This window comes from Mustela nivalis (assembly GCF_964662115.1).
Source record: "Mustela nivalis genome assembly, chromosome: 12".
Taxonomy (NCBI): Eukaryota; Metazoa; Chordata; class Mammalia; order Carnivora; family Mustelidae; genus Mustela; species Mustela nivalis.
The window spans coordinates 66,994,713-67,066,801 of NC_139031.1; the positions used below are offsets into that span (position 1 = coordinate 66,994,713).

Genomic DNA, 72,089 nt, shown 5'->3' on the forward strand with positions numbered 1-72,089 from the left:
TATCTGAGAATTATTCCACAATTAATGGGAAGAGATCACTGGCACATAAATCCAGTGCTAAAGAAATAATAATTAAAATTTTAAGATCTTCAAGTAAGACTACTAATAAACCACAGTGCTTGAACCTCCTGGGTGGAAAGGCAGATTATCCTCTGACACCCTGATAACTAAATCATTCCTTATTCAACTATCACAGTGACCTCTCCCTATGCACAAAGAGTTTGGAAAAGCAAATTCAAGCTGAAGAAATAAATTAGAAATTTGAACCAATCATGAATGGATCCAGATTTTTTAAAAAAAGGACACATACAGTTTAATTGATAATTTGCCCATACAAAAATAAGCATCCACAGAACGTTTATTTACTGTTTAAATTACTCCATATATTCATATACCAAGAACAGAAAATATATTTTATCCCACACACAATAAGAGCAAACAAGTGCAATCTTTCAAACATTAAACGTTATAATCAAATCTGTACAACAGATAAATAAATTTATACCTCTAACAGTTAGCTTGTAACAAAACAAGACAAAAAACATATATTGCCCAAAGTCACCGGTTTACTTAAAATTCTACTTATGGTTATATGTCGCAGTCAAAACAGCTTGAATCTTTACTATACTGCACCAGTTAGATTGATAAATATATTTTTCTTAAAAACGGGGGGAGGGGAGGTAATAGGAAATACCAAAATGATTATAAAGAGCTTTCCAAACACTGGAAGTACTAGACAGAAATTAATTAGTTGGAGGAAAACATATTAATTAGATCCACAGGGTAACTGGTATCACACGGGTATAGCTTAAGGAAAGGAAACAAATGGATGAATGTTTCAATTGGAAAGAAAATTTGGCCTTTCTATAAAAGAAGTGACAACAACACTGACAGTGACAGAACCCTGTCATGGAGCCTAAAACAACTCTGTGAGACAAAGTATACAAAGATTTAGGTATACCGGAAAACCACAGTCTGGAAGAAAAACCATGTCAGGAAACAGGTAACATCAGCACGTGAACATATATAAATTAAAGGCATACTGTTCATCGTTCCACATCATTGCACATATGGTAAGAAAACAATACTGCAGTCATTCTGGAGTAAGAAAGTTTTCAGTGAAAGAGGAAGTTCCATGATGAATACAGGTGTAGACAATCTAATTACCACAAATTTAGTAAAGATCAAAACACTCAGCGGTGCCACTAAGCTAATTAAATTATGTTTTTACTGGAAAGGTAATTATTTCCCTGCCTTCGTGTTAACTTAAAATCATTTATAAATGGAAATACACAGATCCAGTAGAAAAGACGTTTCACATGCAATCCTATACAATGCACTCTGCTTCAACTGGTTTTCAACATTTCCCATTGGAGACGTACGTTTCCAATATATACAACCACACATGTTCAACAGACGCCACTGGGCTGTCCTCTTGCCACACGCGTTTTTAATTTACATATACATTTATATCTCCAGATAGACGCTTTTCTCCTCTAGGTAGACACAAAATTAGCCTGAAGAGTTTTAAGTTTCTTAGGATTTTAGGAACCTAATGCCTTGACTTATCTTGAATTGACGATAAGATGAGGAGTCCACAGAAAAATGCAGCTATACATGCCAACCTTTTCAAGAGAGATGAGTTATCTTTAGGAATAATAATCTGTGCAAGATCATTAGTGATCAGAGAAATTTCGTGCGCCACGCAAACAAATATGAAAGTGCTGACAATGATGTTGAGCATAGGGTTTCCAGGTATGAGTACCAAGATGCCTCTGGTGTCGGCGGCCAGCCAAATGTGGTACTGGCAAATAAAGAGCTGGAAGGAGAATATTTAAAGTTAGATATATACAGAGGGTCAACGACTACATCACAATTTTGCCTAATTTAAACATTTCCTAGCATAATTATGTTAGAAGGCTTTTTCCAAACCATTTACTTCCATTGCACTCTAGGTCCTGAAAAGCTGGCTGTAGTCTGCTCTTCAGAACTCCTACTTGCTGAAGCATGGCTTCAAAGTCCCCAAGAAATCACACAGGGACCTTACAACTGGAAAACACACACACACACACACACATATATTTTTTGCATGACATAGAAGACAGTTGACAGAAGGATTTCTGGACTCTGGTCTTTAGACCCCAAATAAAGAGTTACTGTGGGTCTGTGCACATATGTGCATACTGCATATTTACACATATTTGTGAATATATTTCTTATGTGGATATATGAACAGGAAGTGATATGGGCGTTATGATATCCTTAAGTTTGCTCTGCACGGCCAAATTTTTCCAACTACATTTGCCTGTTCCTAAAGTATACTGCAACTTCTATATGAGTATACATATCAGTTGACACCACTACAACTTTCTTTTTCTTTCTTTTGAAGAGTGGTGGGCAGCAAAGCAAAGTGTATTGAGCCATATTACAAAGCTCCGGAAGAGGGAAAGGACCTCAGAGGGTTACCCTACAACTTTCAATGTGATTACAAATGTGGTTCTTTCATCACATTGTTTCAAAATATCAGAGAGCAGAAAAATGCAAGCTACCTCTCAAATATGAGATTATACAATTTTGATATTTTTAATAGAAATATCAAATTAGAAATTCATTCATTAAATAAAAATGCTCATGCTCCTAATATTAAGGGGATAGCAAAACAAATATTCTTTTATTTACTGAATGACTTGGTAAGTCATTCTTGGTTAATTCTGAATTCTATTCAGTCTCACTTATGAGACAAAAAAACAATAGAACATTTATTAAAGAACATAGAAAAATTTATTTTCCCTATTTTAAGGACAACTTAATAAATCTTATACTCTAAAATATATCTTTTATTAAACAGATTAAAATCTGTTCTGTTTCCTCATTAAAATGTCCTACTTTGAATAATAGAGTTCAGAATATTCAGAATTTTTTTTAAACCTACTTTAAGGTTTTAAATAAGTCATAGTATTTCATATAAAAAGTAATAAGGTTAAAAAATTTTCCCAAATTTCCAATCTAATGGTGAATTTTATTAGGATAAGTATTGATAAACTAAATTCTAGTAATATTTAATTATGGAGATGAAGAACAAATCAAAATCCCTTCAGCTTGACTTCATTTATATCTATTTATAAATTTCATTTCTATCTATTTAACTTTTTTCTTTTCTGATCTCAGCAATTTAGTGCTTAAAAGCTTAAGACAATATAAAGAATATTTGAAAGTCATCTATGTCTAGTCATTTAAATAAGTTTTTAGAAATATACTACTTTATTGCTGTTGAAAGTTCTGAGTTTCTTCTCTGTATTTCCATAGAGAACACAGCTTTGATTTTTAAAAAAAATGTATTTTGGATTTACACACACACACACACACACACACACACGCAACACTTGGTTCTGTAAGATCAAACAAAATATTAATGTACCAACCTCTAATGAGATTTTTCCAAACCAAGCAAAAAATGAGCTATAAACTGATCGGGCATATCCAGGGATATTCCTTATTAGAATGAAGGCTAAAATCTAGGAAAAACCAAAAAGGCAAAATAAATAAAAAATAAAAGCATTTGCTTTCCTTCCAGTGATAACTTTATTATCTATGTTCTTGAATTTGATATATACACAATTTTTTTTTCGATAGGGAAAGTTTTAGCAAGTTATTTTTTTTTAAGATAATTTATTTATTTATTTGACAGATGGAGATCACAAGTAGGCAGAGAAGCAGGCAGAGAGAGAGGAGGAAGCAGGTTCCCCACTGAGCAGAGAGCCCGATGTGGGGCTTGATCCCAGGACTCTGGGATCATGACCTGAGCCCAAGGCAGAGGCTTTAACCCACTGAGCCACCCAGGCGCCCCAGCAAGTTATTTTTGTTCTAGACTCCATCCAAGCTAGATTTCTCAACATGTGGTCTGTATACCGGGTATTAGTGCAGATTTTAGGTAGCATACCGCTGAACAATTTTAGGTATATTTGAATAAATTATAAATCCACCTGAGGCCCTTTGTGTAGAAAGAAATGATACCATATTTTGTGTAGGCAAATTTAAAAAATCCCATTATACAATTTCGCGTCTTCCATAAAGTATCTGCCTGATTGGCAGCAACATACTCCCCTCTTGCACTCCTCAAAAGTCCCTTCCATTAACAGCCATGTAAATACGCTCTGAGAAATGGCACAACTTTGAAGGTGTCCTCATGTTTGCACTATGTGGCCAGGCAGATGACGTACTGAACTGCATTCACATGTCATATATTTTACCCTTTCAATCTCTTCTCCCTAAAGACAACCTCCAGCTTTGGGGCACCTGGCCTTCACCCTTCTCCTACATCCTTTTTTACCAGATGGAACAATCCTGAGTTTTCTAAACTTCTCATTCAATGTCACATTCAGTAACTAGTTTATCAAGCAAAGAACTCTCTTTAGAATCTCCTGTCCTTATAAAGAAGCAAGAAATTGTAAAGAAAAAACTGTTTTTGCCTTCACAGATACCTTTCAAAAACCTTTTCTCATAAAAAGATTGAAAAATATATTATTTCAGAGAAAAATCCCATATTCGGTGTTGATCCTATTCTGGGCATCTGGTCAAGGATCTCGGAATAGGCCTCTGGGATACATACAGGATGAGCAAGGAGGAGATCTGTGGGTCACTCTATCATTGGGAAAAAGGAACCAAAGTGAACTACTCAGGTACTGTTAAGTTGAGTGATATTCATGGGCAGTAGCGTCAAAGAGCCTCAAGTTTGAATCTGGCCTTTGCCTTGTATTGGTTCTGGGATTGAAGGTGAGGTGCTTTATTCACTCCCTTAGGTCTGTTTCCTCATCCATATGAATCGGGATAAGATTTCCTTTGAAGGTGGATGGGAACATTAGATGGGAAAACATATATAAGGTACTTATCATAACATGCATTGTGAGCCATTTAAAGAAACATATTACGTAATTAATAGCACAGGTGGTATATATAAGTGGTAAAAATCATAAAGGTGAGACCTACATAAAGCCCTCACACATCAAAGCCTTCAATGAGTTATTATTGTATTAATAATTATTATATTGTATTAGAGTATTAATAATACTTTATTATTATAATGTATTGCACAAACTGTAAAATGCTAGAAGAATGACACAGATAAATACAAATCACTAGTCTGAGCATCATAAAATCCAAGAAGAGCCCTAAGCAAATCACTTTCTTTTTTTCTAACTTTAATCTACCCTTTCTCAATGTGTACTCATTTCTTATCCTATTCCAGTCTGTGTTTTGTCAAACACTTAGTAAACAATGTGATCAGGGGAATAGAAAAATCAAAGAAATGATAGCCATGGAGAAGACAACTGGGGCCTAGGGAGTCATCATTATTAGCTTGATAATGAAATAATAACACTTAGAATTTGTTCAGCAGTTGTAACTTGCTAGATACTATGCTAGCACTTAATATATATTACTTATAGTTAACTATCTGTATGCTGTTCTATAGCAAGCCTTTCTGGAAATTTCTATCCAGACGGATGGGCAAAACTAAAAGGTCAGGATTCAAGGACTGATCTATAAGAGTGAAACAGACAGAAGGGATTAAGAGTACACTATCTTTTTTTTTTTTTTTAAAGATTTTATTTATTTATTATACAGAGAAAGATCACAAGTAGGCAGAGAGAGAGAGAGAGAGAGAGAAGCAGGCTCCCTGCTGAGCAAAGAACCCAATGCAGGGCTCAATCCCAGGACCCTGAGATCATGACCTGAGCCAAAGGCAGTGGCTTAACCCACTGAGCCACCCAGGTGTTCCAAGAGTACACTATCTTGATGAGCACTGAGAAATATATAGAATTATTGAACTATTATATTGCACACCTGAAAATAATATAACACTATTAACTGTACTTGAATTTAAAAAAAAAAAAAAAAAAAAAAAGGATTGATCCATAAGCAGGGCCAGGCTGAGAAAATACTTTTTAACAAACCACTGGGAATCTTGTGCATGTTAAACTCCTAGGCCCCCTCAGATAAGTATGCTAAGGACATATAATCGTATATGAATTTTTAATAATCACATCCATACCTATACCCCCACATCTACCTCACCTGTTGGTGTGTGAGAATAAGAGTGAAACGTGATAGGGATGTAAAATTTGGGGCTCCCCGGATGCCCTGATTTTTACAACATGGGACTAGCACTCTTGAAGTAGCTGCCGATAAAATCAGTACTTGCTTCAATTTGTGCTCCCAGTCCATTCTTTTATTCTGCAACAGAGGACCTGAAGTCCTCGCTGGAAAAGTACTAAGGAAATAGGAGTGTGCGGAGGGCAGTGACTGAAAAGGAAGGTGATAAGGCTCAGGAGTGCTTGTGGGTTCTTCTGTATAGCCACTCTTTCCCTTAGCTCTCTTTATATCATTCTGTACTGATGCACTGTGAATGGTAACACCTCCCTTCCATCAGGAGTAACAGAGATGATATCACTTGCATTATGCAAAAAGTTACTGGTGAGCACTACTACTGTCTATAGAAGTCATAAACACACTACATGAATACAGTATAGTGTTTAAAATTTCATTATCAATTGTATTTGAGGAGTCTGTCACATGCTTGGTTCTACAGACTATACAGAGGTTTAAGGGAACAAGAGTTCTGCAGTGCAGAGAACTTGAGACCTCAGAGCAGATCCTCTAGAAATCATCCTTGCTCCTCTTTACTGCTCAGTTTTTAGGTCTTGGCTTAGACACTGCTTTCTCCAGGAACCCTGCTCTGACACCAGGGCAGGTTGGAAAGAAGTCCCACATGTTACCAAAGCAGCCGGTACTTAACTATCGCCACACTACCACCGTGTCCCATGATGAGTCACAACCAGAGGGACCTTTGCAGAATGCCAGGCTGATTTGAGCTGCTCTTTGCCTCTGGCCACCTCCCCAGTCACTAACACAGACTTCTCTAGACTCTGGCTCTTGGAGCTGTAGCCCAAACGGCCTTCTTCAAATTCCCTGAATGCAAACATGCTCCCTTCCCCGACAGGGCCTGAATCCCTGCTGTCTGCCTTCCTCCCTCCATTCTCCACTTAATTTTCCCAGGGAAATAATTTCTGTCCCTGACCACACCTTGCTTCAACTCCAACTAGGTCGGATCCCCATATTAGCTTCTCTTGTAATATCATGTACTATGAATCATTACACATGATTCTAGGATTACTACTAATAACAGAAGAATGGAGGCTCTGGGAGCACAGGAACTAGGTCTGATTTGGTTACCGCTGTAAACCCCCAGCCTGATAGCTAGTGCATAGTAGGTATCAAATGTTTGTTAAATGAATAAAAAATGTCTGATGAATGAATGTTGACAGGTCCACATCACTGGGTTAGAATGTAAATTCCATGAGGGCAGGAGCTGTACACATCTTAACATTGAACTTCTTACACATGTATGTACATGTACATTCAGCATGGGACTTAATACATCAATAGTTATACTTAAATAAGTAAATGAAGAAATAGGAGTAAATGAGGACAAAGCAAATATGAGGAGAACTAACATTTTCGAAGTGCCTCCTAAGTGACCAATACCAATCATTTCCATACATTTAATACAACAATCCTTTAAAAGAGATTTTAACATCCCTGGACAGTAAAGGAAGGTAGGGCTTAGGAAGATTAAGTAATATACCTATATTTTATAGTTTGATCTCAAATCTCACTGCCTCTAAAGACTGCATACTTATCAAGAATAAAGAAAAAGTTTATTTTCTAAATCAAGACAATTACCTGCACCACAGACACAGATGGGTGGAGTTCATTGCACTCTGCTTTGTTTTTACAACTGCTAGCCCAGATGGAATAGGTCTAAACCAAAAAAAAAAAGGATCAGTTCAAGAAAACAGGCCCTCACAAGGCAGCTTTCTCAGCATCTTTACATAGTTTTCTCTGCTTGTTACATTATACTCCATGATGCTTTTTAAAAACTTCAGTAAAAACTGCCCACACATTTGGTGATCAATTGGTTTGTTCAACTGCTCAAATAAAAGAAAGCAGAGAAAGAGGAGCATAGGTCTGTGCTTTTCTGGAAAGAGCGATCATGACACAGTGATGGCTCTTCCTGTCAAACATCTTACATTATATTTTTCCCCAAATTTATTACAACTTAAAAAATTTCTATTTCACTGAATCCTTAGTTATTCTTCATATTTAACTTATACATACATTCTCTTGGTGTTTTTGTTCAATTAGAAAACTATGGAGTAAAAGGATCTTTAAAAGTAAAGATTTTCTATATTAAAAAATTGATTAAATTCCTGTTTCTTAAAGTTAATTTTCTGTACCATTTAGGACTTTGAAAAATTACCAGATTACATTTTGAAACTTACCAAGAAAGAAACTACTGAAATAAACAATAGAAAGTTGGAAATTTTGTTTGAAAAAAGAGGTTCACCCTTTCCTTCGGAAAGTACTTGACGCTTCTGTAAAGCCAGATAGATAAAAGCAAACAACATTCCATGAAAGACTACCTGAAAAATAGGAAGAGAAAATTTGTTTTAAATGGCTCTTTTCCAGTAAATGGCATAAATATTTGGTAAATGGGGACAATATGTACAAAAATAAGTAAGTTAAAATCTTAAAGTGTTTTTTTTTTTTTAAGATTTTACTTATTTGACAGAGAGAGAAAGATGACCAGTAGGCAGAGAGTCAGGTGGGGGTGGGGAGAGGGGGAAGCAGGCTCCCCACTGAACAGAGAGCCTGATGCGGGACTCTATCCCAGGACCCTGGGATCATGACCTGAGCTGAAGGCAGTGGCTTAATCCACTGAGCCACCCAGGTGCCCCAAGGCTGAAAGTTTCTACAAGAAACTTAAACTTCAAGAAATGACATAAAGTCAATGACTTTTGGAAACTATCTGTAATAGGACAGCAAACAGCTCTTGCAACATATGAGATAAGCTGCTTCACTTGAGCAGTCTCAGCAGCAAGTGAAAAAATAAAGATAATTTCAAAAAAATGACAAAAACACAAGAAACAACAAGTGTTGGGAAGGAAAAGGAGAAAAAGGAACCCTTGTGCACTGCTGGTGGGAAAGCAGACCACGCAGCTGCAGTGGGAAATAGCATGGAGCTTCCATGAAAAAATTAAAACTAGGACTTTTACCCAGTAATTCCACTACTGATACCTATCTGCAGAATACAAAAACACTAATTCAAAAAGATACATGCACCCCAATGTTTATAGCAGCATTATCTACAATAGCCAAATTATGGAAATAGTCTAAGTGTCCATCGACTGATAAATGGATTAAAAAGATATATATATATATATATATATAATGGAATATTGCTCAGGCATAAAAAATGCATTTGCAATAGCATGGATGGGTCTAGAGGGTATAATGCTAAGTGAAATTTAGTTAATCAGAAAAGACAGACACCATATGACTTCATTCATGTGAATAATTTAAGAAACAAAACAAATGAACAAAGAAAAAAGGAGATAAACCAAAAATCAGACTCTTAACTATAGAGAACAAACGGGTGGTTACCAGAGGGGAGGTGGGTTAGGTGAGACAGGAGATGGGGATTAATAGCACACTTATTATGAGCACTGAGCAATGTATAAAACTGTTAACTACTATACATCAACTATACTGGAATTAAAATGAATAAAAGAACAACAACAAAAATAATAAATAAAACTATTATGGAGATGTGTGATAAAATTTAAATGCTAACCCAAAATAAAACACATTTTAGGTTGATCCTTTCAATCAAATAAATCAACACTACCACCACCACCTTTTAAGAAGGAGCATACATACACAAGAATGGAAAAAAAAATAAGGTGGGCCAGAAAGTCCATAAAGCTTCTTTTGCTTTTCTTCTTCTTTTTTTTTTTAGGATTTATTTATTTTTCGAGGGGCTCATATGTGCACCGGTGTGGTGGGAGGGGCAGAGGGAGAGAATCTCCCAGCGGCCTCGCAGCCTCCCTGCTGAGTGTGGAGCCCTCTCATGACCCGAGATCATAACCTGAGCAGAAAACCAAGAGTCGAACACTTAACTGACTGAGCCCCCTAGGCACTCCAAAGCTGCTGCTGCTGCTTTTTTTTTTTAAAACAAGGTCATAAAGCGAACTATGGTATCATAGTACAGTGTTCTAATGATAAAGTTGAGAATTTAAAATTATTTTATATCAAGCCTTTAGCAAAACTTTTTCTCATCTGTGGTTTTGAAATGCCCTGTAGTACACTGGCAAGTACACACATATTAGAAACGAGAAATGGCACAGAACAGGCATTAAGAAAACATTTGTTGAATGAAAAAAAGGATGAGTGAAATATAGCAGATGAAGGGGAAAGAGAGAGGAGAGGTAATTAATATTTATTCAGTGTCCATTATTTTCCAAATGCTGTGCTAGATGTTTTACATTTTCTTGGCCAGGTGAATCTTCACTTCCCTTTAAGACTAAATTCACAGAAACACCTATGACACTGGTCTCTCTTCTTTGCACGTTTCTACCACAAAATCCACATTGCATAATTTAGCACCTAATTATAAGTAGTAATCTTGGGTTTTAAAACTGATAGTAAGGCTTAGAAACCTGGCGGTATGTCTTCTTTCTCTACTATATTCCTCACAAAACCAACATCTAGAGCTTATATCGGGGCTCAGTAAATATTGTGTTGAATGGCTGAAGCATATACATGAGGGATATATATATATTTTAAGTTTATTTATTTAAGTAATCTCTATGCCTGACGTGAGGCTCCAACTCATGACCTGGAGATCACTTCACCAACTGAGCCAGCCAGGCACCCCTATGAGGGATCATTTATAAGTCAAAATTAGGAGTCAAACAAAGGCCCCTTTATAGACAACATTTTTACAGTATTTTCCAGCTGATATAAACACCCAATGCACACACTTTCTCTGCTATAAAAAAAGACGGGAGAGCAGGGCTGCTTTAATTTACCAAGTCAACATGTTTCCTTATTCTAAAACTAAAAAAAAAAAATAATTAATAATTTTCCAAATAATTTTTTTAAGTATAATTTGAAATGGCAAAAGATCACAAGGTAAATACATACGTAACGGTCTAACCTCCATCTGAACCACCATTCATATACATTCCCTTTCAGCTCAAAACACTTGGACAATGGCCAAAGAGAAAAGATCTTCTCAAATGCACCCTAGGAAAAGGAATCCAGAACACAGATTAAAGATGGTATGAGTCAATACTTATTTTCTAAATCGATTATAAATTATAGTTTTCTAAAGTTAGGATTACATGAGAGTCATTCACAATTTAAAAATTCTCTTTCATTTGAAAAGAAGTTTATTTTACTAAAGGCTAACAAAGATGACTTAAAACTTTTTGTTAATTTACTTTCACTGCAAATGAAAGGCTACTGAGACTGCAAAATTAAAAAAAAAAAAAGCAAGCTAGTAACTGGAAAATTCTTCCATTTAAGGTTTTTAATCTAGTATACAAACAGCTAATATTTACTGATCAAAACTCCAAAATACAAAAGACCTTAGCCAATATGATATCAATATCTTAGAGAATGATGGTTAAGGTTAAAATAGGTTTTTTTTTCCCCTCCAAATGTTAGTAATCTATAATTAACCATTTGAGTTGAAAAGAATACTCTGAATTAGTCACCTTACTCAATCAACCATACCCAAATGCCATTACTAGCCTTTGAAACAAAGTTTACAATTTTACTGTGGTCAAGTTAGTGAATGGTACCCTCTTATTAATCTGACAAGCCTAGAAAATCTGGGAATGAAGGGGCAGAAGTCTTGGGTGCATTCCTGCACATTAATGAAGTCTTTCAAAGAAGAGAACAAAAACTTCAATTTCCAGACTAAAGAATGCAACAAACTCTATTAAGGAGCGCTCCATTATTAGACCTAATGCCACAGCATAAAAAATGTAACATAACAGTTTTTTTAAAAAGGCTATTAAAAGCCAAACAAAAAAACCCACAAAAAAAAAACAGAAAGAAAGAAAAAGAAAACAGCATTGTATTTTAGGTAATGCTGAATCCTTAGAAGTTTATTATTTTAATGAAATGCAATATTCTCCATTTAACCATTTAAGAATTTAAAATACTTACACCTTATTACATAGAGCGTCTATCAAAATCTATGCCTCAGAAAACGGAGGATGATTCTTACCAAGAGTTGTGATATTAAGAACTTACAGATCATATATATGATATGTATGTGAAATACAGAAATATAAAATACAAAATCAGTATGAAACAGAAATATATAGTATCTATTAGAGATATATGGTCTTATAGATCAGATATATGTGACACACTTATCATTTAAAACATTATTTCTGATTAAAAATTTGTTTCTTATGTGATCAATGGGCAAGTATTTAGTGAGCACCCATTTTGTGCAAGACACTGGGCTATACCAGGCCATGACTTTTCTCTTTTATTCCAGTGATCCAAAGCTGGGGAAACCTTAGTCTCGTTATTGAACCCCTGGTTCACCTTCCCTTTTCTCCCTCAGATGCACCTCAGTGTCTGGAATTTTAATGAGTAAATGTCAAGGAGCTGTTGCAGTTACCTGGCTATTTCTTCATACATTTGCTGTCATTTCCTTATTACTTTATAAATCTCCTGTAAAAAACCTTGGAGGTCAGGCTGAAATAAAAATGCTTTATTTCTAAGTATGAAAATAAAGTATGAAAGCCTACAAAACAAACCAACAAAAACCAGCTAATAAGATCACATATGCACACAGAGACACACACACACACACACACGCACTCTCTCTCTCTCTCACACGTGATGCTTATGTGGCATTTGCCCCTGACACAGTGAAGCCCAAGACAGGGAATGCTGGGGATGGGAGCCAACTGCAGAATGTGTCATAACCTATAGGCATTCAAATGATAATATTTTATGATAAATATCATGCTGCCCAAATAATGTTTGCCTGATGGACTGACCAGCAGGTAGCAGCCGGCCATCTTGCTTAAGTAGCTGAAAAAACCTCAACCATCATACTAGGGGGATAAGACAGCAGAGATACGAAAATGACCCCAAATTTTATTAAATTAAACATACTACATCTATACCAACCCATTTGCTCCTAAGCTGGTTTTGCTAACGGCCCAAATTTTACTCTACGCAGTTACGGAAAAATCAAGTAACACTCTGATGCAATGAATAATGCACAAACCAAGCTGCAAATTCTGTCAGGAGAATTTTGATCTCCACTTAGAGTAGTGTCGTATAAGAGGCGTTCAATAAACGTCTGATTGATCAAAGTCAAGTAAAATGGATTCTGAACAATTGCCAGAGGAAGAGCTTTAAATTGCTCTTACAACAAAAACAGTGGTAACAAAAGTAGATAGGTCTCAAAAGAACTACACTGAGTAGTCAACTACAGAGTGACACTTTTATTACAGTCATTAAAAAATGAAGCTCAAAAAAAGCTCTGACTCTTCTCACATACTTTAATAGACTTGAACTTTAAAATAAAATAGAACAAAATATAAACTGAAAAGACTGTACAAACCTGAGAATATGCCAAAAAACATATACATAACAGCAAGAAGGCTAGTTTCAACAGTAAGCCAAAATGCCAGAAACAATTTCCTAAGAGAGAAAATACTTAATTTACTAAAAGGTATAAATTTACATTAGAAAACATATTAAGAGTCTCTGGTTAACATATGAACACCCTGCATAGTTCTTAAAATCATTGAAGGCTGCCCACAGGATACATAAACTATATGTAAGTGGTATAAATTATAAGAAGGGCCAGAAGGAAAAGCTGGAGCCTCCTTGCTAGGAAGAGGCCACAACCTATGCCTGACACCCTCTGTATCTCCTGTTCATCCACTGTAAACACATCAGAAAATACCTCCTGGGTTCCAATATACCTATTTATTATTCGAGGGCACAACAAAATTTGGAACAATATGTTCAACATCATTCTAATATTCATGTTGAGTATAGCTTAGGTAATATGGCTGAAATATTAGAGTTCCTAGGAGAGAGCTTAAGAACTCCCTAAAGGATCAGTGTTTAACCTTAAGATGTATTTTAACACACGCATATTTTAAGTTATGTGTTCACAGTTCATACGTATTGACTTCATTTGATTCATACACTAGGTTTGTATCGAGGGATTCAGTGACAGAGGCTATTCAAAGACATTCATGGGCTTGATGAAAGGCTGGAATTCAAATCTTACCTGAAAAAGTTATTTGTTATTTGACATCATAACGGAAGTCAGTGGATACTATTTCTAATATACAGTATTTGGTTGAGTTAAGTTAAAAATTATTAAGAACAACAACTTTCAATTTTTCCAAAAGAGGGAAGCTTTTATTTCAACGATAGGATCTTGCGGGAAAGAAGCATTAAGATAGATGCACACAACCTCACTGTGAACATTATCAGTAACTGTCTGTGAGGAGCTTGAAGGCTGATGACCTTCCGGGCATTTGGGTTTCCTTGTATGTACAACAGGTTGAGAGTAACTGTGTTAAGGGTGGTCTAGAAGATAAATTATATCAGTGCTCTTTAAACCTGGCTAACCCAAAAAGCCTTTTTGCAAATGAATGCTCCTCCAAAATTCCCAATATAGGTAAAAAATCAAATAAAGCAGAGCTGCCAAAGACTGGGGAAGGATGGAGGGGCCTGGAGGCCTATTTGGCTGGCTCTTCTCTCTTCTAGTGCTCTTCACTCTGGCTCTGTATAAGACAGTTTGAAAACTATTGCTTTAGCTGATATGTAAAATGACTTTGAAAAATTTAGATAAAAAAAAAAAAAGAACACACACAGACAGTATACGTGCAAACTACTGATCTGCCCTGTTATATCACTTGAAATAGCTAGCTGAAACATTTTAAAAAAGACTATTTACGAACAAAGTTTCAAATGTCAACACTACACATAAATTTAAATTCTGTGTCAATAAAAAATAGCCTTTAACAACTAAAAAGAAATTCAGTACATTAAAAGAATATTTATTAATAGTAAGAGAATATATTTACCATTTGCTTTTTTTTGGATTATCTGTGGCCATAGGGCTAAAGTAACATATATGACCATGAACCATACGGTGACCAAGGGGACGAAATAATAGAATTGATAAGGCCGATCCATCACTATACACAACACCACTACCAGGAAATTGAGACGAAATAAGACCTATGAAAAAGGAGAAGAGAATGGTTTTCATTCCAGGTATGCATGAAGAGTAAAGACAGATTCTCTCTGACAGAGTATAAACATTTATTTAAGACTAAAGTAATAACTGTACAAGTATATTTTACTAATCCTTAAAATTACATTTGTTCTACAATCATTGTAAAGATTTGAATATAAAATATTTATGCATCATTATATTAACTAAATCCAAGCATAGCACCAGCCTGAGCTGTCCTCTGGCTATAACTGCCATCTTGTTAAATGTTGGGGAAGAATGATAAGCCTCCTTCCTAGGGCTACAGTTTATAAGCAGAGATTAGATTACTTCAACAAAAGGGTGTCCATTTCATCTCTGTTTGATGTTGATTTACCCCATTTAGGATTAAATTGAGAGTTGTCATAGATACAAAATAATATTACTCAAATTAAAAAGTGGCTTTGGGACCCCTATAACAGTTATTTCAGATAGTGTGATGTCATTCAAAGAACACAGGATCTGAGCAGATTGATATTAGAGCTGTACTATTACTATGTGACCGTAGGCAAATTATTTAGCTTCTCTGAGCCTTCAGTGTCCTTTCTGTAAACATGAAAACCACAACTCCGGGTTGTAATGTGGGGTAAATAAAATAATATTCAGACAGTGCCCAGCACCAGGCAGAAACTTAATAAATATTAATCCTCTTCAAAAAGAAAACATAACATATTATAATAATCCCAGGTAGCTGTACATTTCTACAAAACTGAACCAAATTAGCAATGTTGTCCCTTGTGTACTAGTGCCTTTATTAGGCACTCATCTAAATTACATTTTCCCTTCCCTCAGTAATAAATTATTTATCTCAAATTATTAACCACAGAACACATAAATAACACAAACTTTAAGTGTAATTCCATAAATTCAAATTAGTCGTGCCCTTATAATGACCATATTTATATTTTCATGCCAAAATGAAAGAAAAAAAGCTGAATACATTCCTACCTGACAAACTCTATGAATTCCAAAGTCTCCTTTGATCCAAAAGTATGAAAAATGCCCGTACCCTGTCTGAAAGAGGTATGCAGCAACTAGGACCCGGATGTGCATGTACACAGGCAAAAACTGTTGACAAGAATAAATAGAAAAAATATGTTGGCACTAACTATACTTTGAATTATCGTAGCCAATACATTTAATCAAGACAATGGATCACCATTACCAGTTGGCATGAGCTCAATGAAAAGATTTATTTTTAAAACTTACGCAACATAGCAAGAGTTAAAAAAAAATGTAGACTTTGGATCCAGACCTCATTCAAATTCTGGTTTTGCCACTTACTAGCTATGAGACTTTAAGTGAGTTTTCTAACTGCAAAACAAGAAGGTTCTTATGAGGAATGCAAGAGTTAATAAATGTGAAATACTCTGTATGTTTCCTCCACTTGGAATTAAATATATGGTACCCATAATTATTAATCACCAGATATGCTGAATACAAGGTAACTATAGATTTCCCATTTTCCCAATGAGAAGATAAAAAAACAAAACAGAAGTCCCATATTTTCAGCCCCCTCAAATACACAGACTTTAGATTTATAAATTGTCATATAACAACTCACAATATATAATATTTAGCAAAACATTTATATTAAAAACATATGCAAACATAATTTAGAAATATTATATTCCTCCCCCCTTTAATTTATCAATCGATTTTATTTTACACTCCCACATCAATTGTTTCACCATGACCAAGGCCCTTAGAATCATTTACGATGGTTTTTCAGAGCATCCTAGCTCCACTTGTAAAGTTAAATGAGATGTAATACATCTCAGCTCTATATTTTATGGGAACCACTGGCAATATCATCTGATTCATAAGTCCTAACTCTCATAGCCCTCGAACACTGTGGTTCACCCTGTCCATCAGCCATTGGTCCTTTATGTGGATATTCATGATCGCCACAGTACAACCAGTACTCTGTTTTTTTTTAAATGATCTTTAAAAGCCTTATTTAGTGACAACCAACCCTTGCAATTTTAAGACCATTCTTTCAGGGATAATCCCTTAGTCCACATAAAGATGTTTTGGCTTCCATTTTATAGACTCATCTGATCACTCTGTAACCATCCAGCACTGACACTGCTTATGGCCACTTCAAGCTACTGTGTCTTCCCCAAGTGATACTTTGCAGGTAAAAATAACTAAGTAGACACCTAGATAGATTTTACAAGTCCCTGAATATATGTATCTTTTACATATATCCTTGGATGCATCCTTGAACGCATCTTTTTTCTTTTTTGAGAAGGCAAAAATCCCTGAATTTAGAATAGGTCATCAATTTTTCACTACCACCTGCATTCTAGCCAAATTCTTAAGATTCTCTGTTTTCCATACTGGCCCTTCTTGTGTTTCCCTGTCACCTTTCCTTTGTTTATCTCTTTCTTCTACCCTGGAATGTTCTTCTTGTGACCACATTTTGCTTATTCAAATCCTGTTTTTATTTTTATCCTATTTATTCAAATCCTATTTTTCTTTAGAGCCCTGTTCAAAATTCCTTTTTTTTTTTTTTTTAAGATTTTATTTATTTATTTGACAGAGAGAGTGATCACAAGTAGGCAGAGAGGCAGGCAGAGAGAGGGGGGAAGCAGGCTCCCCGCTGATCAGAGATCCTGATGGGGGGCTCAATCACAGGACCCTGAGATCATGACCCGAGCTGAAGGCGGAGGCTTTAACCCACTGAGCCATCCAGGTGCCCCCAAAATTCCCTATCTTTACTCTCAGATGAAAATCATTGTTCCTTCCGTGGCGTTCTTAAAGCACTCACAGTCTTTATACCAAACATAGTTTTTATTTATTGCCCTTTATTATTAGTTCTTTTTAAATGTTTAATCTCATCATTAAATCAGAAATTTTTCAGTGAACGTGTAACATACTAGAATCACAGTGATGATGAAAGTACAAATGTCATCTTAAAATAACCACAGAATTTATCAAATCTAAACCTATTACCTTATTTTTGAAAGTACTCTAAAATATTCCCTTCAAGTATCTGAGCTATTTTCTTTTCTTTTCTTCTCCTTCTTCTCCTTCTTCTCCTTCTTCTCCTTCTTCTCCTTCTCCTTCTTCTTTTTTTTTTTTTTTTTTTTTTTAGAAGGTAGGGAAGGATGGAGCAGAGGGATTAGCAGGTTCCATAACCTAGCGTGGAGCCCTACACGAGGCTTGATCTCACAACCCTGAGATCATGACCAAAATCAAGAGTTGGATGCTTAACCAACTGAGCCACGAAGGCGCCCCCTTGAACACTTCTTAATAGTAAAAAACATACAAATTCCCAAGGCAATCCATTCCATTTTCAGCTGATCATTTACTCCCATAAAGTTCCTTTTCACGAAAAGCTGAAATCTAACTGCGTAAAAGCTACCAACTTCAGCTCTGTAGGACAGTGCTATGCAACTGAGATAAAATGTGAGCCACATAGTACCTTTTTAATATGGTTACCAGAATATTTAAAAAACTAAAAGAATCAAATAAAACTAATTTTAAAAATACACTGTATTTAACAAAATATTTTAAAAATATTTTTTCAATATGTAATAAGCATGTAGTAAGATATGTCATATTGTTTACACAAAGTTTTTGAACTTAGCATGCATTTATCACAATGAATCACACTTAATTGATATATCTTTTCACGTTCACAGAACATCTCAATTCCAACCAGCTATACTTAAAGTACTCAATAGCCATATGTGGCTAGGAGTTTCCATAATGGAGAGTCTAGCTCTAGAGCCACTTGTACACAGTCAATCATTTATATGATTGTTCTGTAAGTATTTGAAGACATCTGTCCAACCTAGGCTAACTATTCCCAGTTATTTTAACCACTATCCATAAAACATGCTTTGAAATCCCTTCAGGACTGGGGCTGGGCCTACAAAGTAGAGACTTGGTTATTACATTTAAAACAAACAGTAAACGCTAGTCACTTAAATTAAACATCATCACAATAATCTGCCAAGTACTTGCCAATGTCGGATTATTACAAATTTCATGTACTACTTCTCTCAAGTTTTTATTTTAACATATTTTCAGACAACAGAAAAACTGCAAGAATAGTACAATGGGCACCCATCTACCATGCTGACCTATTTTAAAGAATGTTGTAGACTATATGACATTATCCTTTAACATTTTAGCAAGTATCTTTTAAGAAGAATAGTTTCTTAAATGACCATATTATCATTATCATAATCAAGATTTAATATGAATATAGCAGCATCTATCGTACAATCTGCATTCAAATATCTGATTGTCCCATTAGCATCCTTAATGGTTTTAAAAAAATTTTTTTAGCAATCTTGAATCAAGGATCACACATTGCACTTAGTTGTCATTCCTCTGTATTCTCCTTTAATCCAAATTATTTTTCTTTGTATCTTTTACAAGTCAAGTATTACAACAAAATTTTAGTATTAAAATATATTTGGAATTCCAACAGCATTATAATGAATAGCTAGACTAGCTTATGATTCTATTCTTTTTCTTGTCCTCAAATTTTTCCTCAAGATCTTTTATTCAGATTCCTTCATGAAAGTTACTTATAAACTCTCAAAGGAAAAAAACTTACAGTGGAACACAAAATCTTCTACTGTATAAACCTAACTTGCTGTACTCTCCATATTAAAATCACAGTATTTTATCCATATTTCCTATAAATTATGTCTTAAAGGGATGTTTATACCAACAATTGCAATCTGCCAGACCATCTGGATTATTTTAATAATGCTCTGTAATTTTTTATGGTTTCTATTTTAGTATAAAAACATGGCACAACTAAAGTTTGACATATTTTACTCAAAATAAAAACATTAAGATTAGCGAATTAAAATAACTGTGGCAGTTAAGAAGAGTTTTTAATGAGGGTAATCCCTCAAATACCCAAGAATCAAGTCCCCAAAATACATTATAACCCATGCTAATAATGCTTTGCTGATGTAGATACAGGTAATTTTTAACCACAAAATCCTATTATATAAAAGAACAGGAATATGTTAATTAATCATAACAAATGGTCTGTTAATGAAAAGTATGTCCTTCCAGAACAGGAATTTTAAAATAATTGTAGTTTAGGATCTATTGGGATGTAGTCTAAGATATATTAGAGAGGGGGGGAGGAGATATTAGAATTAGAATGCTAGCTTGGCAAATGATTATAATAGAATGCCAAATTGCCTTCATCTTTTTATGATCCAAATTCTTTCTGGAATCACTGAATTGAGGAACTTAATCTGCCATTAATTCTTTCTATCTGATTTTTTTTAAATAGCAGTATCACCCTTTAATATGTCAGCAATTAATTATGTCTCTAAGTGGCATTTTCTTAAAACAAAGCTTTTTTCCCCTCTCCAATTAATCTACTCTTTATTCATACGTCAGAGATATTTCTAGGATTCAATATTCATCTCTACTTACTTTTAAGAGAATTTGACAGATATAGCCTGCAAATTCTGAACTGGACTTATACACTAAATCTTACAATCCTCATCTCTCCTTGCCTCACATCTCTTCTACTGTCTGGGATCTTCTGTAACCACATGAACACACTGGGACCCCCTCAGCTGCTGTGTCACAGGAATTTCACTGCTGCCGCAAATACACTTATCAGAGCCATACATACAATTTCAGTATAAATTATATTTCATTCTTTTACCTTCTGCCCTTCAAACAAACCATCCATAAAATCACTGACAATTTTTGAAAAAGATGAAAAGACTCGATAAAGAATACTACTACTTTCAAATTGTTAGAGATACCTGTTAGAGAAAAATTTTTAGAGAAAAAATCCTCAGTACTATTTACCTTCTTAACTGCTGCTATGGAAATTTCAAAATATTTCTGTCTAGACAACACTCCCCCTCCTACCTCAATCTATCATTGATTCAAATATTATTTACAGATGTGTGCTTATGTAAGCAATAAAAAACAGTTTGGTAGTTCCCTAATTATGAAAGAGTTTCTCAAATTTTCAAAACCCATTTTATAGAAATTAGTTTGGTATTGTCACTATAAAACTTGTGTGAAAAGTGGTTATTAGATAGCAAGGTTCACCCACAAAAGCTTATTTTAACTGCAATGTGGCTGGAATGTTACAACTCGGAATACATTTTTTCTACCCCTGACAAATCCAAGGTATTCCGAGACCATGAGAAACCTGTCTTTTAAGACACCTTGGGAGAAGGAAAAATGATCTTGTTTGGGTACAGGAGGCACTAGGTGAGCAAAGAAAAGGTCCTCCGGCTCATGGAGGAGGTGATACTCAGAGAGTAGGGCACATCAATGTTGCAATGGTAGTCCATCAGGACCTGAGTTCTTTGAATACTGGGGCAAAAGGGTTCTAAGGTTTTTAAACTTTAAAGGAGTAAAAGCAGTTGGCCAAACTTCCTAAAATGCAAGTAAGGGTAGAATATAGATATAATCATTTAACTTGATTTCTTCTGATCGTAACTTGTCTGTTTGGAATCCTTTGCATCTATACAGTTTCTTCCTAAGTTAAAATGAGCTGTCCAACAGGGTGGCATGAAATAATGCCCTTAGGTTATCAGCTGTTTCTACTAAGTTAAAATCAAGGCCAAGTATTACAAATAAATTATTGCCTTAAAACTATACCTTCTCAAAGAGTCAGGTGGTAGGAGAAGAATGGGAAAGCATAAAGGTTGGGCGAGAAATAAAACAGGTCTCTAAATAATGGAGAATATAAAACAAAAACAGGTGATACCCTGAAAGAAACAGTACAGTCCTACCATTTCCCATGTCTTCTGTAAGAAAATTCAAAATACTTACTGTACTTGCTCCAGAGATATGGTAAATCAGAATCACAAGTTGCATCCAGCCTTTCCATTCATCTGTTTGTTCTCTATTTAACACTTTAGTCTGTGGAAAAGAACCAAAAGCTATTTTAAAATTCATTATGAAGCGATTATTAAGTAAATTTTTCTTACAGGATATAAAGAACCTGTCAAAAGAACCTTGGGGGGAAAAACAATTAAGGACTGGCATTTGATTTGATAAAAGATATAATAAAACTAATTAAAATACAAAATTTGAAAATTTCATAAAATATAAATTTGAAACTTAATATAAACTAAAAGAGTTTAAATATTTAAGTTGCTACTCAAGGTTTTATATTAAGACTACATTTATACTATGACAGATAAGTTTGTAAAGCTGTAAAATGGCATTTTATAATTTTCTTTAAGAAAATCTTAGAGTTTCAGCTAGAAAAGACCTTATAGTTCTCTTATACTTTATTGTGAAAAAAGGGTCTATTGGTATAGTTTATTTTCCCAAGGATATTCTCACTGGAGATGAAAAATCTGATTAGTCATCCTCTTATGAGAGTTATTTCTTACTATAGAGTTTATTAATTCAAATAAATCATGCCTTATAAAGAAGTTGCACTAATACTCTAAGCAATTACAGTAATTCTAAATAGGAAATTCAGAATATTGTAAGCAGTGCCCACATTATTATGTACATTCGAATTTGTGCATGTACATTTCTGACTGTATAAATATGTAAATATAAAATGTGCATATAGGCATTTGCTAATTATATTTTTCAGTTACTTTTTTTTCATAACAGTATCTCATGTTTGCAGACCATTATAAAATTGGGAACACCTCCACTTTCTTCATCCCCAAACAGGCAAAATAACACCTAAGTTATGACATCTTTTTCACAGATCATTATTTACCGACTTTTCAACAATCTTCTCGGGAGTTTTTGAACTTTTTCTGAACTGTTTCAAAAAAGCAACTGTTAAAAGTCCACCAGGCGAATACAACTACAATATCCCTTTGTCTTCTATATACATGCTAGAATATTCTGGCATAATAGTGATACTATTTATTTAATTTGGAGTTTATAATAAGATAAAAAGGATAACATTAGCTAAAAAGAAAATAACTCTTACCTCCTTAGTATTTTCATTGTAAAATACTCCCAAAACCAGGATGTAGATAATTGGAATAAAGAAAGTTGAATGTGTATAAAATTTGTTTTCCTTCATAAATAGATTTGCACGGTCACACATATAGAAGTAAGCCATTATCAGGCCAAGTTTGCAGAAAGACTGTAAAAGTATTTCTAACGGAGACACAGGGGTATTGATAATATTTTTCTTTTCCTCTCCACTTTCCAAATCAGTACATGGCTTATTCTTCCGGTGAGCATTACGATGGATTATATAAAAAATTAAATATCCGATAATAGATAGAGTGAAAAAACAAGCAGCTAGCTTCTGTATGAGAGTAAGAGGAGGCTGAGGTTGACAACAGGAACCATCCACAGGCTTCAAAATCTTATTGCAACACACGTTCATAAGAATCATTGCACTCTGTGAACAAATCAAGTTATTTGGTTATTATCTTGTCAGTAATATATCTCACATTAGATTTTCTCTTGTGAATACTACTGACTTTTCAGCACTGAAACCAAAATGCCTTTGTACTTTTTGCTACCATTTCCCAAACACTCATGCTAATAATGGTATTCCTTCAAGCTATCATAGCCAGTTCAGGGTTTTTTTTAACTTCTTGGACTATGATCCAAAATGAAGATTCGTTTTATAATGTGACCCAGAACACATATATAAGAAACAATACCTCTCCCTACTATTTGGAATGCATACTGACATTTTCCTATTCTATTCTTTAAAAAAAAAAGAAACAGCCATTTCATGGCAGTTAATGGGCCATGACTTTCAGTGAAAAAAATACTGACAGATACCAAAGTCCAAAGAATTTTAATTAGTAGACTTTTAATATGGAAGATACTAGGATACTTAAGATACAGTCCCAGTCTTTAGATGTAAAAAAAAGACATAACATTACTGGCACCAAAATATCACTTATTCTTAGATAACAATATTTTTAATCTGCTTTTCATTGGGTTTACAGTTTATGGAACACTTAGGATGCTAATGTTTTAAGATTTCTAATGTTAAATAAAATGTGGAATCTTCAACATGGTATCATTATAGTAAAAATCTTCTAGACAAGCTGCCAATATTCTGCCAAGTTGAAGTTCAGTCAAATCTAGTTTCATAAAAATTTTATAGGCTAAGCAATTTTGGTACTTAAAATAATTATATTTTTTAAGCCTAAGCATTCAAAAAAGACTCAACTATTTAGGAAACTCATTCTTTTAGCCCTGTGACTTCAGGAAGTTCTATACCTGGCACTCTTGAAGATACCAGCCTACAAACATTAACCCAAGGTTCTTAATCAGTTGAAGGGGGTCCACAAAACCCCTTTAAAGTATATGGAGAGCCCAGCGGCTGTATATGCAAAAACACATTTTTATGCAAGACAGGAACAGAATCATAGCCTTTTATTGAATACTCAGGGTTATGTCATCCTCAGAAAGATTCTGCTTTATAAGAAAACAATAATTAAATAATATCTGTTGTACTTTGTGTGAAAATTTACAATTATGCTGTTCTCTTTTTTATTTAACCTAAAATCCCCTTCCATCCATCAATCTGGATTTGTTCAGTAACTACTATGTACCTTGGATAATACTTAGGGTTTAAGAATTAAAAGGAAATAATAAAAATGATTCTACATATTTTTAAAATGTACTCTTCATAGAAGCTTAATCTTATAAATTCAAGGATTAAGGCAAAGAGAACATAAAGTAATAGTTTTTAAACATGAGCGTGCTGAGAACTTATAAGCTTCTTAGGAGATAAGGTATATTAAGAGTGACTAACACTCAATAAATGAAGCTTCATTTCCTCCCTTGCATAACTACTTCCCCTTTTTACTAAAACTCTCACTAATATATTCAGCGAGGTAATGGAGAGCAAAATTATGTGTAGATATATGTTTAGACAGAATAACTAGAAGTAATTAAGATTGCAATAAAATAAATTATTTGTTACCATATTATTGTGATGTATAGCTATAACCGATTAGCTATCATAGTCTCTATTTTCTGACAGATACAAGAATTCTTACAGTTTCTCTGCTTGATTCAGGGAGATGTAAGCCATCCAATGATTCCATGATGGTTTCTTGAGCAATTAATTTGGAAACACTAAACATCTTAACATTTGATTTAGAATTTCTGGTGCTACTATTCAAAATACTGACTGCAGCTTCATTGTAGGCATCTATCTTCTCATTAGTGATCATTTTCCTATTTTCACTTAATAGATCTTCATAAACAGGATCTGCACATGAAACACATGTTTTTAAAAACACATTTAAAAAATCCCTCTTGGTAGAAATTGTAATCATGCAAGTTAGTTGATTGCATTTCATATTTTGAGATGCTTTCAATCAATCAATAGCTCCTTCAAATTTAAAGAAGTTTTATCCCTTTTCTCTCTTATGTACATAGTTTTCGGGAAACATTTTTATGTTCTAGTGTGTCTTGAGAGTTTAAAATTTGGGGATGCTGAGTTCTACTGGGCAATGGGAATTTAAAACTGGATTGGGGAAGACTCTCTACTTAAGAGTAGCAGTCAATCTTTTTTTTCTCCTGTCACTGCTTTGTTGTCACAATTAGGAAGTAATATTATTGAGGACCAAGGTCCTTATCACTTATCATAAATAATTTTTTCTCATTTTAGTAAGAGAAAGGTTAACAATGAGTCTATCAATAATATAGATTGCAGAACAGATTATTGCCACCCTGTTGTTCCACTCAACTTGACATTCAATTTGTAAATAATCATAAGAATTTCTGACAAGCAAGATGAATTACTAAAATATCAAAGGCAATTTCATATTATGCTGGGCATTAAATAATGGACATTCAATAAACTCCTGAAATGACTTGAACTAATGTCAACGTTCTCTTAAAGAATTTCATTACCAAGTATAAACTAGATGGTATGATTTAAATATATTTTGTCAATTCCAAAATACATTTATTTCCAATGAGTCTAATATTATGAAACAGACTTAATAATTTTTTCTATACTTCCCAATTATAATAAATATACTCTGAAAGAAATGAAATCAGAGCTAAACATCTCATTTGCCTTTGAGAACTTACTCTCTTTGTTATATTCTATAGCCATTTTGTATGTGGAGGCTCCTTGGAGGATATTTTTGTTTATTTATTATTTATTTTTATTTATTATATTTATTAGTCTGTCTGTTCCTTACGTTCAAAAAGGAAAGCAAATAACTCAAATTATTCTAATTTTACAAACCTTACTTCAAGATTTATTCTCACGAAAGAGTAATTTTGCTTATTGAAACATGAGACAATAAAAATCCATGCCTCAAAATATATACAAAATGACATTTGTTCATTACTCATTCCTTACCTTGTAAGACCCAATAAACATCACTAGTCTTTGCCAGTTTTTCTAAAAGTGGTGCTATGGAGGTAATGTTCATTTTATATTGGGAAAGCGCTTCATTGCTACCATTGTGAATCTTGATAGACCACTGAGAAGTAAAAATTAAGCATTAGTTCGGTATTTATCATAGAAAAATTGTAATTTACTCTATTGTAACAGAAATTATTATTTTAAGAAAATTCCCATTTTTATTCAACATTAGACTAAAGTTTGGTAAAATTATTTCAAGAATTCTATGAAGGCAATTAGAAAAAGGTGATATAAAATTAGACAATGTATAACATTCAAGAAGAATGTAATTTCAGGTATAAAATAATATTGACTTTTAACACCAAGTTTACGAAGTTCACTCAGATTTTTTCATGAAAATTCATCAGCCTCACTAATTATAATAGATAAGGGAAGTGAAATATAAGTACAATCAAGAATTCTATTTAACATAAATTAACTTTTTCTTAGCATGTCCTTAAGTATGAAACAAAAATCATTATGTAAGAATATAGATAACAACTTACTGTGGCAGCTCCTGCTACAATCACATGGGGCTTTGCAACAGAATCCTAAGGAAAGAAAATCTTTATAATAGTGTTCTATCCAGTTAAGGGAATTAATACAAGTAACATCACTTACTTTGTGCCTTAAATTTAAGTTTTTTCTTCCAAATGCATTTTAATTTTCTAGAGTTCCTTACTGTATTCTTGTTATATAACAAGATGCAACATCCAATGCCTAAAGCCTTTACATGGTTATGTGGTTAACAGAATGGCATGAAGCTGATACATTTAATTCTTTGATGTTCTTAAAAAAACCCAAAACACTCTGAATTCTGAGAAAACTCTGTTACCAAGTAAAGCTCTAGTAATATTATGGCAGCAAATTAAAAAAATATTCATGAAAGCTATAGGGTACATGGTCTAAACATTAATTAAGATACAAGAAATGTCATTTTTTTAAAGATTTTATTTATTTATTTGATAGATGGAGATCACAGAGAAGCAGGCAGAGAGAGAGGAAGCAGGCTCCCTGCTGAGCAGAGAGCCTGATGTGGGGCTCGATCCCAGGACCCTGGGATCATGACCTGAGCCGAAGGCAGAGGCTTTAACCCACTGAGCCACCCAGGCGCCCAAGAAATGTCATCTTTGAGAAAAATAAACCCAATATGTATTTAACAAAATAAACTGCGAATTATTATAGATCATAATGTACAAAAAAAAAAAAACCCATATAAGGAGAAATTTGGTAGAAATCCTCACCAAACGCAAATTGTCGTATTACTAATACTACCCATTATATAGTACTTAGTAGTTTATTAAGTTATCTTAAATTAGCTCATTTTAATATAGATTCTTGCCACTTGTGACATAGGGAAGAAGAAACACATATCTTATAAAATTAAGCATATAGACTAGAAAAATTTATAGGGTATTGCTGAGGCCTGGTAGGGACAAAGCCAAAACTTAGGTCTTATGACTCCTGAAGTATACTTTCCACAACATCAAAGACCTGATATTCTAATCATGTGCACAAGGAACAATTAAAAAATAAGCAAGACATTTAATTAGAAAAAATCTGACTCATCCATAAAATAAAAACAACAGGTATTGTCTCTTTATAAAGGTAATACATGCTGGTATAGAAGACTATGAAAGTGGAGAAACAGTAACAAAATTTCCTTCATAGATATTATTTCAGTCTAGTGTGCTTGACTTTAGACTGTTATTTTAGTGGAACTTTTCCTTTAGCTCTATATGACTCCCTTTCTCATTCCTCACACTGGTTATCCCAAATCTTATTTCCCTTCTACAGGTCCCTCTTGCTTTCCTTCTCACTTTTAATATAAAATTTAATCCTCAAACTTCCTAGAAAAAACAGAATTCATCTGGCTTGTGTGCTCTAGCCATCTTTCCTCCATTCTTATAACCTCACCAGCCTATCTTCTTGGACAACAGAATCAAGAAATATCTCCCTATTCCTCCTCATGGCTACTCCTTACTCTGTGTTTCTATAGTTCCCCTCTTTACACACAGGGCTATACCCATGAATGATCCATGTCCAACTTTCATCAATCTTGTCTTCATTCTCTAGTCTCTTTCATTCCCCCATCTATAAAATGCTAACTCATCTTTATCCTCAAAAACCTGTTCCTTCAACCCTGCCTCCTTCTCAAATCCTTCCCCCGCTTCACACCTTTAACCAACAGATTACATGGAAGAGCATTTTGCCCTCGCTATGATAATTTTTTTTAAATTTCTCATTTATTTCTTAATTGGACCTGTTCTGATTTGGGGCTTGACCTTCCCAGTAAGGAACTATAGATTGCCACATTCTGTTAGCTTCATTCTACCCTCTAGTTCCTTAAGTGACACTTCTGACTGTCCACTTTTTAAAATTCCTTCCTCCCCTGTGTGTTACAATTATTCTTCTGCTTTTCCTCTTACTCCCTTTACTGCCCCTTCTCACAAGTTTCTGATCACCCATCATAAGCCCTCTTCTTTAGTCTCTAAAACCGCTGCCTATTCAATGTCTTCCATTCAACTTCAAATATCACCTCACACTGTGCCCAGATTCTCCAAATCCACCTGAGTAGCTTAGACTTAATGACTACCACCCACTTAGAGTATTAAATCTAAACTGTTGGCTTTTTTCACACAACTACCCTACTCTATGCCATCATTTTCTTGCTTAAATCTTTCAGAGGTTCTCCATTACCCTCAAGAAAAATTCAATCCAATATTCTTATTTTTAGTAAATATACCATGAAGTATTTAAAGTAATCAAAAATTGATAGATCAATAAGGTGAATCTATACCACACCAAAGAGAGCTTAGGATATTATTCATGAGCTAATATCTGCTTACCTCATTTCTTATCAACTCTCACCCCAGAGGAGGCACATGAAATTAACAGCCAAAACCAAACATAAATAAGGAGCATTTTGAATTCAAGCTCCATTCAGATTAAAACTGCTGGTAAGGTTCCCTGAATAGGTGGGGCACCTGGGTGGCTCAGTCAGTTGGGCCCCTGCCTTGGCTCGGGTCATGATCCCAGAGTCCTGGGATCGAGCCATGTGCCAGGCTCTCTGCTTACCGGGGAGCCTGCTTCTCCCTCTCTCCCCTGCTTGTGCTCGCTCTCTCTCTCTCTCTCTCTCTCAAATAAATAAATTAAATTAAAAAAAAAAAAAAAGATTCCCTGAATAGGCTACACTCTATCTTCAGTATCTTTGGATATCCTATTTCCTATGCATGAAACAACCCTCCTTTATCACACCAGGCCCTTACCCTCACCTCCCCACCTTTTTAAAGATTTTATTTATTTATGAGAGAGAGTGAGAGAGAGCATAAGCAAGTGGATTGGCAGGCATAGTGAGAGGGAGAAGCAAGGTTCCTCCTAAGCAGGATGTGAGGCACAATCCCAGGACCCTGTGATTACGCCCTGAACCGAAGGCAGACACTTAACAGACTGAATCACCCAGGCGACCCTGGACCCTCACCCTGAAGAGCACTTTATCCTAAAACCAGTTTTGAAAACTTACAGTTAGTGTCTATTCTATATAATTGTCCTGCACCCTATTTTTCCCCTATCCTGGTACTTGTCACATCACTTTCTTAATTAACTCTGTCACTCATCTGGAAGCTCTTTGAGGAAAGGAACTCTATTATGTTAACCAAGGTATCAGCAGTTTTTAGCCCAGTACCTAGATAATGGCTGGTGATTAATAAATACCTGTTGAATCATAGTAAAGTTGTCTAAATTCAACTTTGCTTTTATGCCTGTAGGCTTCAATAACCCTATTTTAGTTAATAAGTGTAGCTTTCTGGCCCCACAGTTCTTCTGGAAATATTATCTTCTCTGTAAAGCTTTCTTAAACCAGCACCTATACCTAACCAACCCCTGTACTCAGTGCCCCTATCCATGGTGCTTTTATGGTCCTTTGTGCTCAATTGTGTAGCTACTCTTCATATTACCTTATTGTTATTCACCACAAAGTGACTATCTACTAGATACTGCAAATTCTTTGAGGGCGGAGACAAGAGGCTAATTTCTAGCCACACTCCTAATACCCAGTATAAAGCTACCAATACTACATAAATTATAAAAATATGGATCACTGTATTCTTAGGATCTAGCAGCTTACTACAAAAACTGCCAAAATAAATGTATTAATACATGCATACCTACATACTCTTTAAACAAATTAAATCAATCAACTAATCAATCTTAGGTAAAGACACTGCCATCTCCCTAAATAAGCTGAATCTTTCCTTTCCCCCAATAGTCACATGGAGTTTCACAAGAGAAGTTAATATTCCCAAAATCTAGTTTTAGCAAATTATAAGAACTGAAAATCTGGATACGCAATGTATCTGTACGTTAGTAAATTACAAATGTCTTCTGTTATTTTGCAGGACTTATACATTATACCACGCTGATGTTTATTTAACTGTGAATTTCTATCACTTTAATGGCTACACTTTAGGTCCAGTACAGCTATAAAACAGGTTTAAATCATTTGAAATATACACGTAACATTATTCTATACTTGTGTAATAAATGTATCAACAAATATAATTATATGAGGCTGCAATTTATCAGAAAGTTGAATTCTAGAAGTTGTTTGCATGTTTTGTTTTTTGAAAACTTAAACACATTTTGTTAAAGTTAGAAATGTTGACTACAAAAGCTTGTTCAATGTATGAAGTGGCTGCCATACTAAACATGTAATGTGAAAAGAAGCAAAAAAAAAAAAAAATACCATTGTAGCAGAAGTAATTAAGCAAAACAAGGTCAACAGAATTGAATATTGCTTTATCCATCCCGAATGCAAACATGCGTGGGAAAGAATACAGGTTTAATTAGAGGACAGCCCCAAAGCTACATGGAGACTACTGTGGAGATTCAAGAGTGGACCTGTGAGGAATTAGGGGTTTTCAAGGTTAATAGCATATTTGTCCTTATATCTTATTTATCTCCGAACATTATGAGCCAAAATACGCCAGGCTCACCTCCTGGGTCAACAAGTGTAATGATAAAAGGGAAAAAAACCAGGCTGTTTAACAAAAAATAGGTTCCTAAAGAACTGGGGCATGAGTCAAGAAGAAAGTGGGAAAACAGTCAAAAGAATGTATGTTATGCTGGGAAGAGGCCCTGGGTTTGAATGAACTAAGCTACAGCAGTAACAGAAGATTCTGTCTGGAAAGTGTGGCATAAGCATAATGGCTGTAGGGTCAGAGTGGTAGCAGCAGAAGGCTTGGATCAAAACTCCCTCCTCTCAGTAAAGTGACAGGATCAATCTAGCACAATTCAGTTGCTACTAAGAAATCAGCATAGGGACACCTAGGTGGCATCTGCCTTCAGCTCAGGTCATGATCCCAGGGTCCTGGAGTCTAGTCCCACATCAGGCTCCTTGCTCAGCGTGGAGCCTGCTTTTCCCACTGCCTGCTGCTCCCTCTGCTTGTGCTCTCTTTCTCTCTCTAATATATAAATAAAATCTTTAAAAAAGTCGACATAAAGTACAAAAGAGTGGGACAGGTGAGTAAGGGGGAGCAAAACAATGTGTGTTCATGAGCTTTTAAAATTTGGTTGCTTAAAACCAGAAAGGCCTGTATTTTCAAATACACACCTCAGTCCACACTTTGATACACTGTTTCATAGAACCATTAACTTCTGGGTGCCACAGAAAATCCTAAAAAAAGAAACATGAGAAAAGAAAAAGTTAAAGAAATTTATATCCTTTATTCAAAATAAACAGGCACGGGTCTTACAGGGTACCTGATGTACACCATCACAGGTCCACAACACCTTCACTCCCCTCACTTTCCCAACGGTCTCATGACATTTTTTGTATCCACTTCTGCTTTCCTCTGAATTACTCTCTGTAGTAATCTTTTCAAAATCTAAATCTGATCTTGCCACATTCTTGCTTAAATATTCAAGGACTTTCAATGGGCCTCAGAATAAATTCCAAAGTTCTTAAAACTGCTAAGAAGGTGCAGGATCTGGCCTCTACCAAGACATTCTGCCTGCCTGTTCTCCTGCCACTCTCCCCCTCACACTAAGTGTCCTTTTGGTTCTCCTTCAGCTCCTAGGATGCTCTTTGTGCTTCTTTTTCTCCAGGACTTTGCACGTACTGTTCTGTCCACGATGCTCATAAAAAACTCTTCCGCTGAGCCTGACTTGCTCCTACGGATCCTTGAAGCTTCAGTTAAAACATCTCTTTCTCAAGGGAGAAACTTTTTAATTCCTTGTTTTGTACATTCCTAATGTCCTATTTTCTCCTTTTTACCACCTTACTCCACATTTAATGCATGTAGAGAACTATAAGGACTTGCAAAATCTATTAGGTCTAGGAGATCTTTGTCTCGATCCCCACTGCATTCTCAGTACCTAGAAGTCACAGCAACTAGAAATTCAGAAAATTCACATATATTGTTTTACTGGTATTAATCCTGAACACCTACTGGTTTCAAATTAACATACAAAATTATTTTTTTTTCTGGATTAAAAAAAAATCTGAGAGACCAAATTTTCCATTTTATTATACAAAACAGTGCATCCATTTATTCAATCATTTTAGCTATTCTTATCTACTCTAAATACATTGAAATAAATTTAGTATACACAAAGCATTAGCTGATCTACAAATAAATTAACCAATGAATAGTTTTCACACAACATTTAGCTTACTATTACATGAACTTACCACTTTAACTGCTGCAATCTTGTCTTCAAAAGGAATGTTTCCATGCTGTCATTAAAAAAACACAGAACAGAGAAATAAATATTCATGTATAAATTAGTTTTATGTCAACAATTCTCCCTTTAGCTACTTTTGTTAATTTATGCACCACATCTCAATTAACTATATTCAACCTGAAGGGGAAAAGACCTGCATAGAATACCAAAAAATAAGTGATACCACATTGTTTCTATGTGATTTTTAACACTTATGATATAATTCAAAGATAAAACCTCAACTACGAATAAGCAAACAAATATGTAAACATGCTTAATAAATTACCTTTCTGCCCAGAATGCCACATTCCAGTTTAGTCCTAGTATTATCTATGGCAGGGATGGTTTGCTCCTCTACATTTCCTGAGTCCCATCTCAGTCCCCAACCCCCATCCCAGGCCCGATGCCCGTTAGAAAGAGCCACATGACTAGTTCTGGCCAATGTTATGTGCTTAGATGTGATGTGGGTCACCTTCCACTTCCCAGGGCAATTCTCTAGTCTCTGGCTTAACCTAATGCTGAGACTGCAGAGGCAGAATGTTTCAAATGGCAAAACTAGAAGAAAGTACAAATTCCAACAAGCAGGCATCCCTGATTGAGGATATAGAGCAAAGCCTCCTGCCAGCCCACCTATCACATGCACCACTAAATGAGAAAAGCATTTTGTAAGACTGTAGAGTGGTTTGTTGCTGCAGCAACAACTAGTCTGTTCTCACCAGTGTACTAGTACCAGCTCTGTCTGAACAGAAGCACACATCCAGGACTCTAGGTTATTTTGGGTTTCCAGTTGAAGACTGGACATAAGTGGTCCAATTGAAGACAAAAAGTAAGGTTTGGAGACACCTTCTTGTAACCAAGCTGTTCCATATAAAGAATAGAAATCCTTTCAGAGTTAGAAATGCAGGGTGGGCTGGGGTGGAGGTAAAATAAAATAAAGAAACTAATTCTCTTCCTAAAACAAAGGTTGAAATGTCTTCATTAATTTAAGCAGACAAATAGAGTTTATATTTATATCTCTGTGAACTAAAGCTTGCTTTTATCTGCAGGCTAACATTTAAAATTCAAGCATCATTTCCCAAAAGGACTCTTGGGACCAATGGTACTTTAAGGTGTGTTCTATGAAAGAGGTTCCTTGATCCCATATATATTGGAAATACTGGTTTAGACAAAAATCACACGTGTGTTTTCCTCCTACTATCCCATTCTAACCTTGTTGAGGTTTTTCTTCAGAGAACTAATATGTCATGAACTTTCTTTCTCCTTCTTTTGCAAAGCTCAGTTAATTCAACTCAATCTCTCTCTTTTTTCCTTTACCATTTTAATGGAACATTTGATATATACAATGTCACATATATAATCACAAAGCACAGTAAACAAATAAGCACTCATGAGCCCATGGCACAAATCAAAGCATTACCAAGACAGAGTGATCTACATGAACCTCTCCCTTTAATTCCTTGTTTCACCCAAGGGAACCACTACTTTGAAATTCGTTTATATTTTGCTTTCTCTTTTATCATATTGTTTTGTCACATGGATATACATCCTTAAATGATATATTGTTTCATGTAACTGGCTTGCTCTCCAACTTTTAATTTTGAAAAATGTCAAACTTAAAAATGTCAAACTGAGAGCAAAATGACAAAATTATAATGAGCACCCCAATCACCCTTTATCAACTGTTTACATTTTCTGTACTAGGTTTTTTGTCTTTCTCTGCAGAGACATATACATTGCTTCTCTCTTATTGAACCATATGAAAATAAACTACAGACATAGCATTTCACCTTTAAAGATTTTTTTTAAAATTTTAATTTTTATTTATTTGACAGAAATCACAAGTAGGCAGAGAGGAAGGCAAAGAGAGAGAGGAAGGGAAGCAGGATCCTTGCTGAGCAGAGCCCGATGTGGGGCTTCATCCCAGGACCCTGGGATCATGACCTGAGCCAAAGGCAGAGGCTTTAACCCACTGAGCCACCCAGGTGCCCCAGCATTTCACCTTTAAATACATAAAGCATGCATTTCCCAAGAACATAAATATTCTCTTATATAACCACAATACTATACTCCCACCTAAGAAACTCGACATTGATAAAATATTAATATATGGTCCACATTCAAATTTCCCTAATTTCATAATAATGTCCTCTCTACCACTCTTCTATTTTAATCTAGAATTCAATTAAAATAAGGTATTTAGTTATCATGTCTCTTTAGTCATTTATAATCTAGAGCAACTCCTGGCCTCTAAAAACCTTCCTACATTGAGTGGACGGCAAGCAAGATGGTGGAGGAGTAGGAGACCTAAATTTTGTCTGGTTCCAATTTTCAACCAGATAGTTATCAAACTATTCTGAACACCTACAAATTCAACAGGAGATCAAAGAAAAGAATAGGAGCAATTCTAGGAATGGAAAAGCAACCACTTTCTGGAAGACAGGACATGTGAAGAAGTGGATCTGAGGTGATATACGGGAAGACAGACTGCGGGGAAGGGAGTCTCCAGTCAGCTGACTCCCAGCAAGTGATAGAGCAGTGGAGCACAAAAGTAGAACTTTTAGAAGTCTGCTCCAGTGAGGGATGTCACTCTAGTGGCTAAGCTGGGGATGGAAACATTGTGGGGAAAGTATGGTCTCAGGTCCTCAGTGTCACAGAAAGACCATGGTGCCTAAGTGTGGCAGAGCTCCCGGGGATCAGAGCCAGGAAGCTAGATGCAGAGACGGAGCCGAGGAGTGGGCTCTCAGCTCAGAGTTGCCATAAACTGTGATCTGTGGCTCAGTCATGACACTACTCATCAAGCAGGGACCCCACAAGTGGCAGACCCGGGAAGATACCCTCCTTCCTCATCTGGGAGGAGTGGCAAAGGAGTGTGTTGCAGGAATCTGCTGGGTTTGGAGATTCCAAATGGGGCTGTGCATCAGAGATAGAAAACGCTTGGTCACAGGCTGGGTGAGCACGGAGAGCAGCCAGAGACCAGGGAGATAGGAGTGATTGACTGCTTTTCTCTAAGGTTGCATTAAGGAGCAGGGCCCTGAGTTCTTGTTTCCTCCAGGGCTGGAGATTGGGAGGCCGCTATCTTCATTCTCACTCTCCACTGCTGCGTGGAAAGCCTTCAGGGAACAAAAGCTACTGAGAGCAAACCTGAGCAGATTGCTTAGCCTGGCCCCTGGCAAGTACGATGCAATACTACTATCCAGCTAGGCAGTCACTGAAAATAGGAGGAGAGATAAAAAGCTTCTAGGACAAACAGAATCTAAAATAATTTGCAATCACTAAACCAGCCCTACAAAAACTGCTGAAAGGAGTCCTCTAAGCAAAGAGAGAGCCTATAGGTAACATAGACCAAAAAGGAACAGAGACAATATATAGTACACACACACAAACAGTCACCTTATAGGGAATACAATGGCACTAAATTTGTATTTTTCAGTAGTTACCCAGAAGGTAAATGGGCTGAATATCCTAATCAGAAGACACAGGGTATCAAATTTCATAGAAACACAAGACCCATTGATATGCTGTCTGCAAGAGGCTTATTTTAGACCCAAAGACACCTCAGATTGAAAGTGAGGGGGAAGAAAACAATTTACCATGCTAATGGACATCAAAGGAAATCTGGCGTGGCAATTCTTATATCACACAAATTAGATTTTAAATCAAAGACTATAATAAGAGATGAGGAAGGATACTATATAATAATTAATGGGTCTATCCAATAAGATCTAACAGTTGTAAATATTTAGGCCCTTAACATGGAGCGACCAATTATATAAGCCAATTAATAACATAATCAAAGAAACACATTGACAGTAATACAATAATAGTAGGGGACTTTAACACTGCCCTTACTGAAATGGACAGATCATCTAAGCAAAAGATCAAGAAAGAAATAAGGGCTTTAAATGACACACAGGACCAGATGGACTTCACAGATATATTCAGAATATTCCATCCCGAAGCAACAGAATACACATTCTTCCCTGGTGCATATGGAACATTTTCCTGAGTATATCACATCCTGGGTCACACATCAGATCTCAACTGGTACCAAAATATGCAGGATTATTCCCTGCATATTTTCAGACCACACTCCTTTGAAACTTGAACTCAAACTTGAACAAGAGGAAAGTTGGAAAGAACTCAAATACATGGAGGCAAAAGAGCATCCTACTAAAGAATGAATGGGCCAACCAGGAAATTAAAAAAGAATTTTAAAAATTCATGGAAACAAATGGAAATGAAAACAACTGTTCAAAATCTTTGTGATGCAGCAAGGCAGTCCTAAGAGGAAAGTATGTAGCATTACCAGCCTTTCTCAAAAAACAAGAAAGGTCTCAAATACACAACCTAATCCTACAACTAAAGGAGCTGGAGAAAGAACAGCAAATAAAGCCTAAACCCAGCAAGAGAAGGGAAATAAAAAAGATTAGAGCAAAAATCAATGAAAGAGAAACCAAAATAAAGTAGAACAGATCAACGAAACTAGGAGCTGATTCTTTGAAAGAATTACTAAGATTGATAAACCCTTGGCCAAATTTATCAAAAAGAGAAAGGACTTAATAAATAAAATCATGAATAAAAGAGATCACAACCAACACTGAAGAAATACAAACAATACATGAGAACATATTATGAGCAACTCTATGCCAACAAATTAGAAAATCTGGAAGAAATAGATGCATTTCTAGAGATGTATAAACTCCCAAAACTGAACCAGGAAGAAATACCTGAACAGATCCATAACCAGCAAGGAAACTGAAGCAGTAATCAAAAAATCTCCCAACAAACAAGAGCCCAGGGGCTTCCTAGGGGAATTCCACTAAACATTTAAAAAAGAATTAATACTTATTCTTCTGAAACTGTTCCAAAAAATAGAAATGGAAGTAAAACTTCCAGACACATTTTATGAAGCCAGCATGACCTTGATCCTAAAACCAGACAAAGACCCCCACCAAGGAGAATTACACATCAATGTCCCTGATGAACATGGATGTAAAAATTTTTACCAAGATACTAGCCAATAGGATCCAACAGTACATTAAATGGATTATTCACCAAGACCAAGTGGGATTTATTTCTGGGATGCAAGGGTGGTTCAACACCTGCAAATCAATGCGATACACTACATTAATAAAAGAAAGGACAAGAATCGAATGATCCTCTCAATAGATGCAGAAAAATTATTTGACAAAGTACAGTATCCTTTCTTGATTAAAACTCTTCACAGGGGTGCCTGGGTGGCTCAGTGGGTTAAGCTTCTGCCTTTGGCTTGGGTCATGATCCAGGGTCCTGGGATCGAGCCCCACATTGGGCTCTCTGCTCAGTGGGGAGCCTGCTTCCTCCTCTCTCTCTCTCTCTCTCTGCCTCTCTGCCTACTTGTGATCTCTGTCTGTCAAATAAGTGGATAAAATCTTTAAAAACAAAAACAAAAACTCTTCACAGTGTAGGGATTGAGGGTACATCCCTCAGTATCATAAGAGCCATCTACGAAAAGCGCACAATGGATATCCTTCTCAATGGAGAAAAACTGAGACCTTTCCCCTAAGGTCAGGAACATGGCATGGCTGTCCACAATCACCACTGCTCTTCAACATAGTACTACAAGTCCTAGCCTCAGCAATCAGACAACAAAAAGATATAAAAGGCATCCAAATTGGCAAAGAAGAAAGCAAACTCTCACTCTTTGCAGGTGATATGATACTTTATGTGGAAAATCCAAAAGACTCTATCCCAAAACTGCTAGAACTCATACAGGAATATAGTAAGGTGAAAGGATATAAAATCAATGCACAGAAATCAGTTGCATTTCTATACACCAACGGAGAGACAGAAGAAAGAGAAATTAAGAAGTCAATCCCATTTGCAATTGCACCCAAAACCATAAGATACCTAAGAATAAATCTAATGAAAGAGGCAAAGTATCCATACTCAGAAAACTATAGAATACTCATGAAAGAACTGAAAGACACAAAGCAATGGAAAAGCATTCCATGTACATAGATTGGAAGAACAAATATTGTGAAAATGTCTATGCTACCTAGAGCAATCTACACATTCAATGCAATCCCTATCAAAATACCATCAACTTCTTTCACAGAAATGGAACAAATAATCCTAAAATGTGTATGGAACCAGAAAGGACCCCACATAGCCAGATGAATATTGAAAAAGAAAAGCAAAGCTGATGGCATCACAATTCTGTACTTCAAGCTCTATTACAAAGCTGTAATCATCAAGACAGTATGGTACCAGCAGAAAAGCAGACACATAGATCAATGGAATAGATAGCCCAGAAATGGACCCTCAACCCTATGGTCAACTAATCTTCGACAAAGCAGGAAAAAATGTCCAATGGGAAAAAGCAAACAAAACAAAACACAAAACTGTCTTTTCAGCAAATGGTGTTGGGAAAATTGGACAGCCACATGCAGAAGAATGAAAATGGACCATTTCCTGACACCACATACAAAAACAGACTCAAAATAGATGAAAGACATAAATGTGAGACAGGAATCCATTAAAATCCTTAAGGAGAACACAGGCAGCAACATCTTTGACCTCAGCCACAGCTAATTATTCCTAGAAACATCACCAAAGGCAAGAGAAATGAGGGCAAAAATGAACTACTGGGACTTCAAGATCAAAAGCTTTGCACAGCAAAGGAAACAATCAACAAAACCAAAAGACAAATGACAGAATGGGAGAAGATATTTGCAAATGACATCAGATAAGGGGCTAGTATCCAAAATCTATAAAGAATTTACCAAACTCAACACCCAAAGAACAAATAATCCAGTCAAGAAATAGGCAGAAGAAATGAACAGACATTTCTACAAAGAAGACAGCCAAATGATCAGCAGACACATGAAAAAGTGTTCAACATCACTCAGCATCATGGAAATACAAATCAAAACCACAATGAGATACCACCTCATACCAGTTAGAATGGCTAAAACTAACAAGTCAGAAAACAACAGATGTTAGCAAAGATGCAGAAAAGGGAAACCCTCCTACACTCTTGGTGGGAATGCAAGCTGGTGCAGCCACCCTGTAAAACCATATGGAGGTTCCTCAAAAAATTAAAAACAGAGCTACCCTATGACCCAGCAATTACACTTACTGAGTATTTACCCCAAAGGTACAAATGAGGTGAACCGAGGGGGCATAAGAACCCTAATGTTTATAGCAGCAATGTCCACAATAGCCAAACTATGGAAACAGGTTAGATGTCCATAGACAGATGAATGGATAAAGATAAAAAAAGAAACTGAGCCTGGGTGGCTCAGTTGGTTAAGCAACTGCCTTCTCCTCAGGTCATGATCCTGGAGGCCCAGGACCAAGTCCCACATGGGACTCCCTGCTTGGTGGGGAGTCTGATCTCCCTTTGACCTCTCCACTCTCTCTCTCTCAAATAAATAAGTAAAATTAAAAAAAAAAAATCTATATATAATGGAATATTATGCAGCCATAAAAATGAAATCTTGCTGTTTGCAACGATGTGGATGGAATTAGAGGGTATTATGCTAAGCAAAATAAGTCAACCAGAGAAAGACAATTATCAAATGATCACTCTAATCTGTGGAGTTTGAGAAACAAGTCAGAGGATCACAGAGGAAAAGAAGAAAAAATGAAATCAGACAAAACCAGAGAGGGAGACAAACCATTAGAGACTCTTAATCTCAGGAAACTAACTGAGGGTGGCTAGAAGTGGAGGGTGATGGGAGAGAGAGGGAGGCTGGGTGATGGACATTGGGGAGGGTATGTGCTATGGTGAGTGCTGTGAATTGTGTAAGACTGACAAATCAGAGTCCGGTACCCGAAACAAATAATACATTATATGTTAATAAAAAAAAATAAAACCCTTGTACATCAATTTATTGTATTTATATATATCAAATATTACATTTATTATTTTTTTAGAGTCTAGGCCAGTTACTACAATGCACCAAATCTAGATTATAAACAGCACTGATAGTTACCTTCCTGTATATGTTTCTTAATAAACGAATAATAAGAGTTTCCCTAATAATAGTTCTATAGGTTCACAAGCTATACAAATGTACACCCTCACATGATACTGGATGTTATTTTCTGAAGTGTTTCTAACAATTTATACTTTCACCAGCAGTTTGAGATACAGAATCTTTAATAAATCTTGACAGACTTCATATTTTTTGCCACTGTAAAATTTAATTTCAGTCACTAAAGTAGGTATATAATGGTATCTCACTATGATCTTCATTCGAAATTCCCAAATTAGAAATGTTTAAACACCTTTCAGATTTACACTAGGATTTATGTTTCCTCTTCTTTGAAATGCCTGGTCATGCTTTTCTTCGTTTTCTACTGAATTGTCTTCTTCTTCTTTTTTTTTTTTTTTTCCTGAATCCTTGTATGTCTTGGATGTATGTTATAAATATTTTCTCGTTCATAGCTTGCTTTTTCTTCTATAAGGTATCTTTTTTTTTTTTTTAAGATTTTATTTATTTATTTGACAGATCTCAAGTAGGCAGAGAGGCAGACAGAGTGAGATAGGGAAGCAGAGAGCCTGATGTAGGGCTCCATCCCAGGACCCTGGGATCATGACCTGAGCTGAAGACAAGAGGCTTTAACCCACTGAGCTACCCAGGCACCCCTGTAAGGTATCTTTTGATGAACAGATTCTCTTAATCATAAGGTATGGGAATTTATCCATCTTTCATTTTATGGTTAGACTTTTTATTTTTATTTTTTTATTTTTTATTTTCAGCATAACAGTATTCATTATTTTTGCACCACACCCAGTGCTCCATGCAATCCATGCCCTCTATAATACCCACCACCTGGTACCCCAACCTCCCACCTCCCGCCCCTTCAAAACCCTCAGATTGTTTTTCAGAGTCCATAGTCTCTCATGGTTCACCTCCCCTTCCAATTTCCCCCAACTCCCTTCTCCTCTCTAACCCCCCATGTCCTCCATGCTATTTGTTATGTTCCACAAATAAGTGAAACCATATGATAATTGACTCTCTCTGCTTGACTTGTTTCACTCAGCATAATCTCTTCCAGTCCCGTCCATGTTGCTATAAAAGTTGGGTATTCGTCCTCTCTGATGGAGGCATAATACTCCATAGTGTATATGGACCACATTTTCCTTATCCATTCGTCCGTTGAAGGGCATCTTGGTTCTTTCCACAGTTTGGCGACTGTGGCCATTGCTGCTATAAACATTGGGGTACAGATGGCCCTTCTTTTCACTACATCTGTATTTTTGGGGTAAATACCCAGGAGTGCAATGGCAGGGTCATAGGGAAGTTCTATTTTTAATTTCTTGAGGAATCTCCACACTGTTCTCCAAAGAGGCTGCACCAACTTGCATTCCCACCAACATTGTAAGAGGGTTCCCCTTTCTCCACATTCTCTCCAACACATGTTGTTTCCTGTCTTGCTAATTTTGGCCATTCTAACTAGTGTAAGGTGATATCTCAATGTAGTTTTAATTTGAATCTTCCTGATGGCTAGTGATGATGAACATTTTTTCATGTGTCTGATAGCCATTTGTATGTCTTTATTGGAGAAATATCTGTCCATATCTTCTGCCCATTTTTTTTATATGATTTTCTGTTTTGTGTGTGTTGAGTTTGAGGAGTTCATTATAGATCCTTTTGTCTGTACTGTCATTTGCAAATATCTTCTCCCATTCTGTGGGTTGCCTCTTTGTTTTGTTGACTGTTTCCTTTGCTGTGCAGAAGCTTTTGATTTTGATGAAGTCCCAAAAGTTCATCTTCGCTTTTGTTTCCTTTGCCTTTGGAGACATAGCTTGAAAGAAGTTGCTGTGGCTGATATCGAAGAGATTACTGCCTATGTTCTCCTCTAGAATTCTGATGGATTCCTGTCTCACATTGAGGTCTTTTATCCATTTTGAGTTTATCTTTGTGTACGGTGTAAGAGAATGGTTGAGTTTCATTCTTCTACATATAGCTGCCCAATTTTCCCAGCACCATTTATTGAAGAGACTTTTTTCCACTGTATATTTTTTCCTGTTTTGTCACAGATTATTTATTTATTTATTTATTTATTTTTTTTTAAAGATTTTATTTATTTATTTGACAGAGATCACAAGTAGGCAGAGAGGCAGGCAGAGAGAGAGAGAGGAGGAAGCAGGCTCCCTGCTGAGCAGAGAGCCCGATGCGGGGCTCGATCCCAGGACCCTGAGATCATGACCCGAGCCGAAGGCAGCGGCTTAACCCACTGAGCCACCCAGGCGCCCCGTTGCAGATTATTTGACCATAGAGTTGAGGGTCCATATCTGGGCTCTCTACACTGTTCCACTGGTCTATGTGTCTGTTTTTATGCCAGTACCATGCTGTCTTGGTGATCACAGCTTTGTAGCAAAGCTTGAAGCATCCCTAACGTGATGCCCCCCATTTTATTTTTGTTTTTCAACATTTCCTTAGCGATTCGGGGTCTCTTCTGATTCCATACAAATTTTAGGATTATCTGCTCCAGCTCTTTGAAGAATACTGGTGGAATTTTGATCGGAATAGCATTAAAAGTATAGTTTGCTCTAGGCAGTATAGACATTTTAACAATGTTTATTCTTCCGATCCAAGAACATGGAATGGTCTTCCATCTTTTTGTGTCTTCTTCAATTTCTTTCATGAGTGTTCTGTAGTTCCTCGAATACAGATTCTTTACCTCTTTGGTTAGGTTTATTCCCAGGTATCTTATGGTTCTTGGTGCTATAGTAAATGGAATCGATTCTCTAATTTCCCTTTCTGTATTTTCATTGTTCCTGTATAAGAAAGCCACTGATTTCTGTACATTGACTTTGTATCCTGCCACGTTGCTCAATTGTTGTAGACTCCTACAACAAGTAGTTTTGGGGTGGAGTCTTTTGGGTTTTCCATATAAAGAATCATGTCATCTGCAAAGAGAGAGAGTTTGACTTCTTCATTACCAATTTGGATACCTTTTTTTTCTCTTTGTTGTCTGATTGCTGTTGCTAGGACTTCTAATACTATGTTGAACAAGAGTGGTGAGAGTGGGCATCCTTGTCATGTTCCTGATCTCAACAGGAAGGCTGCAGGCTTTTTACCATTGAGGATGATATTTGCTGTGGGTCTTTCATAGATAGATTTGATGAAGTTCAGGAATGTTCCCTCTATCCCTATACTTTGAAACATTTTAATTAGGAACGGATGCTGGATTTTGTCAAATGCTTTTTCTGCATCAATTGAGAGGACCATGTGGTTCTTCTCTCTTCTCTTATTAATCTGTTCTATCACATTGATTGATTTGCGAATGTTGAACCACCCTTGTAGCCCAGGGATGAATCCCACCTGGTCATGGTGGATAATCTCTTTAATATGCTGTTGGATCCTGTTTGCTAGGATCTTGTTGAAAATCTTAGCATCCATATTCATCAGTGATATTGGTCTGAAATTCTCCTTTTTGGTAGGGTCTTTGCCTGGTTTGGGGATCAGGGTAATGCTGGCTTCATAGAAAGAGTCAGGAAGTTTTCCTTCTGCTTCAATTTTTTGAAACAGCTTCAGGAGAATAGGTGTTATTTCTTCTTTGAAAGTTCAGTAGAATTCCCCAGTGAATCCATCAGGTCCTGGGCTCTTGTTTTTTGGGAGGTTTTTTGATATGATATTGGTCTATTCAGGAGGATCTGTCAACTCTTCACTGTAATTATATTAATTTTGCTTTATACACTTTAAGGTTAATTTATTTTATGCCCACGAGTTTAAAATCTTGTGACTTGAAACTTTTGTCATTAAAAAGTATCTGTATCCTTAACACTTTGCGTTACAATCTATTGTCTTACATCAATATGCCTTATCTTTCTTTAGTATTTGTCTAGTAAATCTTTTCTCATTTTAAATTAAAACCTTCCATAGCTTTTTGTTTTAGATAGGTCTTTTTAAGCAGCTGAAAGTTTTTTAAAGCCAATCAGAAAATCTGTGTTTACTTGACAAGTTTAGACTATTTGCATTTATTTTGATTATAAACGTTTTTACCATTGCACTTTTTGATTTCTATCTCCCTCACACATTTTTATAATATATGTGGAATATATATAAAAAGTGATTTTTACATGTACATGTATGGTTTTGTATAGGTAGATACGAACACATGTGTATGAGCATATACATGTGTGTGCATGTTATGTATGTGTGGGATATATATTTGGCATTAGAGGAGTTTGGTTTTAATTTTTTTCTTCTTCTGGTTTGGAATTCATCCACCCTAATTCTATCCTTTTAGCTCTTGCTCTTGATATTTTACTATCATCTTTAACTTAAGTTCTAAAGTAAGATAATACCTAAAAGAATAAAGAGGAACTTTAGAAAACTTTGTGATCTGGGAAGCCTGGGTGGCTCAGTTGGTTAAGCGGCTGCCTTTGGCCCAGGTCATGATCGCAGCGTTCTGGGATCGAGTCCCACATCGGGCTCCTTGCTCAGCGGGGAGCCTGCTTCTCCCTCTGCCTCTGTCTGCCATTCTGTCTGCCTGTGCCCTCTCTCCCTCTCTCTCTCTCTGACAAATAAAATCTTTAAAAAAAAAAAAAAAAGAAAGAAAAAAAAAGAAAACTTTGTGATCATATCCCTCTGAACTTACATGCTATTATTAGCCAGTTCTTTAATACTGTCTTTTTATAAAAAGTGTAAAAAGATATAATTTTATACACTTTCGATTTACATACCTCCTTAGGATTTTCTCTACCATTGCTTTTTATATTTCAGATCATTTTTTCTGAATTATTTCCCTTCTTCCATTTATGCTTTAGAAAATCCTTTATTATAAATCTATCCAGCAGTAAACCCTTACTGCTTTTGTTTATCTGAAAATGTTCTAAATTTTGAGAATAGACATTTGTCTGCTAGGTACACAATTCTAGATTGAAATTTCCTTTGTCTTAGAAGTTTAAAGTTACTATTCTAGTGTCCTCTGGCTTCCAATATTACCACTGAGAAATCTGCTGGCCCAAAGCTTTGCCTTCTACATACAAAGCATTGCAGCCTTTGGCATCTGTCTTCAGGGCAGCCTGAACCTCCACTGAGTGCTATTATTGTTCCCGTCTCTGGTTTTGACTCATGGTTTGTTCCTTTTCTGGGGAGTGTCTCCCATTTCCTCAAAGTCTAGAAATACATCAACAAGTATATATTTTTTAATCTAGGATCTAGCTGATTTGAGGTCAAGGGGCCCCCAGAGTATCTAGTTTGCACTCTGGCTGAAAGCAACACAAACAGAGCTTTTCTTGTTTGTTTGTCTGATTTACTGCATGACTTCTCAAGTTTTTAATATCCCAGCCTAAAGTAAAACCATCTAAAAGGGAGATATGATGTCCAGCTCTGCCCAAATTTATTTGACCAGAGCTTTTTGTAGAACTAGTCTTCCACAAAATGGAATTTGAGAAAAGAGTCCTGTTCTACAGCTCATTTTTTCTTTCCCTCAACACGGAGAAGAAAAATTCAAATGAATTATCTTCAATATTCCTACTCTTCCCAAAGAAACCCATACCAAGGCTAAAATAATAATAATCAGCCTCTCCAATATGCCAGATTTTGTAAGATACAAGAAATGTATTTTAAAAATAATAATGATAATACACTATCTCTGTCTTCAAGGTGTTCAGACAAGGGAACTAAGTAAAATACATTTTTGGCAAATATTCCACCAGCAGTTTGAACTAGTTTCTCAGCAACTGTCTCTCTTAGACTATGACAAACTGTCTTTGTTTCTTTTTTAAATGCACACAAATTTAAATGTATCTTGTTTGATAATTGTAGGTTAACTGAGCACCTCTAGAAAATAAAGACTGGAAACCTTGTGTTATAACCAGGGTTCTGAAACAATGTACCATATTGTACCTACTTTTGGCTGTAAACTAAATCATAGTTTTTTTAACTAACTGCTGCCAAATCCATTATTCTAATTTTCAGAAATTCATACTAGCCTAGAAATATTAAAACTGCTTCTTTGAAGTTAGAAATCTCTCTACTTTTTACAAGTTCACTGAAAGTATTTTACTTTAAAACTATGATAATCTCATATCATTAAATAGTTTAGATCTTTCTGTATAATTTTGTGTATATAAATACAAATGAAAAATACAATTACAGATATCAAAATAAATGAATAGTGGACTTTATCACTTACCCTTGTTCAAATTTAGAATCTATACTACCCTTTCCTAGCGGACAGAATCTTGAATAGCCAATGGACTCATCTCACAGGAATAGTTCCCAAGGATGTAGTGACTGTGTTGACTAGATACATACTTAGCTGGGAAGTCCCTCATTTTTTAACTCCTTACCACAGGGCAAATTGAGGGGAACAAGCAGATTTTCATCATAAGATCATTACCTATTCCCCCTACAATTCTAAACTTTCTTGTATTTTACTTTTCTCTCCCTGCTATCACCCACTCCCAATCATCCACAGTTGAAGACAGGGACTGGAATTTTGGATCACTTAAAAATGTATAAAAAGAAAGACAAGATGAGGTAATCCACAAAATATTAACTAATAAACAAATTAACAAATATATGTAGGGAGATCCATTCTTGTTAGTTTTCAAAGACAGATACATTTTTAAAATCAGAAATTTTCTATAAAAAGAGCAGAAATTTGTCACATTGTTGTTTTATGTATACAGTATAATTGTCCAGTGCCAGCAAAGCTGCAGAAAATTAGGTCCTGATGGACATTACTAATAGCAGTGTAAATTAAAATAGTTTAGTGCTTTAATCAGTAGCTTTAAAAATGTTTGTATTCTTTAACCTAATATTTGCATTACAGAGATTCAATTCTACAGAAATAATCTAAAAAGCAGAGTTTTCATGCAAAAATGTAATCAAGAATGTCCTTTTTTAAATTGTAAAATTAAGAAAAAATAGAAAATTACAAAAAGAAAAGAAAATTATATAAAATTATACATATATCCACTCAATAACACATTGCCATTATGAAGATACTTATATTGATTATATAATAATACGGTGAATTATGGTAAGTGATGGGGAAAGAAGCAAGACATAAATTGTACATGCTAAAAGATTACAAGATTATTATCACTTTTTTAAGCGATTAAAAAGAAATATGGCAAAATATGAAAAGAAGAATGAGGGATATTTGCTCTTAGTGTTCTTTCTAAGGAATTCTAAAATGTTTTTCTACTGAAAGAACTTACTATTTCTGAAAATTAGTAGTTTATGGTATAAAAGGTTTACTAATACCTTATCCACCACTTCTTCTTGTGTTCTCCATTATGTTCCCCATTATGGCTACCATCCCTTTTTCCCTCTACCTTTCCCAAAACCAAAGTAAAACTTTTATAGTTCTCTTTGTTAATGTGGAGAGGAATATTCCTCCTATAACTACCCAGTTAGTTAACTTCTAAAACAATAACCTAATGGAGAGAATAGATAAGTTTTACCTTATTTCCTTCTTCTTTGAATTGGGGATTGATTATTTTTACGAAAGAATAAAACAGCTGACGAATTCTTGAATCGCCAATAAATGCAATATGTTTATCTACAAGACAATTCTTTGCTTCACTGAAATCAACAAAGAAACATTAATTGCAGTAATAAAATCAGCATGTTGGCATTTCAAAGCACATAGTTTGTGAAGAAAGTAGTACAGGATTATCATACACACACTTATGTTGCTTTAGAGATAGGTGGCCCAGTTTGTTTAACCAACCAGCCTGTGGACGATAAACTAACTCTACAATGATCAATAATTACAACCCTCATTTATTAAGTGTTTAAGAGGCACTCTAAGTGTATTAAGTGCTTTGTATCTGTCATCTCAGAATAACTCCATGAGGTAGATATTCAAGCCCTAAAGCAACAGTCCTTCACTCACAGGCTACTTACTGCCTTGGGCCTGATTCTCTCTCACCCGAGTTAAAGAAACTTGGACAATTTATTTCCCTAATGCTTTTGGCAGGCATCTTCATCTGGGCTCGCCCCCACCTCCCCTCCTACCCCCACTCTGTCAGCAATTCTCTACCATCATAGGGAAAAGTACCATATAGTATTTTCTTTGCTTCAGTAACCGCTCTCCACTAGATATTAAGACACATGCTAGAAAAGAAAACAAGCAACAAAATGAAGAAACCTTACCTGATTTTGTATTTATGCATCATACAACTGTGAGGTTGCCAAACTTTCTCTCCGAGAAATCGGCCACTTGAGAGAAGGTATTCACATGAATCATTGCCTGTAATGGTTCAACAAACAGTGTGGTAAACAATAGTCATATTTTTGTATGTTGATTATCTGACTTCATGTAAGCTCTCTGAGATGAAAAAATACAAAGTTTTCTATGCTTCACTATACGTTCTAGGTGGATATTACTCATACATGAGAAGCACAGTAAATATCAATACATTAATATTCAAGAGGATAAGAGCCACTAATGACAGATGCTTCACTGTAGAAGGGACTCCTAATTTTTAAATGCTATATTTTTAAATGCTATATTCAGAACTGCTTTCTGCTTCAGGTCTTTTTCTAGGGACATGATCTCAAACTAGTCCTTGTATCTGTTTACCACTCCTACTTGAAAAAGAAAAGTTTAAGGAATAAAAAAGAAATGGCTTCATTAATTACTTTATTCAATTACTATAATGTATAATCCATTTGTACAACTGGAAAAGCAGTAATGAAGATATTTTATATAAACCTATTCCCTGGGGTGCCTGGGTGGTTCAGTGGGTTAAAGCCTCTGCCTTTGGCTCAGGTCGTGATCCCAGTGTTCTAGGATCGAGCCCCATATTGGGCTCTCTGCTCAGCGGGGAGCCTGCTTCCTCTTCTCTCTCTGCCTGCCTCTCTGCCTCCTTGTGATCTCAGTCTGTCAAATAAATAAATAAGTAAATTAAAAAAAAAACAACAACACACCTATTCCCTGATTTTCACAACTTTCCTGTGAGGAAGTATGCTAGCCCTATTCTGTAAATGTGCAAACAGAAGATTTATTTAAGAAGTTCCTACTGGGGGCGCCGGGGTGGCTCAATGGGTTAGGGCCTCTGCCTTCGGCTCCGGTCATGATCCCAGGGTCCTGGGATCGAGCCCCACATCGGGCTGTCTGCTCAGCGGGGAGCCTGCTTCCTCCTCTCTCTCTTTGCCTGCCTCTCAGCCTACTTGTGATCTCTATCTGTCAAATAAATAAATAAAATCTTTAAAAAAAGAAGTTCCCATTGAGCTTACCAAATTTTACCCTGTTATCATTTACAAAGATAAGACTTAGAACTATGTCAGCTACATGGTGGCTAAAGGCATATAGTATCGGTATCAATAACAAATGTAGATTTCACATTATTAATATTCAGCCTCTCTACTTCTCTTGATGTTCTTGCCTTCCTTTCTGCTCATAAGCCAGCCAACTCCTCCTAGTTTGGTTGAGGCTGTCATGGTTTCATACAGAAAGTTCCACACCTGGGAAACCCTTCAGTTTTGTATAATCGAGAGAGATGATCCCCCTTTTTCCTTTGGCCATTTTATTGGACATTAACTTACATGACTCAAGGAGTTTAAAAGGGAGTGGGAGGTATTAAAAAAGTCCAAATATGTCAAATGGATAAGGGAAAAACAAGATATTTAGAAAAGCCATGGGGTTATAATAAAATATATGTATTATTTAAATTACTTTCTAGTTCTTTATTAAAAGCCACAAATAGTTAAGGTCAGGAGAGAGGAACACTATGGCACAAAAATGGTACTGAACCATTTAGGGTGGGGACAGAGAACACCCAACAATATTTAAAGTAGATCCACTTATCTGGCCAATGTATAGATAAAAGGTGATACAAATACAAGATGGGTATGCATAAATAATGAAGGTGCTGTTATTTCAGTGTCATAAATTCTAAAATGGAACAGAGAGAGAAAGTGGAAATACTGCATTGTTGTGCTGGTAGAAAACTGGGTAGGGAAAGCAAAAATATAAATTATTAAAATTTTGCAATTATATATGTAGCCTGTGCAGGGCTTTTTTTTTTTTTTTGGTATTTCAAAGATTTTTTAATAACATCCCTGTAAGAAAACAATAAATAATCAGTTCTTAATTCTTTCCAATTATTAAAAACTAATTCTAGTTCTAAAAAATAAAATTAAGATACATAAATAATCAAGAAGGAGTAAAAAAAGGACTATAAGAACACACAATTAAGTTTTTTTCCTAAGAACATCCTTCTGCTTCATTCTTTTATAATGGTTCTATATTAAAAATCTAGTAAATGTTTAAAATTAGAATGAAAATTCCACACTTGTAGCATTTCTAACTCTTTAAATACACCTACAAACCAAGCAAAAAGTTAGTAATTTGTATTTTCTAAAAAATTTAATAGAAGTTGCAAATAACTAGGCATTAATTCTGTGGACTTTTTCTTCCTTTTCTTTCTTCTATCTCCCTTCCTTTTGTTGTTATTTAATTTTTGTTTTTTTAATAGAATTCGAAACAGAAATACACCTTCAGTATGTGGAATTATATTATTTGTTAAGTATCTACAGGGTTTTCAATATGGTTTTATGAAGTTGGAAGTACAATACCAACATCTTAAAATAACCAGTCTTTTCTCTATCAGAAAATGTGTTTTAAAATGCAGAGTTCTTTTTTCCTCACTATTACCACTCACACATTGTTTTTTAGTAGTTCAGCTAGTGGGAAAAAAAACCGGTATAGACTGATGAATCCATATTGCGCCCACCCCCTAAACAGATCTGGAGTTGCCACTAACCGAAAAGCACTAGAACCATCGTATTTTAGAAACCACTGGTCTTGGGACACGTGGGTGGCTCAGTCAGTTAAGTGTCTGCCTTCAGCTCAGCTCATGATCCCAGGGTCCTGGGACTGAGTCCAGCGTGGGTCTCCTTGCTCAGCGAGGAGCCTGCTTCTCCCTCCGCCTGCCACTTCCCTGCTTGTGCTTTCTCTCTCTCAAAATAAATAAAATCTTAAAAAAAAAAAGAAAGAAAAGAAAAAAGAAACTACTGGTATTTCCAGGAAAGAAACCTTTAATTTGCTAATGAATGCTAGTTGATGATGATGCTTCTTAATATATTTTATGATGCAAAGTTGTTTTTTTTTTTTTAGTAATCTTTGTATCTGAAATCGATAGCCTCTGTATAGTACTGGTTGAGGTTCTGTCAGAGGACAGAATGTTTATCAGCTATTTCAATAGATAGAATCTAATATAAAGAACTGTTAGAAAAGTAAAAGAACTGCTAACTAGACAACTGAAAAAGCAAGAGACTTTCTTATACTAGTCTGAAAAATAATATAAATAGTGGTGATAATAACTATTATTTAATCTAATTGAAAATAAATCAACCTAATCAAAAAAAGAAAACTCCCACAAAACTCCAGACTCTGAAACAAGCTCCCTTTTCCTGAGAGGTATTTTTGTACCAAATCACTAAATGTAATCTAGATGTTAAAATAAATTTAAGTCCCACATCTTTATCATGTATACTAAGTATACATAAATATCTGTTGGCACATATTTCCCTTTCAAAATCTACCCAGAAAAACCCCAAACAAAAGAAAACAAAAAAATCCCAGTCATTATTTTCATTTGTCTCTTATAATTTAAAACAACCAGTATGAGATGCAAGTTACCAAGTGCTCAGATGAATCAAGCTAGAAACAAAACAAAATAAAATACAAAAAAACTACACACACACACACAACTAAAGGGAGAGAACTATCTACTTCAGCTATCTCCAAAACTAAGATTATCTAGATGAATGGCTGTCCTCCTCCTCAGTCTATTATTTTAACCATAAGCATTTTGTCAATCCAAAGTCTCAGGTTTTTATGTATAATTTTTCTATAATAGAAAGATACTAAAAACAACCTGGACCCGGACCCCAGCAGCAGCTCGCGCCAGGCCCACGTAAGTATAAAGACAAACACGTGTTTAAAAAAAAGGCTGAGAAACAAAATATAACAACTAAAGAAAACATCTAATGTGCTAAGTAAACCATAACTTGTTTTTCCCTTTGAATAGAAGACCTCTGGCATTCTGTACCTTAGACTGGGAAAATCATCCTACCAAAGCTATCTGTTTCATACTACCAACCATGAAAATATCAGACCATAAAGTTTTTAACATGATTTGTGTAATGTTTGTTTGCCCAAAATTCAGCAAGGTCACACTTTGGTCTGTGTTGAAAAATCACCTTTTACATTTTTCCTTTGACAAACTAGGAGTGGCCTCTATTACAGATGCTGTCATATAGATCAGGATCTTTCTGGCAAAGAGAGAAAAGGCTAAGAGACCAAGAGTTGCTTCCTTTTTACTTTAATTTCTGAATTTTGAACTCACTTTTCTCCCAAACATGCAATGATATTTAATATTTGCATTTAATATGCCTGGTGACAGAAAGGAATTAGATCTCAAGAAAATTAAGGCATTTGAGACAAGTTTACTTTATCAATTAAAAAATTAAAATTTATCCAGATTGGAACTACCCTTAAGGCTATAGCTACTGGCCTCTTGTCATGGAAATGATGTTTTTAATCTGTAATCACAATATTAATGGACATTTTGTGATTTAGTAATGTTAGAGATTGAGAAAATTCAGAAAAATATAGTTAATAGGATTATTATTTAAAATGTCATTCTACCACTTTATATGAAAGTAATATCAATAATAAAGAAACCCCTCGGGGCACCTGGGTGGCTCAGTGGGTTAAAGCCTCTGCCTTCGGCTCAAGTCATGATCCCAGGGTTCTGGGATCGAGTCCCACATCGGGCTCTCTGCTCTGCGGGGAGCCTGCTTCCTCCTCTCTCTCTGCCTCTTTGCCTACTTGTGATCTCTGTCAAGCAAGCAAATAAATAAATAAATAAATAAATAAATAAATAAAAGAAACCCCTCTATCTTCTAAAGTTGAGATCAGAACATACTATTAGAACATGAAATTCAATGAAAACCAAAAGAACCAAATAAAAGGAGAAAAACATAAGGAAATAAGGACTTTGAGAATCTACTTGTCCAATTGTGGTTTATGGAGTTCCTTCTGTATGTTAAGCTCAGATGATTTAAAGATGCATAAAATGCCCTTGAAAGCTCACAGTTTTGTGAGCTTTCAAGAGATGGATACAAATTACTATGATACAACATAAGTGTGCATTCATTGCTATAGAAACACTAGATTCCTAATTCTTATTTCTGTGGTGGTGACATTTGAATCAGCCCTGAAAGAAAAATCTGCACTTTCTTTTAAGGAGAGAGGTCACTGCAGGCAGAGAAAATTAGGTATCTGTGAGATGCATAAAAGGGCAAAGCATACTGAGACTGTGAGACTGGAGTTTAGAAAGAAGGGAAAAGATAAACATAGGTAATAAAAAGTAAGTTGGTCAGATTTTGAAGTTTTACAAATTCAACTTTTAGAAAACCATTTTACTTGAAAAAGAAAACGAAAACTCAATTGGTACTGTGAGGCTGAATTAGTGTTTCTAAATGATTTAATCCATGTCCCTCTGGAAAATGCTTTCTCACTCCATCTTCTATACATCACCACTGTCTAAGGAGCTCTGAGAAAGGCAGTCCATAACCTAATGGCATGAGGCGGACTAACTGGGTTGTAAATCCTAGCTCAATCACTGACTAATTGTGTGTCCTTAGGCAAGTTAACCTCTCATGCCTCATCTTTAAAATGTAAATAATACCATAATTCGCTGGATCTAAGACCACTGATTATAAGACACATCACTATTTTATGTAACACTAGGAAAAAATGTTATCAATTAAACTTTGACATGCAATAAAGTTTTTAAGAATTTGTCCTGATTACAGAGATGTCAAAAATGGTGGTGTGGGAAGAAATATGGTAATTTCATCTACCTCACGGAATGGTTGTAAAGACAAAAGGAGTTCAAACATGTAAAACCCATAGTAGAGCAGCATCTGGCATATAATAAGTACTGAAAGTTAGCAAGTGTTTACCAAGCTTTACTTTCTTTGGTACATAATTCTTTCTTTCCTTTCGATAGTTTGTAAAGAAAGAGATACTGAAGATGGGTATTCGAGCTGTATTCACTCTACCTTGCCTGAGGCATCTGCACACCCACACACTGGAGATTTTAACATAAAGCATAAACCTTTGTATCTAATGTAAAGTCCTTTCTTATTCTAAAGATTTATGATAATGTGATTCAAGTGTAGGGTTATCTTTGTGTGAAGAACATTACATCTCACTCAGTTTGACTCTGCCAAAGCAGGAGGATGTCTAAAAACTTCTTGGTAGGATCATTATTTTTCCCAAACAGTCTCTGGCGCAAGTTCTTGACATTCAGTCTGGGCAAGTACACACACCAGGTGTACTGCTTCACACTGAAGACACCGAAGCACCTACGGAAGCTATGACTAGCTTCTGGCCGAGGCTTTATCAACAACCCCAGATTGCTACACTGACTCATAAAGTTCCATCTGACATTGTTTTCTCTGCTGATGACAGATCTTGAAAGGATGAAATACAGAATCTAACTATAATAATTAGTACCCAAGCTTATCAAAAGACAAAAGTACAATATAAAAAGGGGGGGACCAGATATTTATCTTTAGCACTGTAGCACTACAGTTAGAGCATTTACCTTCACATAGACAAAATCAAGTTGGGTTACTGTCATCTTATACCAGACATAAAATGATTAATAGTAGTTAGGAAATTTTCTTCAAAACAACCTTGAGTGCATCAACATTGCTAGTTTCACTTTACATGTGAAAGTGTCTGATTTCCGCTAGATCCACCCAGGATGAACCAAAGCCCAGCCAGATCTATGGCTGTGACCTATAGGAGGGTGAAAGAAAAAGGCCAAAGGGTATAAAGAATTTATCTTTTAAAATCGATTCAGTGCATTTATATACGGAGATATTCATCCAGTAGGGTACTAAAGATTTATAATCCTCGCAGGAAAAAAGGTAGCAAAACTGCTCAAAATACCCTACACTTTGAAAGATCTCCTGGGATGAGAACAGAGCTCAGATTCCAATAATCCACTTACTGAATATTTTGCAAAAGTGGATGCGAAGTTTAATGGGAATAGCGTTAAATGTGTACCTGTCCATTACACAATACATCTTGACCAATTAATCTCATAGTCACCCAGAGCTGTCCAGATAATGGCTTCGATAATACTAAGAGCCAAAAATAAAAGATCCTATCATTATTAATTTCCCTCAGCTTGCCAGCCTCTCTCCTAGTGGCATTTTAACAGAGAAAATAAAAAAAAAAAAAATCAATCAACAAGGACAAGTAAATATCCCTTGATTACTGAAAGATAACTCGTTTTGAAATAAGGTCATATTTCCTTTTACCCTTCACACCAATTTCAAAACCCACACGGAAGGCCTCCTTTCCAACTGCTTCCAACATAACTTCTTTGCCCACCTCGACTCCTGTCAACCCGTAACTTCTTTTCTATCTGCCCCAGCGCCTTTACTTTGTAAAAAGTGTGCAACCAGACCCTTTAAACGTTTCTGAATCACACAGGCTGGGTGATACCTCCTCCATTTGGCCAAGGGCATCTTTTGCCAGCTGTCGCCCGGGCTGCAGAGGAAAATGGGGCGGCCCTTGCCGCTGTCCAACAACAGCTCGGCTCTGCAGTACAGGGCAGAGGCCGGATTAAACAAAAGCCAAAGAGCCGGACCCCTAGGGCTCAGAATCGACGACCCCAACTCTGGCAAAGGTGCCCCTGGCCGGGCGGCCTCCGCCTTCGGCGTCCCGGGTTGGCCCCCGAGGTCCGAGGGTCCGACCTGGTGCACGCGAGGCCCGGGCCTGGTGCGGCTCCCCCGGCCCAGGTCGCGCAGGAGCCCGGACCCCGAAAGCAGCTCGCGCCAGGCCCGGATCTGCTGCCCGGACCGCTGCGCTGGCGGCTCTGGGGCCCCAGGACCACGGGCCCTTTCCTGGGGGCGGCCCGCACTGGGGTCCGCTCCGTCGGCCAGGGGCGCGGGGCCCGCAGCCCGGGCCACCTGGGGGCACGTGGGGGCACCGCCTCCCCGCCGGCCCCGCGCGCGGGCTGGCGGGCGGGCGGGCGAACGCGTGAGCGTGGGCGTGTGTTGGGCGAGGGGGGCGGCCTCCAGCCGCCGCGTCGCCTCCTCCCCCGGCCGGCCCAGGCAGGGGGAGGGCCCGCTCACCTCGGTAGCGGCGGGAGGCGAGGTGGCACGCTGCGAGGAGCAGCACGGCCACCAGCGCCAGCACCTTGGCGCTCCTCACGCTGAAGTAGTGGTTGATCTCCCGCTTGCCCAGGTTGTAGGCCAGAGCCGCCATCTTGGTTCCTCCATGACAACAGTGCGCGGCGGAGCGGGGAAGGGGCGCCGCACAGGGGCAGCACTGGGGCTGCCGCCGCCGCAGCCAGGCGAGGAGCCGCCGCCAGCCCCCGCGGCCGCCACCCGCGCCTCCCGCCGGGGAACCTGACCCCACCGCCGCGGCGCCCCGGGCCTCCACCTGCCCCTCCTCGGCCGCGGCCGCCTCGGCGGCTTTACCCCAGCCTCGCCACCCCTGCTCGGCAGTGCCGGTTCCCCAGGCGCCCTGGACGCCTGTCTCCTCCCCTTCCTCCTCCTCCCCTTTAGCCTCCTGCCTTAATAGCGGCTGCGCCTGCGAGGGGGGTCCGGATGCCCAGTGCTCCGGGGTCGCGGGCCCCTGACCGCTCTCCGGGGTCACCGGGTCATGGGCCCTGGCGGGCGGCGGCAGCGGCAGGGACATAAGGATGTGAGTAGAGGAGACAAGGGGTCCAAGTTAGCCCAGAAGCGAGTCCTGGGGCTTTCTCGTGTCTCTCTGGCCACTACCTGAGCCCAGGTTGGAGGTAACAGAACTACAGGTCACGTTATTCTACTCCCCCCTTCCCCAACAGACCCTTTTCCTTGCCTTTTTATGCCCCCATCACCACCCCCCCCCAACCAGGTGGATGTGATATTCCTGGCGTGTGGTCAGTCTGGCTGATCCCAGACGCTCGCCAGGTGTTGAAATTGCTGATAGCCCAAGCACCCAACCCACGAAGAAGACCAGTCAACTCTTAAACTTACTTTCCTGGCCCATTTCTCTTGAAACCTAAAAAAAAAGAAAAAAAATGCCCAGTTCCAGTGGGCGAAGGTACACCAAAGTACAGAGTAGAAGGTACAGAATGAGCCTAGCTTGGTGTAGGTGTTGAGGGGAAAAGATCCTCGCTCTTCATTTGTATCTACGTAAGGGTTGGCTGGGTGGATGTGCCAAACATTAAAAAGTGTGCTCACATGACAGTCATTCCTGCTCCTGAAGTTGGTTAATGTTTTGTGGTTATCGATAACGCAAGCATGCCTTTGCTTTTATTAAGTGTTAGCCCTCGCCCACTCTTTTTTTTTGGTCTCTCCTGTGCTGCCCTCCAGATGCAAATAGTTATTTACATTGCTTTCCTATCTATTTGCCTTGTTTAAAGTGAGTCACTGGTTAGGTGGGGTGTTTTCAAGTATTCTTTACAACTTTCCCATTTAGCCATTCCTGAACTTGTGTTTATGAACCCCTCTTAAAATTATAGAATGTAAGATTTGAAGGGACTATTGAGATCTTGTCATCCCAACTCTTTTCATCCAAGAACTCCTTTTATTATATTTTCATCCGTGGACCCCATATCTTGAAAGATTTTGTCACTTAAATGAAATCACATACATCACTGTCATGGATGTAATGCTAATAAGCAATAAAGTTAAATAAGTGTACAAACACTAGGCACTGTTCCCTGGAAATGGTCGCTTAATTTTGGCTGTCACTCTTCTGATCCAAGTTTGATCACATGCTGGAGGAATTAAATCAGATATTGTAAAAACCAGATAAATAACTCTGCTAACAGCATATGGTCCGCCAATAACATCCTAGCAATTTCTATGATGTCATCAACAGCAAATTAGAATTTCTGATCAGCGTGTGATAACCAGTGTTGGCCCGCAGGATTGATTTAATGCCTGCCAAAAGTAAAGAAACTTGACATTTTATTTAATTGCAATTTCCAGAAGGCTTTCTGAAATATTGTAAATAGCTTGTGGACTTCGTTCTTCCTTCCCTCTAGTTTAAAGCTAATCCCTCTCCTCTGCTTTAAATCTCTTCCCATCCCTTTCCTTGGGGTCTTGATGACTCCCATCAGTCATCCCTATGTCAATCGTCCTCTCTGTGTCTTCTTTAAGTTCTCCCTCTCTCCTGGCTATTTCCCTTCTCCCAATAAGTTTCTCTTTTTAATGAAATATATTCATGGACTATTTCTGTGTGTTTACTGCTACATCTCTCTTTTTTCTGTGACAAGTATCTAGAAAGAGTAATTGACTTTGAGGTCTCCACTGGCTCCACTCCCTTTCTCCCTTCTAAATAACTCTCAAATATGAGGCCTGTGCTCTAGCCTCTTGCTGTTGCCTTGGTTAAGGCATGACTTCTTGCCTGAATTTCCTATTCCTTTCACTTATCTTCCTCAATTCTGGCTCAAAAATCCAATCTTACTGCTTCTCTGCCATACCTCTAACCAGACTGAACTTTTCAAAGCTCAAATCTGATGATGTTAAAAACTAGATAGTGGTTCCATGTTGATTTGCCTACCCCTAAACCATCCAGAATGTTTAGTAATGCTCTGCAGGTTACCTCACCCCCTAATAATTTGATAAAAAGAGAAATCATCTGATAGGAACACTTACAGATGTGCATTACTTAAAAACAAAAACAGAAACAACTACAACATTTATCCGTCTTCTTCTAACCAAATATCTATTTCTCATTTTACCACAGGAGGTCATGGGGATAAAGAGGACAAGAAAAGGAGACGAAATGGAGCAGCCAGAACAGTAGGAGGAGCACAATTTTGAGGTGAGAATCTTCTGGTATAAACTGTTTGTTTCACTATATCCATTCATTAGTTTATATTGATCTAATTTTTTATTGTATAATTGACATCTAACATATTAATCTTAGGTGTGCAATGTAATGATTTGATATTTATATATATTTATATATGAAGTATTACACAATGATCAGTCACCATACATAATTAAAAGATTTTTTCTTGTGATGAAAACTTTTAAGATCTACTCTCTCAGCAACTTTGAAATACCCAATATGGTATTATTAACTATACTTCTTTTCAGATTTGGAAAATTCCTCCCTTCTCTTTCTAAAGCTGCCTCTTTCATCTGTATCTTGGTATATCCCTATTTGAGAACTTGGTCTCATAAGTTTCCCTTCTTTATTTCTATCTTCAATTTATTCCTCTTCACTGTTTGCCCTACATATAAGCTCAAATGTTTCCAACTTAAAACACTTTTCTTAATTCACTACACAATCTCTCTTCTCCCTATCAAACTTCTTTTTTTTAAATTATTATTTTTTTAAAGATTTTATTTATTTACTTGACAGATAGAGATCACAAGTAGGCAGAGAGGTAGGCAGAGAGAGAGAGGAGGATGCAAGCTCCCCGCCAAGCAGAGAGCCAGATGTGGGGCTTGATCCCAGGACCCTGAGATCATGACCTGAGCCGAAGGCAGAGGCTTTAACCCACTGAGCCACCCAGGTGCCCCCCTATCGAACTTCTTGAAGGAACAATCTGTGATTACCCTCTTTCCTTTCATTCTTTTCTTCTCTTTCTTTTCTTTCCTTCCTTCCTTCCTTCCTTCTTTCTTTCTTTTCTTCCTTTCTTTCACTGCTTAATTGATTTTTAAGAACTTGAAAACTGACTTCTACTCCTATAACTTTACTTAAATCACTTGTTCAAATGTCAACCACATCCTAAATGACGAAATCCAATATCTTTATTCTAGCTTTATCCTTCTTCCCTGAGCAGTGTTGTTGGAATATTTGCTTTCTTAAAATCTTTTCGTTTTGACTTCTATGACATTACAGCCTTTTCTCTCTCCTTTCTCACGCATCTCCAAGAAGAATCCTCTTGCTTTTTCAAATCCTTATATGTAAGTACTTCTCAGAGTTTGCTTGTTGGCTTACTTTTCTTCTTGGGAAACTTATGTTGCAAGTTGGCTTCAACTATCACTTTGGATCCATGCATGCAACTTAGATTCCTCTCATGTGCCCTAGACTTCGTTCATATATCTCAGGGATAGCTTCACTGAGTATCTCCTGGTACCTTAGATTCAATGTGTTGGAAACCAGTTTTGTATAACTTCGAAACCCATTCATTCTATTATGTTTACCATTTAGTTTACTGATTCTACTGTCTTCAAGTCATGCCTCCTAATTTTTTTTTTAAAGATTTTATTTGTTTATTTGACAGACAAAGATCACAAGTAGGCAGAGAGGCAGGCAGAAAGAGAGGAGGAAGCAGCCTCCCTGCCTGAGCAGAGAGCCCGATGCGGGGCTCGACCCCAGGACCCCAGGACCCCAGGATCATGACCTGAGCCGAAGGCAGAAGCTTTAACCCACTGAGCCACCCAGGTGCCCTATGCCTCCTAATTTTTGACTCATCTTTCTCCTCTGCCTTAGCAAGTATGGGTTTTTAGTTGGGTGTGTGATCACAGATGAGCCATTGGAGAGTCAGAACAAAGTACTAAAACTTCTATTTCTAGTGAATTCCTGTTAAAAATGATTTTAAAAGATAATTCAGGTGATAGAAACAAACTTCACTTAACACCTTGGGATATGGATAGCTCCTTTCACAGAATTGCAAAATGTGGTGGAAGACCAGGAATTTTTATTGGATAAAAAAATAAAGAACCAAGGAAGAGAAAAAGAGACAATATCTAATTGACTGGCATCACATAGTCAATTTGGGAATGAAAAGAAACAAGAAAATAAGTATAAGGTCCAGAGCTAGCTTGGTGTTTGCATATTGGCTCACTGCATTTCTGGTTAAGTGGGGGCATTTACAGAGACACTAAACTTAGATAATTTTTGATTTGCTGATGTGGCATGTCTGGGCAGAATGGCTTATCATAGATCTAGGAAGTTATTTCAATATTCCTAACTACAATAAAATAAGGTTTTATTACTATTTCATGTAAGTGCTTTCCTGGCACTCTAACTTGTTCTGTATGTAGAGTCATGTCAAGTGCACATGGAGAGGAATCTTGAGGGGAGTGAGGGAATTCACATTTGTGAAGAGATCAGCAATAGCTCACTTACTTGTTGACTTTAAGCATCTTGTTGACTTTAAGCATATTGTACCTATAAGCCTAGCAAATGGATTGACAGATTGTATTATCTACTTTTATTTAAACTCACAGAATAGAAGATGACTTAAAAATCCCTATGGTAAATGTGAATTGAAGATGATTCTAATTATGAAAGCACTAGCAAACAAGAATGTATAGAATGGAATCTTCTGCTAATAACAAGCTCTTCATCAACTACATTACTTGTTTTAAAAAAAAGTCTATCATATACACACATATAGATATATCAGATATATACATAGATTATGTGTCATCCATGACATACATAGACATGGATAATTTAATTCTGTAAGAAATCAGAAAAAATTTTGAAGTTATCCCGTTTATTTGAAATGATAATTTACATTTGCTCATTGTAAACTACAGATCTTGCTATAAATCTGTGGTGCTTGGAGGTGAGTTACTACTAATATAAAGCCATAGAAATTAACAAGACATTTAGAAGTTAAGCATCCAAACACGAATTAAACCACTGTCTTTAAGACAAAAAAAGTTTGTGAGCACGTATGAATGTTTCAAATTACATGTATTATATTAGTTTATTAATAGACCAGTACATTTTTTATGAGTAAATACATATGCATTAGTTGGAGGGGTGTATGCTCAAATTTTAATGAATATTGAGTGCACAGTCAAAAACCCCAGATCACTTAATTAGTGGATTACTGTATGCTGCTTATTCTGGCTTCCTTAGGCTCTTTCCTTCTCCCAGAATGCTCTGGTTCAGGCTCCAACCTGACCATTGCAATAGATTCCTAGTGCTCCTTTTTCTAATAGCTCACTTTTTCAATCTCTCTCTCTCTCTCTCTCTCTCTCTTTTTCTTTTGCTAATTGCTGCTAGAGTTATTTGTCTGAGGCTTCTGTTTGGTCTTGTCATTTCCCTGCTTAAAACTTTGGGAGTTCTCTGTCCGTACACACAGAATTCCAATACTCTTACATTGAGGGTTGTCTGTGGTTTGGCCTAAACCACCATGTCTTCTATTTAGCTCTCATTTCCTTCAACCATGCTAAGCTACAAGCCAGGAACATTATATATCTGTCACCTTGCTCCTCCTCTAACCTGTGCTTAAAATACTTTTTTTCCCTGCACCTCACATTCTGCTTGTTTAAAACCTGTCTTCTTTTTTCCCTACTTCAGCTCTGTTGAGGAGTGACTGACAGAGACAGTTGTTTATATTTCTAGTGTTCAGTGTGATGATTTGATCTATGCAGACTCTGAAATGATTACCACAATCAGAAGAATTTTCTCCTTTAAAGACTGCCCCATTTTGTCCATGAAGTAAGCCTATGGCTCCTATAACTCTTTCCTTTCTCGGATTTCTCATGGTACTTTGCTTCTGTCTGTGCGTAAGTATGCACCCAGCACAGGCACCCTCCAATCAGAACAGATATCTTCTGTGCTTGTGCAGATTGTGTATATTGGGAAATTATCAGCTCAGTCTTTTGGGATACATCCCACTGTGCTTTATAATCTATTCAGTTATTATGTTTATCTTTGTCTTCTTCATTCCCCTCCTTCTAGATTTTATGCACTGGGGCACAGGGAGTTAGTACTTTTTGTATTTTGTAGAGAAAACTTGTGAAAGACTTAGAAACGGTCCAAGATATTGTGGTTGTCTTCAATGGGAAAGTGGGCATTGTCCAGATTATCTGCTTCTATCGGGTCTCTGAATCTTTTATTGTATTTGAGTTATTTTACATTGCTCTAAGTTATATAATACTTATAGTAATGCAAATTATTTTTGTCCATAGAAATGCAAATTGTATCTCATTGGGATTCAGTTGATTATTGCTCTGTGGATATTGAGCAGTTTTGAAGTTTTACATTTGTTAAGCAAATTTATTTCACCATTCCTAATGCCATATATGTGTGGTTCTTTTAATTCTCCTTTGAACCAATTGTAATATCTTCTGGTTCCTTCATTAATTAATGAATTAAATAAAAACTTAGACACATGTTCATTTTATATCTGTATGAAAGTCATGCTGTATCCTCTTCTAAAAATTATCTTTTGATACATGAATATGCCTTGAACTTAATAAGTAGTTAATGTTTCTTAAATCTAAATTAAAGGTCATTTAATGAAGAACACTGGAGAAAATTGATACACTTTTCTTCTAAAAAATTTTTTGAGACTATGGAATCGATAAATATTTTCCAAACTGAATTTTGGCTTGTTTGCACAAGTGAATAATTTTCTATGGTAGATTTAAAACTTACTTTTATTACAGAGAATTCGAATATTGGCATTTGGATTCTGAAGTTGAGTGTATCCAAAACAAAACTCAAATATCCAATCTGTGTTTACTCAAGTATTCAAAAACTGATACAAAAAAGAATAAGAAATTCTAAACTATTCCTCAGTTACCTTATCATATGTTTTTAGTTGCATTTTTTTGAATCTGGAAGATTTCACCTTGGAAAAAATTATACAGAAATCTCAGTAATCATTTGGAAGTTGTATAAGGTAAAAGTTTCAAACATGATATTATAGTCTTAAATATAACAAACGTATTGTGAATGCACCTTATGTTTACATCTATCCCTGTGTTCAGATTGGGAGATGTGTGAGAGGCAACCTCAGGTTTCTGGGCAGATTTTTGTCTAAATTCTCCACATACCCCAGTTGTGTTATCTTTCTCCCACTTTTCCAGCTTCTGTCTTTTTTCCTACTGCTCCAATTGTAGTGTTTCCAAATGTCTGTACTTCTGAAAAAGCTCTTTACTACCTGTCCTTAGATTCTCATTACTTTCCTGGTTTCAACAAGGGTAAAATCAGAGGAAATGAGAAAAAGGTGGACAGATTAGAGACAAAATTTAGAGGTAAAATAGACAACATTTGCTGATGGTTTGTATGTAGGAGACGAGGAGGAAGAACCAAGTGTGACTTCTGTTTCTGGCTTGAGCAACTAAGTGGTGGCTTCAGGGATCATTACCAACATGGGGGAGACTGAAGTGGCAACAAGCTTAGGAAAGATTATCATAACATTGCTTTCAGTGTCTTCTTGTTTCCACTGAAGTACGTTTAAAAATTGAAACCCAGAAAATATAGTACATACTAAATTTTCATGTATGAAATTCTGCTGCACCCACCACTCTCAAACACCCTTTCTCTAGGGCAGAAAAAAAAATGCATCTCCCACTCCATTCCAAGTTGTACACTTTTTTTTTTTTTCCAGGTGAAATCAACATTTTTTGTGTAAACAGTTTTTAAAAATAAAGTGGGGAGAAGGATGGTAGTGTAACAATTATTTTGTCCTATGTCTTCCTCAAAGGCTAAGACAAATTCTCCTTTCTGTAGAAGAGTTGTTTAAATTAGCTGGAAATTCACAGTTCACTGCTTTTTAAAAGGCACCTTGTCCCTTAGGGAAGGAGAATATGAATATCTCCCACTGTTTCTAAGGTGAAGGATGTTAACCATTGATCAGATCAGAATGGAGCAGCTTGATGGGGAGAAAAAAACACTAAACGACCTGCCTGGTTTCACAGCCTTCTGGCCCAAATGGTACTGACATTTTCATTAAGCAGGTTAAGGAAAACAATAGAGGTTAATTAACTTAGTGGTGTTTCAGCTGAAATGGCCAAAACTGCCCTAGGCCTCAGGTAAGTCTAATGTTGTTAGTAGCATCCTGGCCTTCCACTTTACACTGTATCACCTTTGAAGGTCCGTAAACAAATTAGAATCGCTTTTTGTGTGGGGCTGTGTAGCTCACAGGGATGTGTGAAAATGTATTAGGTAACGTCTGTAAAGCACTTTAAATGATTTATTCTTGAGCCAGTTTTTCCTAAGGGATACTTTGTCTCACACGCTTCTAATTGCCATCTAGCTAGATGATGAAGAGCAATCTTCAACGAAACACTTAGTGGGTTGCAGGAGATGACTCATAGATCTTTTACTCTATGCACACAGAACATATACTTACATTTCCCATCATGAAATTCTGCCTTTTTAACTATCATATTTTTCTTTTTGGTGACATTTAGATATCATTTTTGGTTTGCAGAAGTGGCAGGTCTAACTTTGTGGTCGTTAGGAAAAAAGTTTTTACTACGGGGGTAGAATAATGTACAAGAGTGTAGGTTTTGAAAGAATGTTCAGGGTTTGACACCTGGCTTCACCATTTACTAGCTAAATAATGTGGCAAATCATTTTGCCTATTGAACTTCAACTTTCTTACTTGTAAAATGAAGATAATAATACCTATCATTCAAGATTGTTTTTATGAGTAATGAGTAATGTATAGTTTTTGACATTTAGGTGATGCTCAGTAAAAGATTCTTTCTTCTTTCAAAGTTCATTGTCACTGGTAAATTCACAAGTCATTGTTCTTCACTTTGCTCTCTACCAGTCAATATCTATCACTTAAGGTGTATGTCACAGAGACTGGGTGTTTAATAGAAAATAGTCAAGCACAGATACCTTCCTTTAGATGATAATTAAATAATACTTGATTTAATCTGTTAAGTGGTACCCCAGTACATTATTGAAAGGTCCTGCCACCCTCCTTTTTGCTTTATTTCAAGTTTTAAATAATTTTGCTTAATAATGTTCTTTTGATCATAAATAACCTTTAGAGGCTGTTTTTGATCACACACACACACACACGTCTGGTTTTATTGTGTTTGTTTACATAGTTCAGCAAAAGGTATTAACTAACCATATGTGCCTCCTTGAGCATTCAGTATTGAGCAGCTATACAGGGCAAAGAACTAAATGCTGCTGAATAATTTCATTAAGGGATATAGGATTCAGTTATTTAAAAGCATCTTTTTTTTTTTCCTCCTGTCCCAAGATTTCATCTTCATTGCTTATTGATTCTAGAGAATTACTTTCTTTCTTCTTTTTTTTTTTTAATATTTTATTTATTTATTTGACAGACAGAGATCCCAAGGAGGCAGAGAGGCAGGCAGAGAGAGGAGGAAGCAGGCTTCCCGCTGAGCAGAGAGCCCGATGTGGGGCTCGATCCCAGGACCTTGGGACCATGACCTGAGCCGAAGGCAGAGGCTTTAACCCACTGAACCACCCAGGCGCCCCTAGAGAATTACTTTCTATCTGAAGTCCCAAATACTCTAGTTCTTGTCTAGCCAGTGAGTGATGCTGCCTATGATCTGTGAAGCTTTAACCAAAAAACAGGTATCAGACCAGTGTTCTTGGGTGGTACCTGGTTTATCGTTTCTTGCTTTTACACATGAAGTATACTTGCTCCTTAATGATGGAATTTTCATAACTGATAAAATGTCACCTGTTTTCATATATGACTCTCCGGTTAGGACCTTGTGTGATGGTGTCACAACTGAAGGCAGTAAAAACTCTCTGTTGGGGTAACACAAAATTTTTTTTATAAGAATTTGATACTAGTGAAAGGAAAACAGTTTCTTATTAATTCTATGCAGGTAACTTTATTTTGATGTAAGATATAGAGGCTCAGTATACACAATTGGTTTTAAATTATGAAGGAGGCACTAAGTCTTAGAAGCTATTTTTAAAACATTCACTTGATGTTGAGAGTTAGAGAGTTAGAGGTAAGTTAACAAGTAAAAGAAAGGACTTCTTCATACAAGTATCAGAAAATAGATAACAAATAACTACCATCAGTATTCCAAACCAAGGATCTATGATTAAATTTAGTTCGTTTTGTTCATTTATGTATTTATTTCTTGTTCTGCTACATCTTGGGTCATCAGGCTGCTTTCGTGAAGTCATCTGTTTCTGAAGTAGAACAGGTCTTGGAAATCCCAGCCATTCCCACATATACCTGACAACTGCGCAGGCAGTGTTATCTCTACTCTCTAGAGTTGCAACTCCTGAGCCAATTGTTGATATCAACAGTTAAAAGAACACAGTACAGTCCTTTCTGTGAAATTCTGAGATTGTCTTTCTTTGGTGAAGATACAATGTTAACTTCCGTACCTTTTGGCAAGTTTCAGAAGATAACAGGACTCACGAGACTAAATGATTATGGTTATTTTACCATTGGTAATGAACAATACCAAAATTGAAGTGAATACAATCTGTATTGAGTGCAGGACATAATTTTTTGTAACAATATGATTAGAATTTTTCCCAGGAATAAGGTTGTATTATGATCAGTGAGAGCACTGACAGATCTCCAGGACCTTTTTATTCATTCTGTTATATGTACAATCTCAGAAACATGTATGTGAGTCTTATTTTATCTATAAAACTTACCTTTTATTTTGACTGCTATTTTGATTAGTTCTTACAGTAATGTTGAGCTAATCAAGGAAATACAGAAAACAACTATTTGGGGCATCACTTCTTTTATAAGGCAAAACAACAAATCTTCATGAACTTTGAGGATGCTTATGGGAAATTTTCAAAGAAGTTTTATATGAAAAGGATTTTTACAAGAAAAAATCCTGAAATTTTAATATTTCCAAATCCGGGATATGATCATGGGAAAGCAAAATCAAAAGAGTTATCAGAGTACTTTAGATCACTGATTATGACAGGATCAGGTGTGCCTGAGAAACTATAAGTTGGCTACCTCTTATTCAAAGTGACAATATAGTATTCTAAATGACAAGAAGGTAACACAATTGAAAGGAACCTTAGATATTTCAGAAATGTGGAACTTTATGTTCTTGTTGCTTGATAATCAAGGGCTTAACAAAGTCAGCACAAAATACAGAAGACTGTTTTGATGGGATATGGAATTTCTGCCATGCAGACAGATCACAGAGAATGTGAAAGAGTAACTATTTACTCCCTTGTTAAGAGAAGGACAAATAGTTCAAGATAAACTGTCATTTTAGTATTTAAAAAAACAAATTCTAGTTTAGCATTAATATTCTATCTAGCAATAAAGGATTCATTAATTCCCTGCTTTACTTTTTTAAATTATCTTACAAATAAATCCACCAAAACGGAGTGAACTTTGTCAAAACTTGAATACATTTTATTCTTTTCAGACTCCTAGCTTGCAGTTTGAGACAAATAGTTTGCTTTTTTTTCTGCCAACTATAACTTTCTGTATCAAATGTTTGTCTCACACAATCCTCTTTTACATTCAGGAATTTTTTTTTTAATTTTATTTATTTATTTAACACAGAGAGAGAGAGAGAGATCACAAGTAGGCAGAGAGACTGGTAGAGACAGAGCGGGGGAGGCAGGCTCCCTGCTAAGTAGAGAGCCCGATGTGGAACTCAATCCCAGGACCCTGAGATCATGACCTGAGCCGAAGGCAGAGGCTTAACCCATTGAGCCACCTAGGCGCCCTGGAAGAACCAAATTTTTTAAGACAAAGCTACTGTCCTTTCCTTGAAAACAAAAACACCTTCCATTGCCTTGTTTTTGGTTGGTTGGTTGTTTGTTTAGGATCTCTTTTTTTTCCCCCCAGCATTCCAAGATTCATTGTTTAGGATGTGGAGAAAGGGGAGCCCTGTTAAACTGTTGGTGGGAATGCAAGTTGGTGCAGCCACTTTGGAAAACAGTGTGAAGATTCTGCAAAAAATTAAAAATAGAGCTATTAAAATTATTAAATTAATAAACATTATAATAAATATAATATATTTATATTTATATTATTATATTTATTCCACAAAAATTAAAAATAGAGCTATTAAAATTATTAAATTAATAAATATTATAATAAACATAATATATTTAACATATATATATAATAAATAAAAAATTATTAAAATTAAAAATAGAGCTATTAAAATTAAAAATAGACCCTGCAATTGCACTACTCGGTATTTACCCCAAAGATAGAGATGTAGTGATAAGGGCCATATGTGCCTTTCTATTGCCTTGTATTCATAGTTATAGTTTTCTGCGACAATTGCTTTGGTCTGGTCTTTGATTACCTCTATGGATGATAACTTTCAGTCAAATTAGCTAACTTGTATTTCATAGAGAAAACTGGAAGGGAAATGTAGTAGTATCTATAGTATACTTTAGCAAATTGGCAAAACTCCTGAAGGCACACATAAAACTCTCTAGGGTCACATACACTTATTTTTGCATTTTATTTATTTATTTATTTTTAAGATTTTATTTATTTATTTGACAGAGAGAGATCACAAGTAGGCAGAGAGGCAGGCAGAGAGAGAGGAGGAAGCAGGCTCTCTGCTCAGCAGGGAGCCCGATGCGGGATCCCAGGACCCTGAGATCATGACCTGAGCCGAAGGCAGCAGCTTAACCCACTGAGCCATCCAGGCGCCCTATTTTTGCATTTTAAATTAGCAAAATGAACGCAAGCATTAACATGACCAGCAAATATACCCACTGTAAGAAACAAAAGCATATATATTAAAAATACGTTGAGTGGCCACATTTCAGTATTATAGTTCACCTAGAAATTGTCTAAGTGTCTAAGGTTAGGCATTAAATAGTTTCATTTAAGAGTAGCCCAGGATTTTAAACTTAAATATCTTGCTTAAGCGGACATGCTACAACTTAGAGAATCATTTATCAGAATTAAAATTTAAGAATTTAGGCCCTTTATATTCACTTAGCTTGTGAGTGAGAGCTGAGATTCCCTGTATCAATTTGACTTAACAATACTTGTTCCAGGAAATTTTTGCTCAGGAGGATAAAGATATAAACCAATAAACAATTTTACTACTTGCTTTTGGAAATTCCTAAAAAGCAATTTATCCATATGATTTGTTCATCTGGCCAAACAGCTCTGTTTCCTATCAGGATAATAAATTACTCCCTTGGCCAAATAGGTAGCTTATAAAAAAAAAAAAAAAACATTTACTTATTAAGACTCATGTCAAGAAGCAGACCATGCTATATTTCTCAATCCTAAACTATTATGTCAAGGACTGTCCCCCGTGTCAATTAGTTTTCTGTCTTGACAAACTTACCTTCAACCACTTAAGTCCAGATCCCCGAGCCCTATAATTATCCTCCCCTAATTTCCCCATTTTGAGGCATTACTGGGATCTCTCAAGGTGGTGATATCCCTTCCTGCAGTAGGCCTAATGAACTTAGCTTTGATTGATCAACAGAAACTGTGAGTTAATAAATGTGTATTGCTTTAAGCCTAGAAGTTTGTGATAATATTATCATGCAGCAATAGGAAAGGAATACAATTGCACCGATAAAACCAATGGAGAATCAGATAGCTATTTTCAAACCAAAAGTTATCAAACTCACCTAGATTGTAAAAGATGCAACTTTATTATATGAACTTGTGACAAAACTGCTTCTAACCTTGAGGTTCCTGTGAGAAATTTTTAAGGCTAGTTTTTCGTGTCCATTTTTTTTTTTAATTTTCTGAGAAATTTGGGAATATTAGAGTTACATGAGTGTTTATTTTCCCTTATGAACCAATTAGAATGGAGCAGTTTGGATTTGAGAGACCTTATTATTTATTTACATGTTCCAGAGGTGGGAGAACACACAGTGAGAGGTAAAAGTTTTTCTCAGTTAGAGGCCTGGACTTGTGGGGAGTTTGCAGCTTGAGCTCTTCCACCTCTCCTAGGTTAACAATAAACACAGAACCACGACAACCCACAAGTGCAGATCTCAAAGGGATGTTCTACTTTCGGTGAGAGTAAAATGTTTTCTTGACTGAGCTGAGTTCACACATAACAGACAAACCAAAAAAAAGGTTAACAAAACAGATTCTTCATCATCTCTCACTTAAGAGATCCCCATTATGTCCAGACAGAATCACCTAGTGGTTAGATCATAAAACCAGATTCCCAAATACTGATATTATCAGTGAGGAATAACTTGTTGGCTGTACAG

General features: G+C 36.4%; 1 protein-coding gene and 1 long non-coding RNA gene across 4 annotated transcripts in view; both read right to left on the reverse strand.

The window, feature by feature from the left end:
• Positions 1–340: 340 nt before the first annotated feature.
• CASD1 (CAS1 domain containing 1) lies at positions 341–58,396 on the reverse strand. 3 transcript variants are annotated; one of them, XM_082693625.1, is made up of 18 exons: positions 58,253–58,396; positions 49,349–49,445; positions 48,655–48,775; positions 33,202–33,246; positions 32,122–32,184; positions 27,017–27,061; positions 26,466–26,589; positions 25,144–25,358; positions 23,097–23,519; positions 21,965–22,054; positions 16,124–16,243; positions 14,985–15,141; positions 13,499–13,578; positions 11,044–11,145; positions 8,340–8,480; positions 7,741–7,818; positions 3,423–3,515; positions 341–1,819 (listed from the first exon to the last, which is right to left on the reverse strand). In XM_082693625.1, exons 1-18 carry the CDS (start codon positions 58,263–58,265, stop codon positions 1,553–1,555), a joined length of 2,274 nt encoding a protein of 757 aa, XP_082549751.1. In that variant the 5' UTR covers positions 58,266–58,396; the 3' UTR covers positions 341–1,552. The 3 variants fall into 3 exon arrangements, with proteins under 3 accessions (XP_082549751.1, XP_082549749.1, XP_082549750.1); XM_082693623.1 differs by lacking the exon at positions 58,253–58,396 and adding an exon at positions 57,365–57,943; XM_082693624.1 differs by lacking the exons at positions 7,741–7,818; positions 8,340–8,480; positions 58,253–58,396 and adding an exon at positions 57,365–57,946.
• A 10,863-nt stretch (positions 58,397–69,259) lies between these two features.
• LOC309845535 overlaps positions 69,260–72,089 on the reverse strand; it is a 14,495-nt gene continuing 11,665 nt past the window's right edge. Inside the window, exon 2 of the long non-coding RNA XR_014301329.1 lies at positions 69,260–69,827. This is a non-coding gene — a long non-coding RNA (uncharacterized lncRNA). The remainder of the gene's footprint in view (positions 69,828–72,089) is intronic.

Bases quoted from the DNA above. Each gene is read 5' to 3' on its own strand.
- CASD1 (XM_082693623.1), bottom strand. From the start codon at position 57,932: ATGTCCCTGCCGCTGCCGCCGCCCGCCAGGGCCCATGACCCGGTGACC. The intron at 27,062-32,121 runs GTGTGTATTTGA...TTCTTTCCTTAG, and splicing joins GTATCAAAGTGTGGACTGAG to GATTCTGTTGCAAAGCCCCA. The intron at 22,055-23,096 runs GTAAGAGTTATT...TCTTTTCCACAG, and splicing joins ACAATGAAAATACTAAGGAG to ACTAAAGTGTTAAATAGAGA.